We start from the raw sequence: 60,995 nt of genomic DNA on the forward strand, positions 1-60,995 counted from the left end.
CTTTTTAATCATCAAATTCATCACATTTTTTCATAATTTTTTGTTCAACCACTGGTTTACTCATTTTATGAAACGTTCTTCTACTTCTTTGTTTTATTATTTTTTAAATTTTGGGTTTCTACTTTTTGCATTCAAATCACTGGAATCATATTTTTTTTACATAATCACAGCGATTAAAAGTAAAAAGTTTTTCAAGAAATTTTATTTTAATTAGTTGAAAGCAAAAAGTTGCTGAAAAGTTTAAAAACCAGCGGTTAAAAGCAAAAAGGTTATTTAAAATCTTAAACATAGGAGTTGAAAGCAAAACGTTTGTTCAAGAAATTTTTTTGTCAGCAGTTGAAAGCAAAAAAGTTGCTAAAAAATTTGAAACCAAGTCATTTAAGCTAAAAAGATGTTCAAAAATTCTAAAACCAGTGATCGAAAGCAAAAACTTGTTAAAAAATTTTGAACCTAGCAGTTGAAAGCAAAAAAAAAACCATGAAGGTGGTGGAAAGAAAAAAAACGTTTTTCAAGAAAAATTGTTTTCCAGTGATTGAAAGCAAAGAGTGGTTCAGAATCTTCAACCCAGCGGTTGAAAACAAAAAAAGATGCTGAAAAATCTTGAAACCAATGGTTGAAGGCAAAAAAGATGTTCAGAATTTTAAACCCAGTGGTTGAAAGCAAAAAACCTTGCTAAAAAATCAGCTGTTGAAACCAAAAAAGATATTTAAAATTTAAAACCCAATTGAAAGCAAGTTGTTCAAATCAAACCCAGCAGTTTAAAGCAAAAAAGTTGCTGAAAAATCTTAAAACCAAGGGTTGAAAACAAAAATAAATATTTGAAATCTTAAACCTAACGGTTTAAAGCAAAAAAGTGGCTGACAAATCTTAAACCATCGGTTGAAAGCAAAAAAAGTTTAAAATCCTTAAAAGTTAAACAAAAAATACGATTTTTGCTGTTTAACTTAGAGAAAAAAGGAACATTTCTTATTCTAGGCTGCGTAGAGTTTATGCTATATCTCAACCGCTCGCGGACTTTTTTATGCAATTCGTTTTTATGGGGAATGAAAGGTCAATGCGGCTCATCATAGATTTATTTTAATTTACTTAACACACATTTTAAATCCGTCTAAGTATCATTATTTGATTAAATAATTCAAATTGGGTGCATGAATTTTATTTTGAATTTCAAGTAATATTTTAAAATATACGGGCGATTAAATAAACACTGGGATTAGCGTTCTTTTAAACAATAATAAAATATTGTTTTCCAGGATCATGATATAGGTTAGAAAGTATTAAAATTTAGCGGATAAATACTATTTATTTTGGTAAATTTAAGTAAAACTCGATCAAAGTTCTTTCTGAAAATCTTACGCTTCGATGGAGAAATATAATTTTTTTAAACTTTATAAAAATCCATCGATTTTCAAAGGAGATTTGACAACAATACGGGAAAAAATAGTTCATCTTCACAAAACTTTTTAGAATAAAACATCAAAATGTACAAATTCTTAATTTTATACATTACATTTTTAAAATAAGATTAGTCAGAGATTTAATTATTATTAAATTTTGTTCAGTTTATTCAGATACTTTTCAACCTAAAATATAAATCCTTCAAAATAATGTAGTGTTAAAACTCGACATTTTGTTCTATACTTCAAAATAACTTTCTGAAAGACGTTGCGTTGCTTCTTCCATTTATAGAAACATATTGAACTATTAAAATTGTAACAAATGTATCAAGAACTAAAAAATTTTTTGTCTTCGTCTTTTATCGCTTTTTGAACAAACTATTGTAGTTTCAAACTAAACTATTTTGAAAAGTAGTATTGAAGTTCCATGAAGTCCGAACTTTTGTGTTGTGCATCTCAGGAACAAAGAAATATCTCCTTATTAAATTGAGTAATTTAATTCCTCCTCTGGTGGTCATACCCTTGCAGGGATTACTTAAATTGAGGGATCAAGTATTTATCCTCAAATCTATAAGTGACCACATTAGATATCGAGATCAAGCATTTAAGAGTTAACGAGCATCCAGACAAAATTTCTACCTCTGAATAGTTTTAGAAAATCCTTAGCGACCTGTCATAAGTAAAAGGAAAATAAAGCGACATGTCATGAGTAAAAGGAAAAATAAAGCGACCTGTCATAAGTAAAAGGAAAATAAAGCGAATGTCATGAGTAAAAGGAAAAATAAAGCAACAAGTCATGAGTAAAAGGAAAAATAAAGCGACGTCTTAAGTAAAAGGAAAAACAAAGCAACATGTCATGAGTAAAAGGAAAAATAAAGCGACATGTCATGAGTAAAAGGAAAAATAAAGCGACATTTCATAAGTAAAAGGAAAATAAAGCGACACGTCGCAAGTAAAAGAAAAAATAAAGACAACATTCAATCCACAACTTTCTCGTTCTTACTGTATCAAAAACAAAGAGCTTTCAAATTGGAAATAAATAAAAAGATAAAAAAAAATAATATTTATTTTAAATTAAATCTACATTTTACAAAGTTTTAAGATTTTAAACAGTAGATCTAGCTAATTTTGACCTTTTCAATTCGCGGCAATAAACTTGTACATTTTACTATATATCTACATGCTAGTGTAAACTGTACATTCAAAGTTTGACCAGTAAAGTGTTGTACAATGTACATCACTTATCAAATTTTGCAAAAAATATCAATATGTGTAGAATGTGCAGTGTGCACATAATGTGCAGACCGCACAAAGCGTTCAGTACAGAATGTGCAGAATTTACTGAATACACGAAATAAACCAAATGTGAAGAATGCTAAGAATGTACAGGTTGTACAGCATGTACAGAATGATATATATATAATTGTTTAGCCACCACTTATCCAAAAGATTCTTGACTAGCGTATGTAATGTACAGAAATCCGTCCTCATCCTTGTACTTTCTAAACAGAGAAACTTGCTAATATATTAAGTTTTCTTTCTAGTCTTATTCAATAAGTACAAGAGGTAGGGAGGGTCATGGCGCCATGAGCCACCGCTATGCAGACACGAGCCTCCAAAATTGACTATGTAGTACGAGCCTCCGCTCTGCAGCACAGCTTCTTTATAACTCTTAGTTTTTACATGTAATAAAAAATTTCTTTCATTACTTTTAACATAGTGGCACAAGAATTTTACTGAAGATTAGAGTTATCTATTGATTTTTCAATATTTGTAATTTATATTGGATCATAAAGGAGTTTGATAAGATTTATATTTTATAATAACATTTCTTACGCAGTAAGGGGTTTTTTAGAAATTCGTTTATAAATTGTTTTTGTTTTAACATATGATTTAAGGAATACCTTTTTGGGATTATTTTTTCATGTCAAATTTTTTATTATCTTAATCAGATAAAAAATTCCAAAAAATGTATTGCTTAAATCTTAAGATAATAAAATATCGAATAAAATAAAATTAACAATTTTTCTCAAAATATTTTCCTTTTCGAGTAAAAATGTTATTAACCACGTTATTAATCACAATTAGGCACAATTTATAATGATTGATTAACACTTTTCATCTTGATAAATGTATTTCTATCCAACATTTGTACAAACCTGTGTAGCTGAACTAGAACTGCGGATAGAACAGGGATATGTCCGTTGTCGATAAACAGGAAGAACGCCTGAACAAGAAAAGTGTTGTTAAAGGGACTGTTAACGTAATTTCAGGTGACCCGCCATTTAAAGAGTTAAATGTCTGATTTTTAACATCATTTGTCTTTGCAGAAATAATGGAGCCGCTTTTCTATTAACAAAAATCATAACTTGCTATAACAGTTCCCCGCAAGAGTGACTGAATCGGAACAGACTGACCGAATCGAACAGAAAAACAATTTTTTCTTTCTGGTGACCGAATGATGGTTTGAAGGGAACCCTTGTGAATTAGAACTTTTTTTAACGGAGGTTCACTTTAAATTACGAAGACACTTTCTTAATTAGAGCTGGACTCAACTTTGTGTAAGAACTTATTCTAATAAAATATTTGTGAATTAAGAGAATAATATAACTTTGGAGAAAAAAAACTCAGCGGGAGTGGTTGAGATATAGCGTAGTCTCTGCGCAGTCTAAAAAAATAAAAAAGTATTTTTTATTCTTAAATTTGAAATTGGTTCAACCGCTAAACTCGTATTTTTTAGTTAACATTTTCGACAATTTTTTTGACAACTTTTATTACATCAACCGCTAAGACATCACATATTTTTCTTATATCACATATCTTTTCTCAATACATTTGTTTTCATAACATCAAAAGGTACTTTTTTAATGATAAAAAAACATTTTTAAAGGGACTGCAAAGGAAAAATGAAAGGGGGTATAGGCTAAAAGCTAATCACTTTAGCTCTCGATCGCGACCCATGAAAGCTTTATCTGATGTTCCTATCTCGAGAAATTGATTTACAACTTTGTCAATTTTATACGAAAATTAATATATATATATATACAATTTTGTATAAAAGTAGTAGGTTTAAAAAGATCAAATTCAGCAAATAAGCAACCAATCCGAAAACGATGATATCCCAGAGAAAGCTAATTGTAAATTAGGTTTACTTTTATGTTTGTTATTTCTATTTTTAATAGATTTCATTCATACTATTATTTATACGTCCGTATTACTTGACCAGAAATTCCACCAATGGCAGTGCAGTAAAGTGGCCACGTGATACAGGCGGATGACACATGATCAGTATACTGCTCTGCCATTGGTGATAGTTCTAATTACGTGATTTAAGTTTAAGATTTTATCAATTTTACATATATAAACTTTCGTATAATTTTAACACAGTTTTATATAATTTTCTCAAGACAGGAACATCAGATAAAACTTTCATGGGTCGCAATCAAGAGCTAAAGTGATTAGCTTTCAGCCTATACACCCTTTCATTTTTCCTTTACAGTCCCTTTAAATCTTTGAATTAATACATTTTGAAAATCTTATCAATCTTGATGTGAAGTAAAACCAGTTTGTTTGTGTGGCTATAGCTCTGTTTTTAGCCTTGTTTCATTTTATCAATTCAGCAGATTGATGAAAAAACAAATTCTCAAAGATTGTGGATTTTAATTATTTTGATGGCGGAATTCGGACAATAATATGCACTCTAAAAAGTTGATTCGGAAACTTTTGGACTTTTTGTAAAATTATTAATTAATTTAACAACTATTTAGTAAGAAAACTTTCAAACTTTCGGAGATAAAATCTAACGTAATCTTGACATTTCATTGAAAATTACATATTTATAAAGATACAATTTTTCCTCAAAAATCAATTAAAAAAACAGAAACCGAAATTTTTGTTTTGGACTTTAATGTTATGAATGAGAGGCCCTTTTGCAGTGATAAATACATGTTAAATTGAAATAAAACCAAATGTAACAAAAATAATTTAGAACTAAAGGAAAGCAAAGAAGGGTGGATGAGAAGAAAACCAAGTAGATAAAGGAAAAGGTATTTAAGAATAAGAGGAAAAGATAAATAAGAATAAGAGGAAAAGATATTTAAGAATTAAGAGGAAAAGATATTTAAGAATAAGAGGAAAAAATATTTAAGAATAAGAGGAAAATATATTTAAGAATAAGAGGAAAAAAAATTTAAGAATAAGAGGAAAATATATTCTAGAATAAGAGGAAAAGATATTTAAAAAGAAGAGGAAAAGATATTAAAGAATAAGAGGAAAAGGTATTTAAGAGGAAAAGATATTTAAGAATAAGAGGAAAAGGTATTTAAGAATAAGAGGAAAAGATATTTAAGAATAAGAGGAAAAAATATTTTAGAATAAGAGGAAAAGATATTTAAGAAAAAGAGGAAAAGGTACTTAAGAATAAGAGGAAAAGATATTTAAGAATAAGAGGAAAAAATATTTAAGAATAAGTGGAAAAGGTATTTAAGAATAAGAGGAAAAGATATTTAAGAATAAGAGGAAAAAATATTTAAGAATAAGAGGAAAAAATATTTAAGAATAAGAGGAAAAGATATTTAAGAATAAGAGGAAAAGGTATTTAAGAATAAGAGGAAAAAGGTATTTAAGAATAAGAGGAAAAGATAAGAGGAAAAGGTATTTAAGAGGAAAAGATATTTAAGAATAAGAGGAAAAGATATTTAAGAATAAGAGGAAAAGATATTTAAGAATAAGAGGAAAAGATATTCAAGAATAAGAGGAAAAGATATTTAAGAATAAGAGGAAAAGAAGAAGAAAGGACGAAGGGTTAAACTAAAGTCGCATCATTAATTTCATAGGTTTAAGACTCAGCCGAATATACAACACAAAAATTCTCAGCTCAGATTATGTCAACAAGATCTAAATCCTAAAAGTATTGAGAAAAATAAAAGATAGCTTGGGAACCATAACTCTGCCTGGAATCTAATTTTTCTCTTAAAAGTCAACTCACTCAAGTTTTCAACTCAGACTTTTTAAAATCAAGTTTAGAACATTTTCCGTTGTTATATTGAGTATCCCACACAGAATTTGATGCAAATCAGCCCAAGGGTTATTGAGTTCTGATTGGATATACAAACAACAAACAGAGATTACTATTGTGATCATAAAGGTAAATGTATTTTGTAAATACCTGAGTAGGGGTCAGCTTAAGTCGCATTCTGGAGACAAACAAATATTGTTTTACAATAATAATATTGAACATAAAGTGTCGTGTTATCAAATTCAATTTATATTTGAAATTCGGAAAGTGGGAGGTAGTTAAGAACTGGTTGTATGATCCTTTGTCTTGGTATGATCAATGTTCTTAAGGGACTGTGAACGAAATTTCAAGTGACTATAGATTGGCATGTCCCATACCTAACGATACTCTTTATCAGTCAATAGTTATCCTTATTTTTGTGTATGACAAAGGATTGTTGGGAAACTAAGAGTGGCATGGAGTGTCAATTAAAGTTCTATAGTTTCTTTGTGTACTGTAACTCCTGTAATACAAGTACATGAATTTGTACTATACTCACTCAGGTTTTCTCAATTAAAGTTACATCTATAGTTTCTTTGTGTACTGTAACTCCTGTAATACATGAATATGTAATTTACCCACTCAGGTTTTCTCAACGTCATGGTTAAGATTGAATTAACAAATATTTACGTAACAAATTTTTATGTAACAAATATCTACGTAACAAATATCTATTAACAAATATCTATATAACAAATATCTATATAACAAATATCTAACTAACTCATATAAATGTAATAAATATTCACGTAACAAATATCTACTTATTGGGAGTGTTCACGAAAAACGAAAGGGGGTATAGGCTTACAGCGAAAAATAAGCGCTTTTGATTGCTACTAATCTTACTTCTATCTGTTGTGTCTATAAGGAGAAAATTGTTAAAAAACGACTTGTGCTGAAGAACGTAGCGTCCATACAAATTGAGAAAGTTGCAACATTCAATTCGGATCGTGAAATAATCAAATTAATTCCAAACAAATCTTTCAGATATTACAAACAGTCGTCATCGATTGTTTTTCGACTCATTTGATTGCGAACACTCCCTATAGCAATCATCTACGTAACAAATATCTACGTAACAAATATCTACATAACAACCATCTACATAACAAATATCTACCTAACAAATATCTTTGTAACAAATATCTACGTAACAAATATCTACCTGACACACATATGAAATAAATATCCACGTAACAAATATCTACATAATAAATATCTACGTTATACATATCTACGTCACGTAACAAATATATAAGTAATAAATGTCTACGTAACAATCCGTTGTATTCAATTTCGAATTGAAATATAATAATAAACAGATAATTAAAAATTGTAATTTACTTAAAAAGCGAGGTAAATCGCAAAACTCACGAGTAAACTGTTTTTGTCTCAGGACAAATAAGAATCCATGGGATTGTGATATTTTAGTGAAAATACCAAAAAAAAGTCTCTCAAAATGAAGAATATATTTTTTAAACAAAATTTTCCCGCGAGATTTTGGGCATTTTTGCAAAAAAATTTTTTTTGTTTTTCCTGAGTATATTTGCTAGCTGGGAAAGGGTCAACTCCTCCGGAACAAGAAACTTCACTTTATCTATTTCCGGCAGAACTTTCTCTTTTCTAAACAACAATATATAAATATTTATTTATTTTTATATAATCATAATGTTTGTTTTTGTTACATAAAAAAACTTTATATAATTGGTTAACCCAAAAATGGGAAATAAGGGTTTCCAATTGGAATTCCGTTGCCCGGAGTTGTGCGGAAATGTGGAGGAATTGCGCGGAACCGCTTCGCAAGTGCTTTCCCATTCTTAATTGCGAGTAACAAATTTATGCAGCAGACACAGTGAATCCCAGATATATGAATAAATAGTAAGAGTTTTTAAAATGTCATTTTACATATTTAAGATCAAATGCCGCGGAAAAATGAGTTTAATATTAATATTTAAAAATAAAAAATAAATTTTTTTTTAAATTATCAAAAAACTTATGACGGTCTATGTATTTATATATCTGGGATTCACTGTACAATAATGGAAATGGACAGAACTGTTCGATGCAGATTTTTGAAAATTATTTTAAATTCCTCAACATTTTCCAAATCATAAAGTTTCTTGTGGTTAAGGTACAATAACAATTTAACATGACATTTTCATTTGTTCACATTAGATGAAAATTAAAATGATCTTTTTGGTTAAAATTAAAAGGTTCGTTTAAGAGAAATTACGATTTTTTAAACTTTTAAAATTTTGAAACACAAACGAATGGAAGTTGAACGGAATTGCAATGAAATTGCGCGCACTCAAGAGCTCGCAAATTTGTGCAAGTAAAATCCCCTTTGAAAAACCACGTTGGAAACCCCAGAATAAATGAACCCGTATTTCAAAGAATTCTCGTAAACATTTGTATTATTAAAAAAAAGTTCCAAGAAGTTTTAGAAGATCTTAAGAATATTAAAAAACGCCCTGAGCCCTAACTTTACTTTTATTTGATATAATTATGTGATTGTAATCATTTTACTTATTACTTTACTACATATTATAACTAATATGAGAGTGAAAATGTAGACTAAAGAATAATACAAAAATAATGATAAATTAAAATAATAATTTAGCTTAAAAATATATTTTACTTTATCAAAAATTATATTTCTAAGTGTCCTTATGAAATTAATGATTAATAATTAATTAATTAATGATATCGTACTGCTAACGATATAAAATATTTTAGAATGTTAATACAAAATGTTGATAGGATCTTATCCGGATCCAGGATCCATTCAGAAAAAGACTGGATCAAAATCTAGCTCGTGAATTATTTTATAATTCTTTTTTATATTTTTTGTTGTTGCTAATTCTCCTGAATTATTTTCATCTGATTTCAGTGATTTTTACGTAGAAATTTGATTTACAAATAATTGATGTTAATGTTCTGGTTAATACAAGGAACTACATGTTTGCGGATTCGGATCCAAGAAACTAAAATATTGCCTATCCTTAGCAATGAAATATAAAAAAACAATGCATTTGATAAGAATAGGTCAGTACTTCCAGATGTCGAATCGTTTCTATGAAAAAGAAAAAAAAGTTAAAGTTTATCTTTAGCTAAAATCTCTAGTATTGAATACCATTAATCCCGATTGTTAAATCTTTGTATCCATTGTTGACACTTTTGATTTTTTGCTTAATCCTCTCTTTTTGGATATCCCTATTGGGGTCCTACAAACGAAACTATTCTCATTGGTTGCGCGCCAAAATAAAAAAAATCCACTTCTGACCAGCTGTAAGGTTTCTACAATCGACACTCTGATTGGTTGCATTTAGATAGTTACATGAGATCTTAATGAAAGATTAAATTAATCTTAAGATTAATATAAGAAGAGATTAGTCTCGATGTCCACAATTCTATATTTTCAAGTTTTTTTTTAAATCTTAAAAGATGATTAATTTGAAGGATTTGTGAAAACTTGCAATTCATTATTTCTAGTTATTAGATTGAATTTCAAAACTATTTGGAATTTTCTGCGCTCATTCATTGGATAAACATAATATTGGAAATTAGGTTAATGAGAATTCTCTCAATATATTTAATTAGATTCTTAAAGGAACTCCACTAATTAGACGTATGCTAAAAAGTTACACAAGCTACACACAACAAGTCATTAGATACACAACACTTGAAAAGCAATCAAGAGACATTCATACAAGACGTATTTGAAGTTACAGTGCTATGTACTTAAAAAAAGACAAAATTACATTTTTGGCTTTTGTAAAAATGTACACTTTGCAAAAAAATGACTATTTCATTTTGCAGGAAATAAAGAGTTCCCGAAATATTGTCCATAAATTTAAATCTTTTGTATTAACGTACTAAGCAACAATTATCACTTAATTTTGTATTCATGGGCATAGGGCAATTTCGTACAAAAACTTTGACCTTTTGCATTCATGCGCAAAAAATGTATGCAAATGACTTTGCAATTTAGTGCAAAATTGGCTTTTTGTTTGTTTGAAAATGATGCACAAAATAGTGTAAAATATAATTTCATGTGAAACCCACACGAAAATCTACTGTTTTGTGAAAACCCTATTTAAACACACTCTCTGATCATGTCCAGTCAAAGGCTTAAAGGGTACTGCTTTAAATCAGACATTGCCCTCTTTGAATCCCTTTTATTCTCACGATCTAGAACATATACAATTGCTTTTCTGACTTTGATTAATGTTTTATAAGTTATTTATTTGATAGTTTCTTAAGCAAAGCTTTTATCTATTTGACGTCAATAGTTAATTACTAATGAAAAATACATTGGAAAGAGTGAGGTCCCCCCCTTCCCCCTTCCCCCTCATCCCTGTAAAAAGGTAGGTGCAAGAAGAGACCGAGGGCACCTTCCTGTCTCTTTAATTGGATTAAAAAAGTGGGGGATCATTTTCCCCACCCCTGGTCGTGTGTGTGTGGTTTAGCATCAAAATTAAAAAAAAACAAATTGTGTCCCCCCCCCCCCTCCTGGAAAAGTGAGAACATAAAATTTATTTAAAATCCAAAAACCTTTTTTTTCTTCTCAATAGCTTTTCAATTTCAATTCAAGATAGAAACCATGTAAGATTCATTTTTGTTTTTCCTAATCTTTGCAAAAATAAACGAAACCATGTTATAAAATTCAATTTTAAAATTGGCAATTTTTGCTGTAGAAATCAAGTTTTGATATTACAAACTATAAACCGAATTTCAAATAAAAAAGCATTTCCTTTCATTGAAATTTTTCATACTTCAATTTCTGGGAATGATTATTAAAGAGTATTTCATTTTATTAATGTAATGTACCTGTATCTAGGGATGGATCGTTAACATTTTTTTAAAACCCAAAAAATCGTTTCGTTAACGTCGTAGAAAAAACTAAAAGTTGTTGTTTAGTTTTGGTTCGTCGTTTTAGATTTTTGACGATCGTTATCGACCATTAACACCAACCCTTCGTTAACGATAGTTAACGACCATTAGCGACATATTCGCTAATTGCTAAATAGGCCGTTTAAAACGATTAGTTCGTTCTTTTTGACTCGGCGTTTTTCTAAAAACTCCGATATCGTTCGTTTAAAAATAAATCAAAAACGAAAAGAAAAACGATAGTTTTTTAAACGATTAACAACCCTACCTGTATCTTTCAACAATCACGGGAATTTTGCGAGGAAACTTGGTTCTACAAGGGGGAAAATATTTTACAGGGGGAGAATATTATACAGGGGGAAAATATTATAAAAGGGGGAAAATATTATAAAAGGGGGAAAATATTATACAGGGGGAAAATAATCTACAAGGGGAAAAATATTATACAGGGAGAAAATAATCTACAAGGGGAAAAATATTATACAAGGGGAAAATAATCTACAAGGGGAAAAATATTATACAAGGGGAAAATAATCTACAAGGGGAAAAATATTATACAGGGGGAAAATAATCTACAAGGGGAAAAATATTTTACAGGGGGATATTATTATAAAAGGGGGAAAATATTATATAGGGGGAAAATATTTAAAAAGGGGGAAAATATTATACAGGGGGAAAATATTATAGAGGGGAAAATATTATAAAAGGGGGAAAATATTATAAAAGGGTAAAAATATTATTTTATGAAAGAGGGAAAATATTATAAAAGGGGGAAAATATTATTAAGACTCAAACTTTGTATAAACTGATAAATTTCTCAAAAAATCATTTAACATCATTAAAAATTATTAAATACTATTAAAAGCCATTCAAAAAAATAATTTTCTTGTTAAAAGAAGGTTCACGGTGTAAAAATAAGATCGGTAAAGCAAAGAACAATAAGGGGAGAGGGGGTTCTGAAGAAATAAAATGATTTGATTTGATTTTTTCTGAGATATTCAGTTGTTTTTAAAAACCTTTAAAAGAAAGTAAAATAAGAATAAAAATTAATATTTTCTGAGATATTCAATTGTTATAAAAAACCTATAAAAAAATATCCGGAAGCCGAATTTAAAGAATTTAAACCGAGTCGTTGATCCGCCAAACGTTGGTTGAAATTGAGGGCCGGCTCAAATCTCGTAACACTGGATAAAATTTTAAGCGGAACAATCCATGTTTGGACCGCGTCTCATATTTAAGCCCCGGATCAAACACTAAATATTTGAATTGAATTGAAAATATTATATTTGTATCACCTTGGAGTGTCTTCAGAATAAAGCAGACTTTTCTCGTCGCTCATATTCATATCTACAATATTCATATCTACAATATTCATATCTACAATATTCATATCTACAATATGCATATCTACAATATTCATATCTATTATATTTGTATCACCTTGGAGTGTCTTCAGAATAAAGCAGACTTTTCTCGTCGCTCATATTCATATCTACAATATTCATATCTACAATATTCATATCTACAATATTCATATCTACAATATGCATATCTACAATATTCATATCTACAATATTCATATCTACAATATGCATATCTGCAATATTCATGTCTGCAATATTCAAATCTACAATATTCCTATCTACAATATTCCTATCTACAATATTCCTATCTACAATATTCATTTCTACAATATTCATTTCTACAATATTCATATCTACAATATTCATATCTACAATATTCATATCTACAATATTCATATTTTTCCATTTTATTGCTATACAAATTTTTTGGTGACTTAATCACTCTTCTGCAGCATGAGCAAAGAGCTTTATTATATATAGATAAATAAATCGAAACTTTCAAAATCTCTAAATACATATATTTTTTGCTTGTCTGTTATTTTTTTGTATCCAATCAACGTCTTAAAAACTAAATCTATCGCGCAACGGGCTAAAAATTTTGGAAGGTTTATGAACTTATTTCATTTTAAAAATCCACAAATTTTAGAGAAAAGGGGCGCTTGAAGCCTAGACTATATTTGTATTTATGAAAATATATAGAAGAAAATATTTAATATTAATTAACTACAAATATGATATTAATGTATTGTGTAGCTTTGTTAAGTAAGTAGAAAATATAAAAAAATAATAGATTGCACTGATTTTGCAGTTGTTGGAAATATTACTTCATTAAAATGTTTTGCTGACAGATGTTCTATTCTTTACAGTTTCTCGGTAATATTTTTTTGATTTAAAATCAACTTAACAAGCTATCAAGAAATCAAAACAAAAAGAATAAAAATTATGTTTTTTGTTGAGTGATGGTACAAAATGTTTAGTATTCAGTAAACAACTCGTACTGTTGAGTTACAAAGGTACCCTTCAACCTTTATCTGAGTGAAAATGAGATTTAAGTTGGGTATTATATCAATACAATAAAGACGACTTTTGAATTAAATTTGATTTAAACTACGCTTTTAAACAGCATGAAATGAATACATAAAAGCATAAAAGCCAAAAGAATTGATCAATTTAAAAAAAGCTTCTCTTTGATTACCTGTAAACTTGAAATTTGAAAAAAGCTTGTTAACAATCAAACCTTAAATAAAAAGTCGTCTTCATTGTACTGATATAATCGCACACCATCGTGAAAAAGAAGTTCAAAGTAATATGCTCACAAAATCCTCTAAATGGATGATGTCACAGTTTTGAATCGTCTTCAATTGTTTATGAATAATTATTCATATTTTCCGCTGAAAGTTAAAGGCTAGTGTTTCCCATGGAATTTGTCCCAAAATCACCAAGAGAGGTTTATGGATGGAAACGCTTGCTATGCTTCTAAAAAAGGAATTTTTGTTAACTAAGCTTCTAAAATCAACTTCTATCGATGTTTATCATAATTCTTGAGAAAATTCAAAATTCAATCTAATCTGCATATCGCGATTGATATGTGTTAAAAAATTCAACAGCGTAAAATTAAAATTGAGTGAGTAAGAACGTTTTTTCTTAAGTCTCAATTTATAGTCACTAATTACATTAACTACACATTTATTCTGTAAAAAAACTGGATCAATTTCAATCATTGTGTACACATATTAGATATATATGTATGTATATATAGATAATTTTACTATATTAAAAGAAAAAATTTCTTACTTTATGCCTAGTTTGACATATAGTGCAAGTACGCTACTGCATTAAATAATTGATTTTTTTGGTAAAGTTTATTTTTGTTACTTTGTTTTAGGTGATGAGTTAAATGATCAAGGCGGAGCGCCGCAAAAAATTGTTTAGATTTTTACTATTTTGGTAATCATGGAGATGGAGAATGGAGATACAGTTTCTATACGAGGATATTTATGTCCCCAAGATTCTAGAGGGGGGGGGGTAATTACCCAACAATAACCGCCCTATTTACGCCTCTGATTATACCCCCTCACCCCGCTCTCTATAATCAGCCGAAAAATGCACCTTTTTGTAGGATTTGAAGAAACAAAAATATCACTGACAAAACAAAATTGATTTCTTTAAAGCTTTGGTAAACAAATTTGAACTGAACATTTTATACATGTTCAGAACACTAGTACAGAGCCTGTACAAAGTATGTATTCAAGTATTTTGTATTCTTTGAACTTTTTGAAGACAGGGGCATAACCTTCCGCTGCATGTCCAGAGTTACCCATTTGGGAATTTCATCCCCAAAAAGGATTATTTTTGGGGTTTTAAACGGCTTGGGGATTTGGAGATAGTTCCAAAAGTATTTTGGGGCTCTGGAAATACTTCTGTTTTGAATTGGGAAAATTGAAAAGATACTGAAAGTAAATATATCATTTTAGAAAATAGAAAGCAAATTCTGAAGTGGAAACTATTCTTCTTCTTTTTTTTTTGGGTATTTTTAGGTATTTTTTAGATGTTTTTTAGGTAAGGTATTTTTTAGGTATTTTTTGGGTATTTTTTTGGAAATGCAATCCCTTCGTTTAGGGGATGTTCCTCCTTTCCTTGAAATAGTTTTTTTAATGCCTAAAATTAGAAATTAATGCTCCCGGAGATTCTTAAAGCTGGAGAATTATTAAAAATTAAATTAATCATTAACCTGAGGTTTTACGGCCCGTTTACAAGCGGCGGCCGCTGACCTACTTCCGGGTTTATGAATAATAAATTAGCTGCAATTTACTTCCGGGCCTCTTTATTTATACAGGGATTACAGTTTGTTGACAATTGCAATTACATGCAATGACCAGGCCAGTAAAATAACTATTTTGTTGTGTTAAAACTTTGAATTTGAAAAGAAAAAGAATCATGTTTGAAAAAATATTAATATTTTTTACCCTGCACTCCAATAGTTCTTTGATATATATCGAGTATCAACCACTAATTTACATTTAATTGGGGTTTGTCACGAATCCAGATTCCGGATTCCTGAGTTCTGGATTAATAGCTTCAACTTAGAACGTAGAAAATAGAACTTTTTCGTAGAAGAAATAACTTTTTCGTAGAAAATAGAACTTTTTCGTGGAAAATAGAACTTTTTCGTAGAAAATAGAACTTTTTCGTAGAAAATAGAACTTTTTCGTAGAAAATAGAACTTTTTCGTAGATAATAGAACTTTTTCGTAGAAAATAGAAATTTTTGTAATACCGTTTTTATATTAGTTGTCATGCTTCAAACATAAACATCTTAAAGAAGATCCATAATTGAAGATAAGCAAGAATGCATGTGTTTTGTATGCTTGTTTCCTATAGTCAGCAAAAGCGTAAAACTTTGAGAGTTGATACAAAAATAATTGTTTTAGTGTTTACCCACTTTAATTAAGCGTTTTGATGATGTCGCCTTTTCCCCCAATTTTACATTAACCAGAATTACCCACAAGGGACGATTTCATTTTTATCCTGTGTGGGTAACCTTACCTGGTATATAATTCAAATCGTTTCAACAATAGGAGGTTAATTTTTGCCAAATGTTTAACGATTTTTGACAAGTGTTTAACGATTTCTGCCAAGTGTTTAACGATTTTTGCCAAGTGTTTAACGATTTTTGCCAAGTGTTTAACGATTTTTGAAATTAATAAAAAATTACGGATGTTAAAGACAAAGGAACATTGAAAACCACTGCACCATTAACAGCCCTCAAAACAAAGTAAAATGTGCATTGGTAACGCCAGGTACTGATGCTAATGAGTTATGATGTAAATATTATCAGATCATTAGAAATAATTACGTATTTTCAAACCGTTCGTTAACCGCGAGGTAAAACCGTTAAAAAGAAAAACGTTTCAGATATTCTGTTCGTTCTAAGTTAAGAACTAGGTTATCGATATTTACCGTTCGTTACCGTTCCTTGACTTGTTCGTCTCATTAACGTACTTAATAGAGAATACGATCATACGTCACATCATTTCAAACTATTTATAATTCGGTTTTGATGAAGATTCAAATCTCATAGAGTAAATAAATAAAGTAGGTGTTTAAAGTTTCACATTTTTGAAAATATATTTTGGTCGGGCCAGAGGCGTTTTCAGGGGGGGGGACTGAGCCCATAGACCAGTGACATCTATGGATTTCGGGAGTTTTCGCGTCCCCATGGTTGCTGAGCCCCGCCCCCCCCCCTTGACACCTTCAGAATATACCCCTGGACACTCAGGGTTGACACTCTTCAGTTCTTTAGATTTGTTTATCATGTCTACTTAAGTTGGAAATACCACGTATCATATGTATGCTTTATATACTTCTTTAATTACATTATATCTCTATTTATCTAGATCATTCTATGTTTGCTTACTTTATTGAATTCTTTATACATTGTGTACTTTTTAATATAGTTGTTTATTTATACTGGATATTTATGTTCATTTATCTTTTGTAATAAGCTTTTTGTAATCCTATCTGAACATACCAAGGTGAACATACAATCTAAATAAATCAATTTCCCCGGGATCAGCAATCAACCCTTTCTTTTGTGCGCCAGTTCAAGCCCACAAGAAGTCTAAAGTGGTTCAACCATGTCTCGCTATTAATAAAATATGGTCTCTGTTCTTTTATATTTCTCTTGATGTTTATATCTTCTTTCTAACTTTAAAGTGCTTCCTCGTCCACAACTAACTAACTAACTAACTAACTAACTAACTAACTAACATTTACTATTTAGTATCGTTATAGATTATTTTGCCTTTTTTGTTCAATTGTTCTTTATATCTAAGATTAAAAGCTTTGCTGGGTTGACCCTTTTATTACTTCACATGCTCCTTATCTTTTTTACTTCTATTTTGTTATTTTTTCTTTTTTGATTTGAATTTCATTATTTTAATGCTAAGATATTCTGGCATTAAAGCTTTTGAAATACTGTGAATTTCTAGCTTTTTTCGTTCACACGTACCTGCTCTTATAGGAGAAAATCCCCCCCCCCCCTCACTTTAATTTCTTTTTCCATTTCCATTTGGAAATCATCAATATTGGAAAGAAAATTTTTAGATTCAAAACGGTTTGTGTTGGGCCCTGCCGGCCATGTCCCACACCATTTTGGGCCTCACCTTAGTTTTTGTGCATGTGCGTACTTTTGCCTCCTCAATCATTGGTTTGAGGAAAGTATATTGTGTTTATATCACTATGGAATTGACCTAGTTTTTTAGACTTCCGTTTCAACACCTTCCTCTCCACATTTCGTATCACTCATATGCACAATTTCAGGATCAAAATGAAAAGGGACTAATTGAAAGCATAAATAATTTTTCAAAATATTTAATTGAAACTTTATTTATATTATTTTTTGATGGTTTTACTTAAGTTTGATAGAGTTGGTATCCCCTGGTTATACAGTCGACCAACTAAAGTTGGAAAGCATTCAGGGCAAAATATTCTTACAATTAAAAACTTAAAAATTATGTTCCTAAGCATCGGAAACTTTTAAAGTAGAATTCACAAATTTTTTTGATAAAAATGTATTTATTTTGTGGTAAATTTTAATGAGGTTTCCTTTTTTAACGGAACCAATTCAGTTCCGGGGTTGCTGCCTGGACGTAGGGTTGCTTGATATCATCTATACCTATAGCTAGAGAGGTATTACAACTTAGAGGTGCTCATGCATAGAAATCGATCCGGTGACACCCCCTGCCTGCCCCCCCCCCTTCCTGCCCCTCAGCTTTAAATTTGAACTAATAATAATAGCCCCAATACTTTCGTAAGTGCATAATGTAATCGTAATTTCAGGTGACCTCCCACTTGAAGAAGTGGCATGTTCATTTCACAACTGTACTCATAAAAGCTTTGTCCATACTCCATATACCATTATTGAATGAGATATCCATGAAATGATCCATGTTTAATTGAAAATCTAAATTTTGAGGTTTTTGATAAAAATCTACTCTCTCTGAATTGTTGGAATTAAAGGCATGGGATAAAATCTATTTATTAAAGCTTGAGGTTTAAACTTTTGTCTGAAATAGCGCTAAACTTGATCTCGATTTTCACTTCGAGTCAACTATTAATCTTTTAGTTATCCATGCCATGGATTCGGATCACGTGATATACGAGAGGAGTTAAGTTAATCCGACAAACACAAGTATTTTTCTTAATCCCGAGATTTACAATAAAAGTTTTGACCTCTTGTTGTGCTTATAGAAATTAAATCTTGTTTTTTTTGTAAAGATCCAAATACAAAGATATGTGCTTTAATATTCAAAACTTTTATGTCAAACATTAAAGCTTGAAACTGATAAACGAAAAGTCTGTAATGGTTAAAATAGACTTGACAGTTAGGGCTCACAGAAACCAGATCGTTTAATCATAAACCAAATGAATTATTGAAAACCACAGTTTTTTTTATTACGATTACAGGAAGAACATTTGCTTGATAACTTAATAAAAATTACATCGAGGGGTGGAGGGGGGGATCTTGCTGTGAACTTTAATAGTAGTTGTTGTTTCTGTTGAATTTTGGACGAAAAGTTAATTTATGCAGTTATAATTACTGCAGACGACATTTATTCTCGTAAGTTTGGTTTTCCTTTTTTTCAATTTTAAAACAAATAATTAAAATCATTGTAGTTTGTCTGTTGTTTAAATCGGAAGTCAGTTTCCGGTCGGCGCGTCATACATCTTTCTCTAATGCAAGTCAGGGTCCCCTAAACAAAAGCCCTCGTACGCCCCTGATGCAAGTATTTCACAAAAATATTCCTTTTTTCAGAAAAATTTAAGTAACTAAATGTAATTTCCATTGATAGAGTGGTATATTGGATTCTATAAAAAAAATCTTAAAAACTTTGTCTGATCAAATATGAATTAGATATACTAGTTTTTTTCAACTGATTATTTTTACTTGCGATTTTTCTAAACGTGCATATCTTGCATTAGAGACGATGGAGAAATTATCAGAATTACTTTTTAATTGGAAAAACGACTTTATCTTTCACATAATTCATCAATTAAAGGTTTCAAGGGTGTCGAATTGTGAATTGTGAACCCCTCTTTAAATAGAGGGTCATATGAAAATACGACATCAGTCCCTTTAATGATAGTTCATGTCTAGACATTTCAAGACATTGATTTCCTGAAGGTTCAATGAACCTTTAGAAACTTAGAACAGTTTATACTGTCTTAAGGGAACTGTAAAGGAAAAATGAAAGGGGGTATAGGTTGAGAGCTAATCACTTTAGATCTTGATCGCGACCCATGAAAGTTATATCTGATGTTCCTGTTTCCAGAAATTTATATAAAACTGTGTCAAATTTATACGCAAATTCATATATATACAATTTTGATAGAAATAGTAGGTTTAAACAGATCATATTCAGCAAATCCGCAACTAATCTGAAAACAAAGATATCCCAGAGAAACCTAATTGTAACTTAGGTTTTTTCCAATTATCATTTAATAATTTTTATCTTTATTTTTAATAGATATAATTGATAATATTATTTATAAGTCCGTATTACGTCACAATAACTCCCGCCAATGAGAGTGCAGTATACTTACTGGTCATGTGTTACATACAGAGACACGTGACCAATATACTGCAATATCATTTTTGAGGGAAAACCACCTAGCTGGGCTAAGTGGTTTTCCCTCGGTTAAGTAGTAATTTATCGTTGCAAATTACTTGCTCTAAAATCTGAAATATTTTATTCTCTTCAAAGTTGATATCATAAAATTGTGAAAAATATCAAAACAAATAGTATGACGTTAAACTAAGTAACTTGGATGTAAAGTTAAAATCTTATATATTTTCAATTATAACGCCTGTTTATGAAGAGCTATTGAGAAGAATGAGAAAATTATTTGAATTTATTTCATGTATGATGTGACTGGATATATGATTTGAATTTATTTCATGTATGATGTGGCCAGATAAATGATTTGAATTTATTTCATGTATGACGTGACCGGATAAATGATTTGAATTTATTTCATGTATGATGTGACCGGATAAATGATTTGAATTTATTTCATGTATGATGTGACCGGATGAATAATTTGAATTTATTACATGTATGATGTGGCCGGATAAATGATTTGAATATATTACATGTATGATGTGACCGGATAAATTTGCATTTCTCATCCTTGGCCGTAAAATTGAAACTACAGGAGCTATGAAGTTATAAAGTCGTAACAGTAATGTCACATAAATGTAATTTCTCCTTCTGGTTAGTTTGCAGTGGTATATCTTCTGCCAGAGTCAAGATCATAACTCATGAACCCCTGGACCGATTTCCCTCAAATTTACATTGGTTAAAAAGTTTTAAGTTGACTCCAGGCAAAGCTAGGTTCCCAAGCTAGAAGTGTAAAAAATAATTTAATTTAGAAAGATGTGTAGAGTCTCCTGAAAGTCTAAAAAAACCCGGAAAGTTTTAAAAACAAAAAATCCGATGACCAAGATCCATCTTTACATTTGAATACAAACCTATACATAAGTTTTGTTTTCAGATTTGTTTTCAAAAATGCTGGGGTTCATTCTAACTCTGATATGCAGCAGTGCTGTATTTGGTTTGCCTCAGCTGGTAACATTTTAACATTTTTTACAGGGTGTCCCAATAAACATGGGACAAAAGTAACGACTTCTATATCGTCTTTGTTTATCGTAAATACAATTTTAGTAGTATCTTAGTTAGAATATTTAACATCGAAGACTACTGGTCTTGGGATCTCCAAAATGTGGTCAGACGTTTTTGAACCTTTGCGGAGATATTGAGAAAGAAAATGAATAGCTTTGTCACAAACTCTGGTTTTCTAATCTCTATAATTTTGCAACCCAATGATGTAGGACTTAGATATTTCAAACTGTGATTTCTGTTAGATCAAAAATAATCGAAGTTTGAATTACCAAAGGTTTAAACAAATCAGTGTACGAATTTAATGAATTTGAGCCGTGTCTCAAATCTGCCAAAAACCGGTTTCAATTGAGCGCCGGCTTAAATCTTGAAAAATTGAATACAATTTGAAGCGGAACCAACCATGTGTGAGTAGCGTCTCAAATTTAAGACGCGGCACAAATTCTTTAAATTCGTCCTCTGCTTCCAAAAATATAGAAATTCGAAAATTTGAATTCATGCAAAGACTCAATTCCTTTGTCTAGATTCTTATTTTTTTAAAGAATACAAGAGGAAATGAGTTTTTGCCTCAAACTCTAAGTTTTCCCGTCTATCTTAGCAATCCGTTTTAGTAGACCTTTAATATTTCAAACAATGAATTCTGTTAGATTAAATAATCTTTAAAATATCACCGATTTACACCATCAGGTTGCAAAGATATAGGGCTTAAAAAAATCCTTTTCAAATGTTTAATATCTCCTTCAACTTTTGAAAAGCTCATAAGACGTACATTCATTTTTTATACTCTCTTTGACATTTTATGATTATTCGAAATCAAAGACGATTTAATTCCCATGTTTATTGGGACACACTGTACATTATTATATGATTATTTATGCTATAAATTAATATAAAACTTTAGCGTATATTTAATTCAAAACACCTAAATAAATTATCTTTTACCAAATATTCTTTCATAAAAATCTCAAAAAGTTTATTTCCTTCAAAAATGTCTCAATAAAATTTATTATAAAATTAATAATCTTAATCTTCTGTCAATAGCATTTTATCATAAATATAAATATAAAGACTAGATATACAAAATAAAAATATATATGTGTTAACGTGGGATGATATATATTACAAAAACAATTATTAGAAAATAAAATAATTCTTTATTTCCAGGAGAAGGAAAGTGAACCAACTACTGTTCGTGTGGGTAGTAGTGTTGGAAGACAATTTCCAGCTTTATCCAGGAATCCAGAAGATCTTAATACCGCGGCTAACTGTGACTTTAAGGTGATTGAGTTTAAAGCTTTTGATCATGATACCATTTAGTTTAGTTATTAGATAACTTACTAGTGAGACCTTGTAACAACATTGCTTTAATTAAATTGGTCTCACTATTCCACAGTTTTCTGGTTCTTACTGTATTAGATAACTTACCAGTGAGACCTTGTAACAACATTGCTTTAATTAAATTGGTCTCACTATTCCACAGTTTTCTGGTTCTTACTGTATTAGATAACTTACTAATGAGACCTTGTAACAACATTGCTTTAATTAAATTGGTCTCACTATTCCACAGTTTTCTGGTTCTTACTGTATTAGATAACTTACTAGTGAGACCTTGTAACAACATTGCTTTAATTAAATTGGTCTCACTATTCCACAGTTTTCTGGTTCTTACTGTATTAGATAACTTACTAGTGAGACCTTGTAACAACATTGCTTTAATTAAATTGGTCTCACTATTCCACAGTTTCTGGTTCTTACTGTATTGAAATCAACAAAAATCCTGCACATCAAAGTGTCTGCTTAAATCTGGTTCACATTTAAAGTACTTTCTACTTAACCAGGAAAGAACTGCTTTTTAAAATATTTTTTTTCGGATGAAGTTTATAAAGATCATCCTATTCAATCTCAAGCAAGCCTCCGAATAACAATCCTTGTAACTTTTAGTTGAAACTCTACTAACTCTAAGAATACAGTGATAACCAAAATAAACCGGATTAAAAGTCGTCTTCGGTTTGATTGGAAACATCTCTTCATATGTTTAGAGGTTGGAACTGTTGTGTTGAGTATCGGTTATCCTTATCCTCACATCCCTCAAATACAGTTATTCTTGAGAGTATAACGGCCACCACGGGATATCTCATAGGAATTAAAATTGGTGTGCCTGTTTTCGATATTACAACACACAAGTTCAGACCTGAGGGCTATTTTTCAGAGCAACAAATTACTTAAATACGAAGCCGACTTACATTCCGCTTTATTCTGCTAACCACTGTATTTTGAATGAATTTAGTCCGATGCTGAGGTGTCTATGTGTGGATGGGATAATCTTGGGAATGCAACAGTTCTAAAGTGGATTGCAAGCAAGGGAGCTGATGCATACTGGATAGGGGGTCCAAGGTATTATTAAAGGGATAGTTCACCTTTTTTTAAATGCACAGAACATCCCAACACTCGAAGTTAGGATCACAATTTAGTCTTCCGGTCTAATGTGTTCCTGAGATCATAAAAACATAATTCGTTATCCTATAGTTTTTAAATTTAGCTTTTCAATGGCCATGATCCGGCCTTCCTATTTAGGGGACTACAGACGTTATTGTATGTTACTCTTTTAGTCCAATTCACAACGGTATCCTTGTAAGCTTTGTCTGATTAAAAAACTTAATTTTCTCTCCAAAAATTGATTATTTTTGATTATTATTTCTATCAAACTTTTCATCACTTTTAAAACTAGAAAAACGACGATTTATTCCAGATTTTCTACAAGATTACAGGTTAATGGTACCGTTGAAAATGGGACATACCCTCTAAGGCAAAAATAATTAGATCTAAGTACATCCTGTTTGTTTATAAAATAACTAGATCTAAGAACATCCTGTTTGTTTATAAAATAACTAGATCTAAGTACATCCTGTTTGTTTAGAAAATAACTAGATACATCCTGTTTGTTTAGAAAATAACTAGATCTAAGTACATCCTGTTTGTTTAGAAAAATGCTCATATTTTGATCGTTTACTAAAATGCCGCCAAAAATAGTTTCAGAGAGCATAATAGACCAAAGAAAAAGGTATAAAATTATAAATATGAAAAATGTACATGTATGGGTAAAGTGAGGGTCTAAAGTTAAGATGGATGGACTTTCAAACCAGAACCTCCAGTTTACCGTGTTCGCGTTAAATTCCACCGACAGTCCCTTTAAATTAAAATATTCCAGGACTGACACCTCGGTTGAGAATGAAAATGGTGGATATGTGTTCTTTGAAACATCTACTCTTCCTCAGGCTGAGAGTACTAATACTGTATCAGCAATGATTGAATCCCCATTACTAGGCACTACAGGTAATTCAATTAATTAATCAACATTTCCATAAAATGGTTGTTATTGCTTTGTTTGAAGGTGTCAATGATTCGATAAAAGTTCCTTCTGAAACATATTGCAACATTTATAAATTTGTTATCAAATAATCATTTTTCTATATTTTCCAAGAATTTTTACTAGAACAAATATCTTATAAGGACTGTAAGTGTAATTTAAAATGACTTTCCATGCGGCAATGTCCGATTCACAACAGTACACAGACCTTTAGCACATTTTAGATGAGCTAAACTAAATAATTAATAAGTACAATGGGAGGAAGAGGATTTTGTTAAATTATGCAATAATCATTTGCTAAAATGTGACACGGAATAAAACCTTCTTTTTATGTAAGATCGGACACTAAATGAAACAGTTTATGAAGAGAAAAGAAAAAACACAAAAATTGGACTAAATTAAGCGTAACTTGAACTTTTTAAAGTAAATACAGCTAGCTGTACTGAAAGTTTACATATAAAGCATCCCATATGATCATACGGTGGTAAGCGATTATATCAAAACAATGAAGACGACTTTCGATTTCAATTTTGATTTTTATCAAGCTGTTAAATAGCATGGATACACATAAACATAGAAGTCTTAAGAGAATTTATCAGTTAAAAAGCGTCACTTTTAACTTGTTAACTTGTAATTTGAAAAAGCTTGTTAACAATCAAAACTTAAATCATTAAGGTAAGATACTCTTGATGACTCATATAACGTAACGTACGGAGGCTGAGAGGGGGGAAGAAATGTCTCCTCTTGAGAATTTTAAGTGTCCATCGCTATGAAGACGACATTTCTAGTACATTGGAGCACATCCAGAGTGTCTAACCTTATTATACAACCTTGATTATCTCCAAGCTTTAAAGCCAAAATACGCACACATTTATTTTATATCAGGCTTTTAGGGCGCTTCGCGCCCATCTTCTATTTAAATTGTCGCTATGAAGACGACATTTCTAGTACATTGGAGCACATCCAGAGTGTCTAACCTTATTATACAACCTTGATTATCTCCAAGCTTTAAAGCCAAAAGTCCATTTGAATTATTTTATATCAGGCTTTTAAGGCTCTTCGCGCCCATCTTCTATTTAAATTGTGAACATGTTCTTTTTGTTTGCATTTTAAAACAAAGAAGAAAATTTTTTTGCGGATTATCAAAAAAAAATCGCGGATTTTCAAGAACTTAAATTTTTTTTTTACAAAATTAAAAGTCTTTAAAACGCATTTTTCTAGATTTTTATCATTCATAAACCTTCCCTGTGGTCACGGGATGTCCCTAAAAAAATTTGGGCCCGATCAGTTTTGACGTTTATTGGGTACAAACAAACAAACAGACAGACAGACAAGCCAAATTTATATATAGAAGCCTTCAATAATTTTTTAAAAATGATTCATACTTTTTAAATTTTCTGATTAGTCCCGAAAATTGAAGCTTAGATATATACACGATCCAACATGTTATGGGACACCCTGTAGTCTTCAGTGCCACCCATTGTACTTGATTGTTAGATTACAATATATGTATGTAATGATTTCGTTTATTTATAAAAAAGGACTGATTGGTATCTGTTTATTGATTCTAGGATAATAAAACATACAATCTATAATATAATCTAATAATATGACATATAATAATCATAACTGACCTATAAAACAATACTTATTATCTACATATATAAGTCTTATAAATTATGTGTGTTAGTTTGTTTGGATGTATGATCATAAACCAGGAACCCCTTGACCGATTTGCCACAAATTTTGAGAGGGAAACTTGGGAGATCCACGGGAATGTTCTTTGCTTGGTTTGAAAGACTTTTTTGTAGGGAGTACTTAGATTCCAGGCGAAGCTTGGTTCACAAGCTAGTACAATATATTTTTACAATTGCGTAATTTAGGTTCTCGTGGACATTGCGTAACTTTTAGTTACGCAATTTCTGGTCTTTCTGCTGATAGATTGCGTATTCTTCTTCACCCAGTTGATTACAGGTAAAATAAAATAGAATATAATAGTTTAGAATAGATAAAATAAAATAGAAATAGAAATAGAAATAGAAATAGAAATAGAATAGAAATAGACTAGAATTGAAATATAATAGAAAAGAATAAAAATAGAATAGAATAGAAATAGAATAATATAGAATAGAATAAAATGCAATAAAAGAAATCCCTATTTAACATAGGAAAAGAATAAAAAAGCTAATGGAATTATAACAGTCGTGAAGATAAAAAAGACAAATTAGAAATATGAAATAGAATATAAACAGAACAGAATTATACTTGTTAAAGAATCACTATCAAAAGCAAAAACATGAAAAGAAATTGCTCTTAAAAATCAGCCATTTTGATTTCAGGGAGGATCCAGATTCAGCTGATTTCTCTAACGATGTTGTATTGGCCAGTCTTCTAGATGATACAAGGTACTTCAATTTTGGCAGAAATATAAAAGATTTAAAGTTAAGCATCATTTTTGTCTGTTTAAGTCAAAATGTTTGGCTTTCAAAAGGCTTAAAATATCTATGAAGTTATTCAAAACTTTGTTTTCTATCAATTTGCGAATATTATTTTGCATATAGATTAGCACAAAGTGATTTGCATAATAGATTTGCATGCAGTAATAAAAGAAAACGTGTAGAGAATTTAATTGTAAAATATGTTAAACTACACAGATTTGTGGTTTCCATTCATAAAAGCTATGATTTGGTTTTCTTAATTTTCAAGCTTAAAATTACCACGAGAAATTTTTAATTGGATGGTTAACACTTTAACCTCGTTGATTGATCTGTTCAACTATGGATTTGATTTGGTCACTTTTTTATCACCATATTTAATTGAATGAATCAAATTGCTAAAAAATCCGTTTATGTAAGCTATAATTTTTTATTTTATTTTAGAGGTGCATGGAAATCCGCGAAAGTGATGTACACATTTCCAGAGGAGCATACTGTAAGTATTAAAATTAAAGCGGTACAATGTGTACACAATTTGGCCAATTTCTTAGACGTTCAACCGCCATAAGTAGATCCAAAGTCACACTATGGTTACGCTTCATCAGAGCTGGGAAGTTTTGAATGATTGATATCGGGATAAATGCTTGATCCACTCTTTTTCTTAATCTCTAAATTAAATATTGCTTGTTCTCCTCTTATTATTAATCTCCAGATTAGTTAACTGATCAGAATTTAAGATATCCCATTCTAAAGTTTTCAGCTCCGAGCAGTGTAGATAGATAGATACGACCTATAGTTGTACCTATGGTAATACTGGTCTATATATCTCAATCAATTTTAAAAAGTATTGAGTTTGACACATTTATTAGTATCAGAAAAAAATCATTTAGTTTCTATAATGAAGTTATTGAATCAAGAGGGGGGGGGGCAAATCCCTCATACACACCAAAACAATCAATTTTACCTTACATAAGAAAAAAAAACAAGATTTTCATTTCGTTTTCTTTATTGTGAAGTACTCTGCTGGTTTCTTTATTGTGAAGTACTCTGCTGTTTTCTTTATTGTGAAGTACTCTGCTGTTTTCTTTAATTGTGAAGTACTCTGCTGTTTTCTTTATTGTAAAGTACTCTGCTGTTTTCTTTATTGTGAAGTTCTCTGCTGTTTTCTTTATTGTGAAGTACTCTGCTGGTTTCTTTCTCAATGATTTCTTCATGTGTGAACTTCGTGCAGTTACTCTCTTTTCCGTAAATTGTTTTCTTATATAGTCCATCATCTCCAATTGTATGGGCATCATGAAACCTGAACAATGATCAAGGTTAAAGTTATGGTTAAAAAAATTTATAGCAAATTAAAAAAATTTCTGAGAACTTATTAGAATTAATTTGAAAAGAATGCTTTTCAAAAATATTCCTTTAAAGTAAATAAAAATGTCATAAGTTCAGAATATCGGACATTCTACAGTACAAAATTTGCGTTGGTTGATCTATTGTCCCATCCTCAATTCTTATGTCGTACAATTCTGCACAAGAATTACATGGAGTCCAGCGCTGATGCAAGAATACTTATTCAATTCGAAAAGTCTTAAATGTAAATAATTTAGAAAAATAATTTTATGTTATGGTCTTACCTCGGGTTTAAGCTCTCCTGTTTTGATTAAATATAGTGTAGTTGTGCCCATAGGATTTTTTTAGGTTTACGACATTGATCCACACTTCAGAACTGTAAACCTTCTCATATATATTATGATTTGTAGTGTTTATCAGCACTGTTTCATGCTAATGGTCGAGAAAAAACTTTAAACAGATTGTTTAATGTGTACAGTACTGTCACCATTCGATCTGTACCTAACCCCCAGAGCCCGAAATTTAAAAGAGTATCGTTGAACAAAACTCCCGAGTTTTTTTTTGGGGGTCTTAGTATTTTTGTAGATTTTGATTTTAGAGATTCGAAAAAAATGGAAAATATGAAGAAACTAAATAAAACAATATTTCATGTAACAAAAATATTGATATCCACAAAACTGCCTAAACCCCATTCGTGAAACCCGGGTTTCAAAACTGGTTTTCATAACGATACCCAGTCTTAAGTTTTGGGCTCAGAGCCCGAAATTTAAAAGAGTATCGTTGAATGAAACTCCCGAGTTTCCATTTCGGGGTCTTATAACATTTAAGTAGATTTTAATTTAAGAGATTCGAAAAAAGGAGAATAAGAAGAAACTAAATAATATAATATTTCATAAAATATTGATATCTACAAAACTGCCTAACCCCATTCGTGAAACCCGGGTTTCAAAACTGATTTTTAAAACGATACCCTGCCTTAAGTTTTGGGCTCAGATTCCCTTTAAACCCGGTTCTCTGTCCTTATTGCAAAGACGACATATTACATTCCTTGATTTAAACAAACTCCAATTATGCAAACAATAATATTTTTGTTTACATTTAAACAGGTTCATTAGATGTTTTTGCTACAGTCTACAATATATACTCTATCTTCTTGTATTTTTTGAATTAATGGCCCTTGGGCTTAATTTTTTTACTTTTGCGCTCGAAAATACTTTATTTTGTAAAAGTACAACATTAAAATCTAAAAACAAAATTCGGGGTAACTTCTAAAATGTGTATTCAGCTGAGAAACAATTTCAAGTAATTTTTCTGATAATTTTGGATTTGTTTTCCTGTATTTTTGAATTAATGTCATGTTTTTTATATTTCTTTTTAAAAAGTAATAAAGTATAAAGTGTAGGGTATATAAGTGGTTTATATCTGATTTTCCTGGAGTAAAGAGGGATTAAAGTATTCTAAACATTTACATAGACAAATAAATATAAAAACATAAACAGGAGTTCATTTTTTAACAAATCAGGTTGCAATGAAGGCTAAAAAATTAGATAGTATGTGGAGTAATCAGTTTTTTTACGCTGAAAACTTTAAACTTTTTTATTTAAAGGATAAAAAGGTTATAAATGTAAAACCTCATTTTAAGGGGAAAAGGAGAAGAAAAGCTAATATAATTTTTTTAAGTTGATAATTGAGGCAATTCCAGTATCTGAGTCTAATCAAGCAAGACGGTATAGAGGATATATGGCAGTAGATGATATCGTTTTCAAGGTAAACAGCTTTAACAAAAATACTTTTAAGATAATATTTATATTTATATCTGTACTTTTTGGTTTATTAAGTTCAAAAATTCTTCAAATTAGTCGAATGTAATAATTAGGGTCATGTCAAAATGCCTTGAATTTTGAAAATTGAGATAAATAAATCGCGTAGAATTCCCAAATATGAGATGAAAAAATCGCGTAGAATTCCCCAATAAGAGATAAATAAATCGCGTAGAATTCCCAAATAAGAGATAAATAAATCGCATAGAATTACCCAATATGAGATGAATAAATCGCGTAGAATTCCCTAATATGAGATAAATAAATCGCGTAGAATTCCCCAATGAGATAAATAAATCGCATGGAATTCCCCAATATGAGATAAATAAATCTCGTAGAATTCCCCAATATGAGATAAATAAATCACGTAGATTTTCATTCATATAATTTTTATTGCACAAAAGAGGCAGGATTTTAATCAAGATTAACAGAATAAAAAAGCGACCAACCTTATTGTTGGTTGTTAATATTTTGCTCGTTTGAAGTAATTCTAATGCAGTTCCAGTTTTATGTGTTTTAGAGAACATTTTTAACAATTTTTATTTTTGGATTTTTACGTTTACGTTGATTTTGCATAATTGATGTTTAAATATTGAGCTTTTGGATAAATGTATCTAGTGAGGGGAGGAAGGCAAGCCACGACAATTTCTCGTCCAAGCCACAGCCAATATTATTTTTGAAGTGTCCAAACCTTGAAGATAAAACTATTTTTAAGAAATGGGCCACGTTTGGGCATAGCTATAAAACATTGATTTTTTTAAATCGAAAAGATAGCTTCAATTGATTTTTCAAAATTCTATGTCCTTCCAAATGTTTCACTTTTTTACGCGCATTTTTAATATTCTTAGTATAAAATGCCGCCATTTATTCCGAGTTCTTCATAGAAATCCATCTTTTTTCAATATTATATCAAAATCCATAGAATTTTCCCCGGTGCTTCCATGGGATAAATAATTGGCAGCGGTAAAACAAATATTTTGCTATTGTTTCATATCGTGTAGGTTAGCCATTATGTAGGGAGAAGAGATTTAATTTTCACCTTAATAAGTTTGATATCATTCTTATGGATTCAAAGATACTAACATGTTGTAATCAATGCAATACTTTAGACTAACCATTTTGTATGCCCTAACGTGGTCAGATTTTTAAAAAATAAGTTTATCTTCACAGATTGGACACTTTAAGAACATAATAATGAAAGGACGAGGATTTCAGGATGGCTCGGAGGAAAAAATTAGGAGAATGTGGCTCGGACGAGAAATTTTTTGGCTGGCCTTCCTCCCCTCATCTAGTACAACTATAACAAATTCTTATAATTCGTTAAATTTTCATTTTAGATATTGTAGAAAATTCTATTAAAACATTCTATTCTATCAAATATTTCACCCACACATTGGAATAGGATCCTATGGTTTAGTTTGTACAGTTGTTAAAGGGACTGTAAGCTTAATTTCAAGTGACCCTCCATGCAAAGATTGCAAAGCCCGATTCACATTGGTAACCTTTGTCTGATCAAGTATATGAATAAGATATTAATGTTTAATATTTTGAAACTGATTATTTTTAACTAATGTTTCTCAAAATATTGACTTGCGCATTCTACTGCAGGGAAACATGAAATAATTATCAGAATTAAATACTTTCAAACATAGAAACAACTATTAAATATGTCTTTTACATTATTTATCCGGCAATTGTATCCAGAATACCGCTGTGAATTCGACAATGGTATCCTGGATACCGCTGTGAATTCGACAATGGTATCCTGGATACCGCTGTGAATCCGGCAATGGTATCCAGGATACCGCTGAGTATCCGGCAATGGTGTCCTGGATACCGCTGTGAATTCGACAATGGTATCCTGGATACCGCTGTGAATCCGGCAATGGTATCCTGGATACCTCTGTGAATCCGGCAATGGTACGCTTACAGTCCTTCTAAAAGAATTCTGAACAAGTTTATCTCAGTTTAAAAAATATTAAAGCATTTATCTAATTGTACGTAATTGAAGCTAATTTATTCTCCTATTTTAATCAAAATGTAATTAGTTAGTTTTCCAAAAAGTATATATTTATAAAAAAAATACGCAGAAAAAAATTTTTTTAACAAAGAGGGTTACAAACTTTCTTTCAAATCTTTAAAAAAAAATAACAGAAAGAACCAAGCTTTAATTAATTTCAAAACAAATCTTTGATTTTTTTTATTTATAGTTTTTATTTTTAATCACAAAATTCATCATAATAATGTTTAATGGTTTAGCTAAAAACAATACGTAGAATCTTTAAAACACCTCAATTGGAATTACAACATGAGTTGTGGGAAGGCTCTGAGTTTTCAACAAAATATTATTATTGTGTATGTTTCGCAATTGGAATCATATTCATGCTTTAAATATAATTGTAAGATTTAAGCCGGCGCTTAATTTAAACCGGGTTTTGGCAGATTTAAACGGTGGCTCAAATTCTTTAAATTCCATCTCAGGTCCGGTTGAATAGATATTGGGATCCGAAGATTTGAGTTTGTGGCAAAAACTCAATTCCATTACAAATTTTAAGAATATTTTGGAAATATTATAATTTAATGGTTTAAATAATATTGGCACGTGCACACTATGCAGACATTATGTTTAAATCCACTTTTTTTTAAAATAGTTTTTAAAATCACTTATTTCATAATTATTTTATTTAACTTTACTTTACATAACATTAACACATTACTTAATTATTGAAAATACATCACAAAAACATAACATTTTTTTAAATTGTTTTAAAGGCAGGAGATGAATGTTCTGGTCATTGTACGTTTGACTCTGGACTCTGTGGGTTTAAGAACGAGGCTGAGGGGAACTTCAACTGGGAAGTGGTAAGTGGATAATGGATTTATTTCATCTATAGTTGATGTTAATTATAATAATTAGTGACAATTGATTTACCGAGAAAATGATATTGCCAGTAGTTTACCTGACTTTTTATACCTTTAAACCTTTAAAACGGCTGGTTAATTAACTTGCATCCATTTGTAGCAAGGTTGTATATTAGGATTAGATACTCTGAATGCGCTCCAATATAGGTAAAGAAGACTTTTATAACAATAGACACTCAAATACCTCATGACGTCACTGCTTATTTTAAAGAATAATAAATTTTGCGACTCACTAAACATAAACGAACTCAAAATATAAAAAAAACTGAATTTGAATTGCTTTTTTAGCTTCAAACTTGTAAACACAATCAATATTTGTTAAATGTGAGGATAGCTAGTTAAGTTTCAGTGACGTCATGCAAAATGACGACATTTACCCACTTTGGAGCGCACCCAGAGTATCTAACCTTTTATATAACCTTGATTTGAAGAAACCTAGCTTTTAATATTCTAATCTATTTATAAATGTGGCTTTGTTTGTCTTTATCCAATAAATATCAAAGATGAATGACGTATCATTGTTTTTTATAGTTTATAAATTATTATTTTTAATTGTGGTTTCTCTATATAAGTGGAGTTTGACAGCCAAAGAAAAACTTGATGTGACTTGTGCATTTCTACTGCAGGAAAATGCATACAAATTATCAGGATTAATCACTTTCAAACCAAGAAAAACGACAATATCTTCCACATTATTTATCAGACAAAGATTTTAAATTGTAAATTGGACATTGTCTCTACGCATGGAAGGTCACTCAACATTACGCTTAAAGTCTCTTTTAAGAAAAATGATTAAATAAAGAGAAACATTTTTTGTACGAAAAAGTAAAATTCAATTTTTCCACTTTTTAGTTCAATAAATAGAAAAATTTAAAAAACACAATTTTGATTGTCTAGGGCCGAGGTAGTAACAACCCTAATACTGGTCCACAGAGAGATCATTCTAGCTTCTCAACCAACAGAATCACAGGGGCATTCGCCTTCATTGATGCAAGCTATCCTAGACGACCGGACGACAGGCAGGTTTTTTATTTTTTAAAAATTGTTAATTTGCTGGGAACTCTTGTATTGTGAAAATCAAGATAATTGCAATTGATTTCGATGTTTTGTTAATCTGCAGATTAACTTAATACTCTTTTATTATCCAACAGTTTAATTTTACTAGCTGAAGAGATAACTGAAATGAAGAGATTAAGTATTGATCCTCAAATTAAAAGTGTCCATAGTGAATATCGAGATCAAGCTATGCGGAATTATGAACTATTTAGAAGCCAAGAAGTAAACTTCAAACCGAAATTTCACCTAAAGAATGGAGGACCATTGTATAGTTCAACTGTTAACTGTGTTATTTGTATAGTTCAACTGAACAATAAATCGGATCTATTTCATTAAAATGTTGTGGATTCTTATGAATATGTCTCTCAACTGGTCAGACCGATCTTAAGGAAATTTAAGAATTTTATAGCAATTATCTATTATCACACTTTTGCTTTTCTTCACTTTTAATTTTGACGGTAAAAAAGTTTCGCGGATTTTCTTGTGGTACCATGTGAGTTTCAAACAAATGAAGACAATATTGCAAAAATACCTAAAATAAAAATTAGCGAAGGAGAAGACAAAAGAGAAGAGAAGAAAAAAATTTATTTGATTATTTATCTTTAGAGCGCTTCTAACCAGTGAAGAGTTCCCTCCAACAGATGAGGATGACCAAGGTCCACTTTGTTTAAGGTAAATAGATAAATACTCAAAATCTAAGGGACTGGAAGCCTAATGTTATGTGACCCTCCATGCAAAGATGGCATTGCTGAATTTTTACTTTTTGAACTTTTTTAAAAACCACCCCACTAATCTAACCATTTTAGTTAAGGGGCTGGATTTGAAAAGTTGGACGAAGGACATGTTTCACATTCCCCTGTCTCAACTCTAAGGGAAAAATTACATTTAAATAGCCCACTCGGGATAGGGTATGCATGTTTTTTGCTGTTATTTTATTCTAAAAGAAATTACGCATGACAGCAATATAATTACATTATGATTAAAATATTTGAGCAGTGTTCCTTATGATATTTTTTAATGAACTTTTAATTAAGATATTTTTATCTTGCTGTCTTACCTTACAAAAGGTTTGGTAGTGCGGCACCAAACCTTTACTGCGGTACACAAAGGGTTTCCAGCATCGAGATATTAGTAATAGAGGGGGCATCTGGAATTTTAGACTTCTTGTTGTACAGCCACTGTACACAATGACCCGATCAGAAATTCTACCTGGGGGGATCATAATTCGTAGATGTGAAGCCTTCAATATTCAAGCAAAGAAAACAAGCCCATATGATTTTTGTTTCTATAACAATTGTTGTCAAAATGTTCACCGCATTTAAAAATTAGGTGTATTGTCTTCCAGATAACTTGTTCTATCCACTCTTTTCGTATGTTATGAAAAATTTCTGAACCCGAAACATCGTTGTTTACACAATTTTTGACACTACAATATCTCATTGTTGAAAAATATTAAAATACCGTACAAATAGATGTACTTAGGATTAAACCCACTGTACTCTATGATACCAACTCAGTCATATGGAAACATTTATCGACAAAATTCACTGTACAGTATAAACCTAGCCAGGCAAAATTAGGAGAGTTATGCCCGCCCCCTGGTTTCCAGCGAAAAGGAAAAATCGCATTTTTCGCGACCATTTCACTTCATTTTCGCAAAAAAAGCGAAAATTTTCGCGAAATTTCGTTTTAATCTGTTTCGCGAAAAAATGCAAAAATTTCAATAAAAAATAATGCGAAAGTTTCACGATAAAAATAGTGTGATAATTTCGCGAAAAAATAATGCGAAAATTTTGGTATACAAATAATGCGAAAGTTTCGCGAAAAAAATAATGTGAAAATTTCGCGAAAAAATAATGCGAAAATAGCTAGTGAAATCAAATTCTCTTCATCAAACATGTATTATAAAGTAAAGGAAGAGAAATTATTTATATGATCGACAAATTAAAACTTCAAATATTGAGCAAGTTCTTTTGAGCAATTAATTGTTGCAGTTATAAAACTCATGGTTTTCACAACATTTTCGCATTTCGCGAAAGAATTTTCACATTTTCGCGAAATTTCGCTTCATTTATTTTCGCGAAAAATTCCGAAATTCGCGAAATGCGACTAAAAATTTTCGCCTTTTTTTGCAAACTGGAAACCCTAGCGCACACACTAAAAGCTAGTTGTGGGTGGGTGGACTGTTTTAAGCTCTCTAAAAAACTCCCAAAAAAATATTGTGATAATGAGTGTTAATAATTTTTAGGTTCTATATATTATTTGTGTTCTGAATATCTCATTTTTAGGTTCTTTATATATTATTTGTAGGTTCTGCATAAATTATTTGTAGGTGTTATATACATTATTTGCAGTTTCTGTATACATTATTTGTAGGTTCTATATATATATTATTTGTAGGTTCTGCATATTTTATTTTAGGTTCTGTATATATAATTTGTAGGTTCTGCATATATTATTTGTAGGTTCTGCATATATTATTTGTAGGTTCTGTATACATTATTTGTAGGTTCTGCATATATTATTTGTAGGTTCTGTATACATTATTTGTAGTTTCTGTATATATCATTTGTAGGTTCTGCAAATATTACAATTGTAGGTTCTGCATATATTATTTGTAGGTTCTGCATATATTACAATTGTAGGTTCTGCATATATTACTTGTAGGTTCTGCATATATTACTTGTAGGTTCTGCATATATTATTTGTAGGTTCTGCATATATAACTCGAAGGTTCTGCATAAATTATTTGTTTGTTCTATATATATTATTTGTAGGTTCTTTATATATTATTTATAGGTTCGGCATAAATTATTTGTAGGTTCTGTATATATTATTTGTAGGTTCTGCATATATTACAATTGTAGGTTCTGCATATATTACTTGTAGGTTCTGCATATATTACTTTGTAGGTTCTGCATAAATTATTTGTAGGTTCTGTATATATTATTTGTAGGTTCTGCATATATTACAATTGTAGGTTCTGCATATATTACTTGTAGGTTCTGCATATATTATTTGTAGGTTCTGCATAAATTATTTGTAGGTTCTGTATATATTATTTATAGGTTCTGCATATATTACTTGTAGGTTCTGCATATATTATTTGTAGGTTCTGTATAAATTATTTGTAGGTTCTGGACTCACATGTTTGGAAACGGAATAGGTTCACTGAATGTTTATGTTCGGGATGGAGAGACTGACCGCAAGATCTGGGGGCTGACAGGGGACGCAGGTTAGTAATTGATTTGATGTATTCTTTGAATACAAAATGTATTCACAACTTTGTAAAGTCTGAGTTTGGCCATTAGGATTCTCAGAAAAAAAGTGATGCATGAGGAGTTTTAAATCTTTTTTATGTATTTTAAAGTCTCATTGAGCTGTGAGGACATACCTTTTTAATCAGGAGGGGTCTTATTACCAACAGTTTTTATCTGAAGCCGATTGTTTCTGACCTAAAGTGGGTAGGATTTTCTTTTTTTCCGGAGCAATTTGGATCCGGAAAGGCCATGTACGGAAACTTTCCTGAAGCTGTTAAAATTATAAACCTTTAACAACTTAAAAAAATTTACACCTTAGATGATTAACTGAGCTTGGTGTGACATTTTGAAAAAAGTTTACGGGACGAATATTCCTGGAATATTCTGGAATATTCCTGGAATAAAGATCGGAACAATCATCCCGTGAACGTTTTTATCAGATCAAACCTAGCTTTGTGAATTGTTTAGGAGGTAGATTTATTTTTAATTCGGTTGAGAAATGTTCCTTTTCGAACGTTTTTAATGGTTTATAATTTTTAACATGTTCAGGAAAGGTTCCGAAAGGCTTCTACGGGTCTAAATTGATCTGGAAAAATGGAAACTCTAAAATTGGTTCAAAATATATACAGGCGCGCAACTAGACATTCTCTTATATTTCGCCCCCCCCCTTAAAATTGTTAGGGAGGGGGGGGGCAAGAAAAATGTGTATTATACTCAAACAATATAAAAAGCTAACCTTACCAACCGGATATTCAGTATGACCCCATCTGATATGGAATTTAAAAAGAAATCTATCAAACATTTTTTTTAGTTACAAGAAAATGCCTTAAAAAAGGGGGCGGGGGCGAGGGTGTATTGTATGCTGTCCCATATAAATGCTTCATAATTTACAGTTGCAATAACCTATATTTACGTTTACATAACGAGTGCAGAATGAAAGACATTGGTTGTAAAAGCTGTTGCTTCATCTGTGCTAAGAAGGATTAGAACTTTGCAGATTTAACTTCATTCAGAATAGATTTTAGGACAAAGTCATAACCTTTATTCAAGCAATAATTTACTTTATCATTAAGTAGTTCATGTTTTCAGGCCCCTCCCCTCCCCCTCACAAAAGAAAAAAATTAGCTTAAACTTTAATTTGTTACATTGCTATTCCTATAGTTTTGATCAAGCTAAATATTCTTTTCAGCTTGTTTTGAACCATTCCTCTGATTGAACTATAAGCACAATAAACTAACGTTCAATTATCATATTTTTTATTTTACGATCAGAGGTCTTAAATTTGCTCAGGGTCAGGATTCATAAATCGCTATAATGCAAAACAGGGTGGACTTCTTGCCCCCTACAGCCTACAGGGGGGCAAGCCTTCTTAAGGGAGGGGCATGCCCCCCCTTAATCAGGCTAGGTGGGCCTTTCCCCCTCCCCCCCTCTATATCAGAATCATAAGAACAAATGTTTTCTCTTCCGTTAAGAGTAAAATAGCATCTATTACTGATTAGTCAATAGTCGCTTTGACATATTTACTGCTTTTATCAACTATATATTTATTACATATGTAATCAAATTTAAAAAAAGATTGTGCCCCACCGGATGAAATGAAGAAAAAAACACTCGTTAACGTGCTAAAAAACTTTCATTAACGAACTGAATCCCCGTTAACCTAAATTTCCGATTTTAGCTCGAAACAAGCAGATTCATATAAATTTGAACGTCCCCTCGAATTAAAATTTTGAACAAAATATAAAAAAATAGAATTTTGTAAAATTACCATTTGTTGAAATTTCAAACAAACACATCTGTTAAATCATATTTTCTATAGCGGGGGAAATAGATAAAGTATTATATAGAGAGTAATAACATTCGAAATAAAACAACAATATTTATTTTATGTACAGGGAGTCCCAATAGACATGGGAATTGAGAGATGACTTGAATATCGTCCTTAATTTCCAATTAATGATAAATGACATAAAGTCTATAGTAGCTTTCCAAAATTTGGCCCACTATCTTTTTATCTTTAAAATTGACCGAATTGTTAAACATTTGAACAGTTTTGTTGATTTTCTATAAACTGGAATCTGGACAAATTTTCTTTCTTAATATCTCCGTCAATTTTGAAGGTAAAAAAAATGGTAGACCACATTTTGGTGTTAAATGTTTTAACTGTGATACTTAAAAATTATACGAAAAAATCTTGCATGGAACAAAGCCGATATAGAAGTCGTCAATGTTTATTGGGACACCCTGTATTAAAATATATCTATTTAGGAAATAACTGGTATATGGGACAAGCGCCAATATCTTCAATACAAAAGTTTAAGGTAAATTCATTTAGGGGGGAAGGGGGAGGAAAGGAGAGGAAGGGGGAATGGGGGGGGGAGAGTAGAATAATTTTTTTGTCTATTATTTGTTTTGCAATAAAACCATACTTCCAAAGCTGTCCCTGCAGAATTAAAGCCGTTTTATCGTATTCTTGGTTATGAAAATAGCGGGAGAAGTTAGAAGACGACATTAAAAACTTGTTGTTAGTTTATGGAACGTTGTCCAGCCCTAAGTGGCAGAAAGATTCAAACACTCTTTTTCTATGGTTAAAAAAATCATAATTAAATTCTTAGAAATAACGATTATTAAAATAAAAACGAACGAGTGCGGTTCAGGAGTTAATATAGGGGGGGGGGGTTAAAAAGAAATTCGCGCGACACGCGAAAAAAAATCTACCCCCACCCCCTGTGATCTTATAAAAAGAAATTCCCCCCTCACCCCTCTATTCCTAAAAAGTTCTATTTACCGCCCAACCCTACAAAAATTACAGTTTCTTTATAAGTACAGGGTAGGCAAATGTATTAATAATCCATTCATGTATCTAAAAAAATATTATTGATTGAACTTTATTCATTAACATTATACATGTCATATTATTCTACTGAAGAGAGAATTATTTTTTATTTCCTGATATTATTCATAAATTTCTTGCAGGAGACTGCAAGTAGTTTTGATGTTTATTTTAGAGTTTAAAATAAGCAAAAGAAGCCGGAAACTAAATATAAAAATTTTTGTTCAAAATAAAAAAAAAATAAAAATATCCTCCTTTATTCCAATCTACAATATTTTAGTTTTCTTGGCCCGCTTGAATTAAAGGCATTTAAAACACTGATGTCCGAAATTGAAACAATCCTCTTTGGGTGCACCGTCATATATTCTTTCCAGGTCGACCAACCTGCGTTATTGAGCAATATTTACAATATTTACAATATCACAAAGTTTCAATAAAAACTTGATACGTTATATGCCGAGTACAGAAAGCGGAAAACTTTGGTTAGTATGTATGTTTTTTATGTTTTTTAATGCGTTTTTTAAGTTTTATGCAGCATTTACTAAAAGCATTTTTTAATCAAAACTGACTATCGCAAATGACTATTTGTGACCGAAAAACTGGTTGTACTGATTTTTTAATTTTTAAAAATATTTAAAAACATGCGATCTAGGAGCATTAAAATAGAAAATATTAGAAAAATAATAAAATCAGCTGTTTTCCCTAATTTTTCAGCTTCAACTTGGCTATTTTCATTATTTTGTAAAACGGGGTTTTCCGTTAATTATGGCTACTTATGAAACTCAAGTTTTAACAGGCTTTCATAATTCTAGAACATTTATTTCATCACAAATTTAATTCGTAAAGGAACTGTACGCGTAATTTCAAACAGTACCTTTGACAGCTTTGTCTGAGTAAGTATGAATTTGATATCAATGTTTATAATTTTAAAAACTATAAATTGTTTTCATTTGGGATTTCTCTGAAAAAGTGGCTTGCGTATGTTTTTAAAATATTTTCCACAATTCTTCTTGGATAAAGTTTTTAAGTTTACCGTTCTGGGCATTGTCAGCATTGCAGGGCATTGTCATTACGCTGAATACAATCCAGCTTTATATAATTGATTACTGTTTAGATTGTATTTGAGGGAGTAGTTGGTAGGAATAGTCTGGGTAACATTGCTATAGATGATATATCAATTGCTCCAGGAGTTTGTCCTACTGCACCCCAGGTATACTATCACTATTATTAGGAGCTTACTGAGGGTCAAGCTTTTTTTTGGTTCACCCCTCTAGCGGTTGCTGTTCACCAATCCTCTAGCGGTTGCTGTTCACCAATCCTCTAGCGGTTGCTGTTCACCACCCCTCTAGCGGTTGCTGTTTATAACCCCTAAAAACCCCGTTTTAAGAAAAATTGTAAATAAGATTATGGTATAATTGAAAAAATGTGAAAAATGAAAATGGACAATTTGTCAATTGATAAGAAACCAATGTATATAAAAGTTTCAAATATTTGACCTCTGGGCCAGGGGATGGGGGGCACAGAGGGATCTAGCCCCCCCCCCCCACCTCCCCCGTACGCCCCTGACTTTTATTTCCTTTCACGGAAAACTGGACAAACTTTATGACTTGCTCTTTGTATAAACAATCTTGTGAGATGTTTTCAAGCAAAACGTTGAGTTTAATACATTGAAGAAAATTTCAGAAAACTCATTTTCTTTTTAATATGAATTCTAGTTTACAAATAAATTGTTTTTATGTACAGGGGTCCCAAAAAAACGCTCTTTTAGACATAGTGGTAGCACTCACCGTGGTTAATTTGTTTAATTCAGAACATTTTTGAAATTTAAGAAACATTTCCTTTCGCTTGATATAAATTAAATGTATGTAGCACAAATATTTAGAAAGTAAAAACAATTTGAATTTTGACATTTTGGATAGCATAGTTGAGTTTATGTATGCATTTTATGTATGAATTTTACCGTATCATGGAATATAAAATAACTGGGCTTAAGGGTGCTTTGCACCCATCTTATATTTCAACTTTTAACTGTGGTTCTATCTTAAAAACATCTTCTCGTCGTACAATATAAAAAAGTTTTCGGAATTCGGAATGCTTTTTCGCGCATTCTCAACATTTCACAAAAATCAAAAACTTTTGAACACAATTGGCTCGATCAGTTCAGCCGTTTTGACGTTTATTGGATACAAAGAAAGAAAGAAAGAATTACACCTGAGCCCGCGATTTAAAAGCTTCGGCTTGAGCCGTAATTCCTCAAACCCGACTTTAAGACCCAATCTTCGACCCAACTCTGACGACAGCTTGTGCGCGTGATTGACCGCTGCACGGAGAAAGGGTCCGCTGAAAGATCTTCGGCTCGACTTAAGGAGTTAGGCACAATGAAAATAAATCCGACCTTGGTTTGTTGTAGTGGAGAATAATGCTCAATGTTGAGTATTGTTCTCATAAAAACCCGGAATGCGTCAATTCCTACCATGAAAATCCGCCAAATAGAATATTAAACCGGTTTTTTGAACTCAAATATGTGGAAAATTAGATGCAGCTTTAATCCGAAAGCTCAAGTTGTAAATAAAACCCAACGACAGCTTAGACTGGAGCCGTATTTTCCAGAATTTTTTAAATCGCGGGCTCCAGACAGACAAATAAAGTATATAAATAGATATTTATTTACCTATAATATCTTTTTGATTGCTTATTAATTATAGAAGTATGGAACAATAATATAACATTACATATTTGTTCTCAGGATTGTTCTGTTCGCAGAAAGGCAAAAATAAGATACCAATTATATATTCATACAAAAACTCTTGATACTGTTCATGCAACATAGCTCTTTACTTAAGTACAAGTTCAAGTTCTGGTACTAAATAACAAGTTAAAGTTCTGATTCTGATACTAAAACTAAAAGGTCTGGCACTAAATCTCAAGTTAAAATTCTGGTACTAAATAAAAATTTCAAGTTCTGCTACTAAATAACAAGAGTTCAAGTTCTGATACTAAAGCTCAAGTTAAAGTTCTGGTAAATAAATAACAAGTTTAAGTTCTGATACTAAATCACAAGTTCAAGTTCTGCTACTAAAGCTCAAGTTTAAGTTCTGATACTAAATCACAAGTTCAAGTTCTGATACTAAATCACAAGTTCAAGTTCTGATACTAAAGCTCAAGTTTAAGTTCTGGTACTAAATAACAAGTTTAAGTTCTGATACTAAATCAAAAGTTCAAGTTCTGCTACTAAAGCTCAAGTTTAAGTTCTGGTTCTAAATAACAAGTTCAAGTTCTGATACTAAATCACAAGTTTAAGATTTTTAAGATTTCTAGAGTTTTGTTAAAAACTATAGGTTGCGGCCCCCGCGCTTGGAGATTGTGCATTTGAAGACGATGAGTGTGGTTGGAGCAATCCTGAGAAGCGCGAAAACGTGGATGAATTAGATTGGGAAAGATCCGCGGCAGCCGAGGGAGCCAGGTAGGAAAATAGACTTGGACGATTATATAGCAAAGATGGGCGGACCATATGATTATACAACAAGAGATTTATATATAATATATTGTAGTTTGCATTACACAGGATCATACAACAAGATATTTATTGTAGGTTTCCTTTGGCGGATCATACGACAGGAACAGATCTTGGCTTCTTTATCCAACTCTCAAAGGATAATTTACAAAAAGCCGGAGACAGGTATTTATTCATTTAGATTAATTCAATTTATAAACCACGTCAAACTCATCTAAATTTCATGTAAAATTGAGATCTTATATGTTTTCAATTATATCTCCTCTTATTCAAGAGCTTTTGAAAAGAAGAAAAATATTTTGAATTTCTAATATGTATCAAATATTTTGAATTTCTAATATGTATCAGATGTTTTGAATTTCTAATATGTATCAGATGTTTTGAATTTCTAATATGATTCAAATATTTTTGAATTTCTAATATGTATCAGATGTTTTGAATTTCTAATATGTATTAGATGTTTTGAATTTCTAATATGTATTAGATATTTTTGAATTTCTAATATGTATCAGATATTTTTGATTTTCCAATATGTATCAAATATTTTTGAATTTCTAATTTGTATCAGATGTTTTGAATTTCTAAATGTAAAAGAAAAATTTCTTTTTCGTAGACTTGCGCGTAAAATCAAGACAAAGGAGCTCAAGTCACAAATCACAAATACCTACCAATAATATTGAGTAAATGAATCAAATCTTTACCACAAACTTGAATTTTCTAATCTACGACATTAGGTTGCAAAAATATAGGGATAAGAAAATTAGAGTTTGTGGCGTAAACTCAATTTCTTTGACATTCCCTTGTGTCTAGTATAGTGTAGGTACACCATATATATTATATACTATAGCTGTTCGGATTAAATGAAATAAAAGGATGCGTTTGTTTATCCAGAAATAAATTTATAAAATTTTGAAATAATTTTACCAGCTGTTGGCCTAAAATATCAATCAATCAAAAGAAGAGATGAAAATGTTCAAAATTGAGGTTTTAAAAAATCAATTATATTTCTAATTATTTTTATCTTAACTTTACAGGCATATTAGTTTTACTAGCTGGAGTACCCGACGTTGCCTAGGTTTTAAGAACACTTTTAAAAAAATCAAATTTTTCTAGCCTCGCCTTATATCACTCAATTTGGTTAAAGCGTTAAGCCTGTTAAAACGAACAAATATATATGAGAGAAAGGCTTTATTCCACATAAGTATGCAGAATTTTGTGAATGTTGTTTTAGATTTGGACAAATATCCTCTTTGCTCTAATAACGTCCTATATTCAGACACCTGTCTCATTAAACAGTTAGACAAAATTCGTACAAAATGTTCGCGTTCTATATTGTTTTGTTTTTTTAAACTTTCTGTTATTTTTCCTTTTTTAGAGCTTTTTTCGTGAGCCGTGAGCTTGAGGGTAGCAGTATTCCTAGATGTTTATCCTTCTGGTTCTATATGTATGAACCTATTGTGGATAATACTGGACCTAACCTGGGCAAACTAGCTGTCTGGACAAGGACTATTGATAGGTACAGATTAACCTAAACATGACGATTCATGTCATTTCAATTGACCATCTTTTTAAAAAGTGGGAGATGTATAATTCACAACGATATCATTTAAATCCTAAAAAGAACAATTTTAGGATTTATTTCTTAAACAAGTTTCAACAAAACTTTTTTTGCGGCCCCCCTTTAAATAAACCTCAGTCACGCCACAGTAAATTTCATTTAAAACCCCGAAAGTATAGAAATAGATATAAATATGAAATGCTTTCAAGCATAATTAAAAGTAATGAATGAAGAAATATGTTAATAAGAACTCTGTATTTTGCCAAAGGCGACCTGAGCAAGAAATTATTATGTTAATTGTCCTTTTGTTTTACAATGCATACAAAAAGAAATATTTTATTAAAGTAGAAGATGGGCGCGAAGCACTCTGAAAGCCTAGTTTATTTAAATAACAATAGAACAGTAAAACATGATTATTAAAGTCATGGTTTTAAAAGCATTATATTCAAAGAAAATATTAACGGCCACCACCCAATTTTTTCCCTCAAAAAAAAAATTTCAAAAAATTAAGAAATACTTTTTTTATTTATTTTAATAGATTTTACTTTACTCAGAAACAACGTTAATGATTGTTTATTCTAAAATTTGAAAATTTTTAATTCGTTTTTTACTCTATTCATCCCCTTAATGCATTCTAAATAGATGAAAAAATTAACAAGAATTGGTTATCAAAAAGATAAATAATTCTATATTCTCTTCAGAAGAACTAATTTACACCATTGAATGTTTATTAAAAATGTTCTAGGTATTTCACTGACAGAACTAGATTGAATAAAAAATCAATTTGAATTTAATCAATTAATTCCTCTACAACAAAGTAATCAATTTAATGTTTAGACTATTTAAATATTCTCAATGTTGCGCTATTTTGAAGAGAGAATGAAATATGAATGACTTTGTTGGATAAAATTGTTGTTTTGGTAGCCAAAATAAAGGGATATCTGTTGTGAACAATTAAAGGGATATCTGTTATGAACAATTAAAGGGATATCTGTTGTGAACAATTAAAGGGATATCTGTTATGAACAATTAAAGGGATATCTGTTGTGAACAATTAAAGGGATATCTGTTATGAACAATTAAAGGGATATCTGTTGTGTACAATTAAAGGGATATCTGTTTTGAACAATTAAAGGGATATCTGTTGTGAACAATTAAAGGGATAACTGTTTTGTACAATTAAAGGGATATCTGTTGTGAACAATTAAAGGGATAACTGTTTTGTACAATTAAAGGGATATCTGCCGTGAACAATTAAAGAGACCGATTTAAGAGTTACTTGCCTGGTTCACAACGGTAAAACATTTTTCGAACAAAAATGACAAAGATATTTTTCTTTTTCTTTAAGTAAATCAATAAATTTTAAATACTGATTAATAGAATACTTGCAAAGAAAAGGACTTTTTTTGATGATGACTCCCTCATTTTTATTCATATAAAGGGTTGAAAAGTACCTTTATGAATCGGGCATGCAACTTTCGAAAAGGTGTGCGAACAAAAAAGTGAGCAGTCCCTATTGAATTGATTTATAATAGTGAGGATAACCTTGTTATGACCCCTGTCTGGAGATTACACAATGGATTTGGACCCTCCTGGGCCTTCGCTCAAACACAGATCTCAACAGATACAACATTCCAGGTATTCACTGACATTCCAGGTAGCAAACCTTTTAATTGTGCTATTCACTGACATTCCAGGTAGCAAACCTTTTAATTGTGCTATTCACTAACATTCCAGGTAGCAAACCTTTAAGGGGACTATTCACTGACATTCCAGGTAGCAAACCTTTAAGGGGACTATTCACCGACATTCCAGGTAGCAAACCTGTAAGGGGACTATTCACTAGAAAACCTTTAAAGGGACTATTCACCGACATTCCAGGTAGCAAACCTTTAAGGGGACTATTCACTGACATTCCAGGTAGCAAACCTTTAAGGGGACTATTCACCGACATTCCAGGTAGCAAACCTGTAAGGGGACTATTCACTGACATTCCAGGTAGCAAACCTTTAAATGTGCTTTTCACTGACATTCCAGGTAGTAAACCTTTAAATGTGCTATTCACTGACATTCCAGGTAGCAAACCTTTAAGGGGACTATTCACTGACATTCCAGGTAGCAAACCTTTAAAGGGACTAATCAACGACATTCAAGGTACCAAACCTTTAAAGGAAATATTCACCGATATTCCAGGTAGCAAATCTTTAAAGGAGTAATTCACTGACATTCCAGGTAGAAAACCTTTAAAGGGACTATTCACCGACATTCCAGGTAGCAAACCTTTAAAGGAGTTATTCACCGACATTCCAGGTAGAAAACCTGTAAGGGGACTATTCACCGACATTCCAGGTAGAAAACCTTTAAAGGGACAATTCACCGACATTCCAGGTAGCAAATCTTTAAAGGGACTATTCACCGACATTCCAGGCAGCAAACCTTTAAAGGGACTATTCACCGACATTCCAGGTAGTAAACCTTTTAATTGTCTTATTCACTGACATTCCAGGTAGCAAACCTTTAAAGGGACTATTAACTGACATTCCAGGTAGCAAACCTTTTAATTGTGCTATTCACTGACATTCCAGGTAGCAAACCTTTAAGGGACTATTCACCGACATTCCAGGTAGCAAATCTTTAAAGGGACTATTAACTGACATTCCAGGCAGCAAACCTTTAAAGGGACTATTCATTTTTCATTTTCCTTATTATTTAGATAAAAATAAAATTCATGTCGCTCTGATCCTCTTGAAGCCAAATTCATTTTTTTAACCTGAACCAAATTAAATGAAACAAGTAAGGGCTCAGTAATATCTCGCCATATAACATTTTTCCATAGCTCGATATATAACAAGTCGCCTAAGTAAGAACTCGCCTAAGAAACATTTCACCATATAACAACAACTTGCCTATATATAAATTTTTAAATCAAATTGTAGTGTAAATGAAATTATACCAGAAAATCCATGAATCAAAAGCCAAAAATCTTCAAATACAGTAATTCCGACACTTCTTTGATTGACATAAACAACTTCTCCTACACTAAATTTAAATCTACTTTTATATGTATCTATGTATTCATCAATATAGCTAAAAAATGTTTCATAATTTTATATAAATAATTACATATAGTTTCTACTAAATTACTAATAAACTACCACTTTCTACTAAAAATTTGTTTTTGTTTTTTTTTATATGGCGAGCTGTTATATAGGCCAGTTGTTGTTATATGGCGAATTGTTACTTAGGCGAGTTGTTATATGGCAAAATGTTATATGGCAAAATGTTACATGGCAAAATGTTATATGGCAAAATGTTACATGGCAAAATGTTATATGGCAAAATGTTATATGGCAAGATGTTATATGGCAAGATGTTACATGGCAAAATGTAATATGGCAAAATGTTATATGGCAAAATGTTATATGGCAAAATGTTACATGGCAAAATGTAATATGGCAAAATGTTATATGGCAAGATGTTATATGGCAAGATGTTACTTGGGCAAGTTGTTATATGGCCGGCGAATTGTTACTTAGGCGAGTTGTTATATGGCAAAATGTTATATGCAAAATGTTACATGGCAAAATGTAATATGGCAAGATGTTATATTGCGAGATGTTACTTGGGCAAGTTGTTATTTGGCCGGCGAATTGTTACTTAGGCGAGTTGTTATATGGCAAAATGTTATATGGCGAGATGTTACTAAGCCAAAAACAGTAAAGGTTTTTAAGGATTTTTTGTTGTTTTGACAAATATTAACTTAACAATAAATTAACATGTTTTAGGTTGTTATTGAAGGAGTTTGGGGGAACAACAGGGCCAGCGGTTTTATAGCTGTTGATGATGTTACGTTTTATCAAGGTAGTTTAATCTTGAGAGCTTATCATAGCTTGGTGGGGAAATAATCCCATTTATAGCTGTTGATGATGTTACGTTTTATCAAGGTAGTTTAATCTTGAGAGCTTATCATAGCTTGGTGGGGAAATAATCCCATTTATAGCTGTTGATGATGTTACGTTTTATCAAGGTAGTTTAATCTTGAGAGCTTATAGCTTGGTGAGGAAATAAGCCCATTTTTAAAGGGATTTCTTAAAGTGAGGTCATACTTTTGAATATTGGCATAACGATACCCTTTAAACCGGCCGTTATCTAATTATAAACTGTACAACTGTACTTACAACTCCTAGCGGGAAATTTCTTTCTGTCTGCTTTAAATTTCTGCGATATGATACAAATTTACTAAAAGTGACAACAATTTTCAAGTAATACTTTTCCTATTCTTGTTGATAAATGTTAGAAAATATAAGCCTATGGAATATAAAGGACCAAGCATAAGCTGTAAATTATCAATTAATTCAGTCTACCTGTTTTTGATATCTTAGTCTTTTCTTAATTATTTTCTATTGTTTTAAATATTTATAATTATGTTTTAACAAGTTATATATTAGTTTTAAATTAGTAATTAGTGTAATTTCAATATTAATAAAGATATTAATAATATTTCCCAGGTAACTGTGTTACAGTACCCGAGCCTGCTTCAATAGTAACAGGAGAATGTACGTTTGATCGGGATTCCTGTGGATGGAAAAACTCCTCAAATGTAAGACACTGTTACCTTCTAAATCCACCCTAGCAATCCCACTTTCCATATTTAAGGGACTGTAAGCGTAATTTCAAGTTCCCCATTTCCATATTAAAGGGACTTTAAGCGTAATTTCAAGTTCCCCATTTCCATATTAAAGGGACTTTAAGCGTAATGTCAAGTTCCCCATTTTCCATATTAAAGGGACTGTAAGCGTAAGTTCAAGTTGAAAGATGTCAATACCAGATTTAATACGGTAACCTTGAAACCTAACAAATAATATGGAAAAGTTTTCAAGGTTTAAAAATAATATTTTTTTAAAAATCACTTAATGTTTTCCTGCAGTAGAAATGTAAAAATTTAATAATTTAATTAACTTATTTCTATCATTTTTATAAAATTAAGAATGATTTTAGGGTGAAAGTTTTGATTGGCGAATGGCTACCCTGACAAAGCGGCCTGCGAACCTGCCTGATAAAACCTATGGAGCTCCTGTGGGTTATGCTTACTTTGATATATTTAATACAGGGAGCAGGCAAGAAAGCATGAAAAAGATAAATCATTTCAACGTTTTCACACTTTTTTGTGTAAACATGTTAAATAAGGGTTCTTGAGTGTGAATATATATAATCCCTATATCTTTGCACCTGAATATCGTAGACCTTAAATATTTCAAGCTATGAATTCTGCTGGATCAAATAATCTAAGTAAAAAAAAATATAAAAAGGTTTACACCATCAGTCAGCAAAAATATAGGGTTTAGAAAATTTGAATTTGAGTCTAAGTCTCAATTTCATTGTGAAATTTTTGTTTCATATGGATCCCTCTAATATTTGTCTTTATCAAAAATATCAATTAAATTACATTTTAGTTGTGTATTTGTGTAATTTAAATCTATAAACACTAATTATTTTTATTTTCTTGCATACTTCAAAATTTTCTTTTTTTCATAATTGAGTCTTGGACAATCTTAAACTTAAATTTAAGATTAACTAGAAGTACTGAGTTTATTTGAATTCCTTCTAGAATATACAGACCTAGCTTCTAGAATATACAGACCTAGCTTCTAGAATATATAGACCTAGCTTCTAGAATATACAGACCTAACTTCTAGAATATACAGACCTAGCTTTGCTTGAAAACAAAGTTTTCTTTATAAAAGTTAACCTATTTAACCTATTTAACTTAGACATTTCAAACCAAGCTCAGAACATTCCCGTGGTTCTACAGAGTTCCTGAGTTATGATCGGTTTACAGAGAATATTACTATATATGTATATATAGAAATACTTTCTTTGTGGATTCCTATTTTAAATTCATTGACGTTTCTTTATCTTTAGAACGGATACGGTTCGAATGATATCTCCTGTTCTACAATCTAAGGATAGCATTGATCAGCTCTGTTTCTCCTTCTGGTTTGCAGCTTTCGGAGCAGGAGAATCTACCCTTCTAAAGATATACAGGTAAAAATTAGGGTTTCCATTTTTCCGGAACAAAATATCCATTTTGGAAATGAAAGGATCCGGAAATTTATTACGTAAACCGGAATTCCGGGATAATTCTGGAACAAATGGAAACCGGAATGTTTACGGCTTACGTGACGTTATCCGGAAATTTTTCTGGTTTACGGAATGGAAACCGTAAAATTTTCAGTTTCCATTCCGTAAATCGTAAATTTTTCCGGTGTACGTAACATAAGCCGTAAATTTTAAAGTTTAAAGAGAAAAAAATTATTTACATTTTACAGGGATAGGACATGTGACGGTTGAAAAAATTATAAAGTTAATGCATCCACCCCATCTCTTGTCTTATCTGTTTAATCTGTAAAGAACTAATACAAATACTACATCTCTTGTCTGTATATTCGTAAGTTGTATGACTTTAAAACCAGTATATGTTTCGTCCTATCTGTGCAATCTATAAGTTCTAGAACTTATGTAACAACAACTACTTTTTTCCTCTCTGTGCAATCTATATAGTATCTAGAAAAAAATACAATAATTAGAGAACATTTACATATCTATGTCTGTAGGTAAAAAAAAGCGTGATTAGCGTCGTATTCGTCAAAATAAGTGTTTTCTTTTCATTTAAATTCTTATGCATGATATTTTAGCAACATTTTGGAAGATTGTTTTAGTTTTTCTGAAACTCGCAGGAATTCTTACATTCTTTTATTTATCTGCTCAAAAGACTTGCTTTCACAGTTAATTACACTAGAACTAAATTGTAAATTTTCTTCATTTTCAGGAGTCCAATTTTTATAAAATTCTATCATTTGATAGAAATTATAAATTGACACATTTTACTTTTCCTAAACAGTTGATTTTGAGAAGAAAAAGTTGTGTTTTTTTTTGTGGTACCATGTCAGTTTAAAAAAGGGAAAAAAATATTCCAAAATGTTGCAAAAATAACATTCATAAAAATTTCATGAAAAAAAATGTTTTAGAGAAGACGTCGCTAATCACACCTTTTTTACTCATCCTTTATTCCGTATATCTAGTATATCTAGTATATCTAGTATATCTAGTATATCTAGTATATCTAGTATATCTAGTATATCTAGTATATCTAGTATATCTAGTATATCTAGTATATCTAGTATATCTAGTATATCTAGTATATCTAGTATATCTAGTATATCTAGTATATCTAGTATATCTAGTATATCTAGTATATCTAGTATATCTAGTATATCTAGTATATCTAGTATATCTAGTATATCTAGTATGTTTAGTAAGGACGATGGAGAAGATTCTGAGACCGAAGGAGAAAGTGATGTTCCTGTAAGTATTTCTAAATGTTAAAAGATAACAAAATAATAATGCTCTTGTAAAACTAATTTCATCCTGTCTGCGTTGGAATATTTAAGGGCATATTTTGGTCTCTTATTCAATATCTGTCAAAAAAACATACAGTCATACAGTTAGTTATGACTTTAAATAGTTCAAAGACCATGAGATTCATTAATTTGCAATTGTGCAGTGTAAACAGTCCCATTTAACTTAATAAATAAAATAAATTGCTGGTAAAACAATTTGTTTTGTAATAGCATTAAATAAACTCCAGTAGTGCAATAATGTCGTCTTCAGATCAAAACAAATTAAATATGAGTGTAGGAAGAAAGCCGCATCATCGAAGTGCTACCAAAAACCCCCACTGCTACCATACCGGAGACCCTGACATTGTCAGCGGAAACCCCGAAGTTTTCATCGGAGACCCCAAATAAATATTAACATTTTTGAAAACGTAAATTTCTTTTTATGGCATGTTTTTATGAATTTATTTTACCATAAACTTTTACATTAGGATATTATTTTATGCATTTACAATGAAATCTACAAATACAACATTTTTAAAAATTTAAAAATTATCGTGCGTGTTTATTATTCATATCCTTATTAAACTTTCCACCCTCCACCCTCCTTCTCTTCATGTCATCTCAATATTCAACCCACCACCTCACCCATTCTCCTGTTCCGTTATATCTTTCTATTTACATAAAGTTGTAATCTTTGCTCTGTTTGTCTATTTGTTTATCCGGTCATAACTCATGAACCCCTTTCTTGATTTGAAACAAATTTTAATTGTGGAACTCGGGAGAACCACGGGAATAGGCTTAACATTTTATACAATCAAAAACATTTTAAGTTTTCAAAATTTTAACATTTTTATTTGGGGTCTTCGATGAAAACGTTGGGGTCTTCGTTGAAAATGTTGGGGTCTCCGGTAAGGTGGCGGAAGAGGTCTCCGGTAGCACTCCGGTGATGATGCTTTCTTCCTGGACTCATTAAATATCATATATTCCTAAAACCCTATTTTCATCTCATTAATATAAAATGTTGGGATAAAGATTAATTTTTTTTATTTAAAAAAAGAGTAAAAACTAGCAACCATGCAGTCAGAAAAATATTTTAAAGTGTTTAAGTGAATTGAGGCCTCTAAATGAAAAATGTTTTCTATTCAAATTTTCTTGTTGATCATGCTATCACTGAATGAAATTATTTTGTGAAATGTATTTTATTACATGATGACCAAACTCATCGCTTGATTTTATTTTGAAATTGATCAAAGAAATAAAAAGTTAAAAAGAGAACTAATTAATTGATTAATTAGAACTAATTAATTGATTAATTAGAATTAATTAATTGATTAATTAGAACTAATTAATTGATTAATTAGAACTAATTAATTGATTAATTAGAACTAATCAATTGATTAATTAGAACTAATTAATTGATTAATTAGAACTAATTAATTGATTAATTATAACTAATTAATTGATTAATTAAAATGAATCAATTGATTAATTAAATGATGAATTTTTATTTTCATTAACATGACATTGATGACTGGCGAATGAGTGCTAACTCTCAAAAGTTTTTGATTAAAAAACCTGCTGTAACTAGTCAATTATTTAATGTCAAATATTCGAAACATAAAATTGGCTGTTTTTCTTGTATACTTTTTAAACATAAATTTACTCCGTAAATGGTAATTCATAGACCAAAACTTGACTTGTGAAATTATGCAACATTGAGGGAAGGTTGACATAATTATTTTCTTAGCAAATATATGAACATTTTTCCCATTAACCCTATCTCTGCTGGGGTACTTGAAAACCAGGATATGCTGGGGGGGGGGGGGGTCAATTTGACCCCCCCTCTAAATCCCATGTTTGGTGTCCAAATATGACAAATGATACATCATTGAAAAGCTCTTGTGCTCTACTTTTAGAATCTGCAAAAAAATTTGCAAATTTGCAAAAATTGAAATTTTTATCGCAAAATCCAGTTATATAGTAAAAATGTTTGCAAAAAAAAATTTGTCCAAAAAATGAAAAATTATACATTTTTGAAAAGCCCTTGACCATGCCATTTCAAATATGCAAAATTTTTTGCAAAATTTTAAATAACCTAATTTTTAATCAAGAAAAACTAAAAATGTGCAAATTTCTTTTGACAGGTTGTTTGCAAAAAATTTGCAATTTATTTTCGCAAAACTTGTGCAATTTGTTTCCTTATGTCAAAGGCTTTCCAAAAAGCTAAATCTTATCAAAATCTGACAAGTGGAAGTGGGTCAAAACAAAGATTTAGTTTGTTACAGGAAAAAGCAGTCATTCAGGCAGTGTGCCTGAGGACTCAGGCAGTTAGTATTAAAGCCCGGTTTTAGGCCTAAATGGAGGGCTTTGGGTATGTAGGAAAAGTCAGAAAATTTCAACAGCCTCAGACCAATACTTTTTAAGTTATGTAAAAAAAACTACAGGGGGGGTGTACAAAAGCAGGAATAGGGTTAATACTCAGTGAAAGGTTCTAAGTGTGATCCTAATATTAAATTAAATAGTTAACAAGTTTACAATTGCAGAGAATCCTAAATGTAAAGATAAATTATAAATTATGCTAAGTTCTCTGAAGTCATGTACTTTGTGGGTAACCCTGTATGTCTTTATATATTTACTGTTTTTGACTTTCACAAATTGGATATTTTATATTCTAGATTTGGGAACTAAATGCTGCAAAACTTGACACAGCTCGTCCTGATTGGGAGCCAGCACAGGTCTTCTTCTATTTCTTCTTCTTCTTTGTGAAATCTCTAATTTAAAAACATTCAAATTTTCTTCGCTCATATATTGACTGAACGTGTTTAAGGAAACCATAAACAGACAAAATAATCAATATTTTTTCATGATGGCAAATTTTAATTCCACGGGCAACGCCGGGCACTTCAGCTAGTTAATATCGATATTATTTTATTTAAAGGTTTCTGTAAATTTGAACCGAAAGATTCGTCTGCTTATTGTTGGAGAGGCCAGCAATGGAGGGTTTGCCATTGACCAGCTAACCTTCAGTCCTGGAGCTTGTAAAGGTTAGCTTTAGACATTACAGATAAGAGATTTTAAGGAGAGCTGTTAGGAGTTTATTTATTTTATAGTCGTCGACGTATTAACAATACAATGAAGACGAATTTGTATTTAAATTTTTATTTATACAAAGCTTTCAAACAACGTGGATACACATAAAATTGAAGCAAAGACAAACTGTCAATTAACAGATTCTTGTAATGTTTCTTGTAATCTTATATTTTGATAATGCTTGTTAGAAATCAAAACCGTAAGAGAAAAGTTGTCTTTATTGTATTGATATAAACGTCGAACACTGTACAGGGTGATTTTTAAACATTTGTGCTTCATTGGAAGAAAAATCCACTGTATTGAACAAGAAAGTCTCCCAATGTCTTACTTACTGTCTTACATTTAATTATTTCCAAAGCAACAAAGATCACTGGTCTCCCTGAAACAGGTCAAAGAGTGTCAAATATTACATAGATTCAGCCTGCTTTTAACAAGTCTCATCAATTTTGAAGACAGGGTCGACTTTGAAGTGTCGCTTAGATTTTACATTTCTAACTCACTTTTGCTTTTCTGTAGCCCTTTACATGTACATTTTAGCACTAAAGAGCACTTGTATTAGCTTTGGTTTAAAAGAAGTAATTCTCATAGATTATTGTTTTCTTCAAATAATTTTCATTATGGTTTCTTACCAGTTGTAATAACTTTAAAGGACTCTAGCGCAGGGGTCCATATAATTTCTTTCTCAATCCCATTTGGGCTCGACAAATTTGAAAGAAATTTTTAAGATGGGGGCCAATTGTTTTGAAAATGATAATTGTTTTTTTATTTGGGAACATTTTTTTTTAAATTAGGAAAAGATTTTTAATTGGGGGCAAATGTGTAAGTGGAATTTAAAAATGTTTTCTTAATTGGGGGCATTTTTATCCAATTGGGGGCAAATTTGTAAGTGGAATTTAAAAATGTTTTTTCATTGGGGGCCTTTTATTTTCCAATTGGGGCTATCCCCAATGGGGGCAAATGTGTATTTTTTTACACTCGGGGGCAAATGTGGTAGGGAAATTAGAAAATGTTTTTTTTTTATTTGGGTCATTTTTTCCGATTGGGGACAATTCCCCAGCAAATGTTAGTGGAATTTAAAAATGTTTTTTAAATTAATTTTTTTTGCAATTGGGGTCATTTTTTATAGTTTGGGGCAAAAACAATTTTGGGAATTATATGGACCCCTGCTCTAGAGTCTAGATATATGAGAAGATCTCGTAGAATACGATTCCAGCTTTTCAAATACTAAATTAGTCCTCTAAGTGGTGTAAAAAAACAAATATTACAAATATCGGGTTCGAAGTTTGGAAAATGTTCGAGAGCTTCCTGAAGCAGAGAAAGATGAACAATTCTGGAAATAATTAATTTCTTAATCAAATTTCATGGAATAACGACTTAATAAATATTAAAATTATCTCTTTCAAATTTCATGGAATAACGACTTAATAAATATTAAAATTATCTTTATCAAATTTCATGGAATAACGACTTAATAAATATTAAAATTATATTTATCAAATTTCATGGAATAACGACTTAATAAATATTAAAATTATCTTTATCAAATTTCATGGAATAACGACTTGATAAATATTAAAATTATCTTTATCAAATGCCATGGAATAATGACTTAATAAATATTAAAATTATCTTTATCAAATGCCATGGAATAACGACGTAATAAATATTAAAATTATCTTTATCAAATGCCATGGAATAACGACTTAATAAGTATTAAAATTATCTTTATTAAATTTCATGGAATAACGACTTAATAAATATTAAAATTATCTTTATTAAATGAGTCTTACATCTAAGATCCATGTACAAAATTGATAGGAGGGGGGAGAGGGGGTCGGTACGGGGTCCAACAATCGTATACTAGGAAATTACCCAATTTTCCTTAGTTTTTGACTCATTTTTTTATCAGGAGAGATATGTAAATGTTTAAACATGTGTGATAATAAAAATATATTGTAATTTGTAATTTTTTTTTTTGAAGCTGGAGCATGTTTTTTTTATTGAGATGAAAGACTACCAATGCAAGATATATAAAAAATTCAGGCTTCTAAAGAGATGTGTCAGATTAGGGGGTGGAAAGCCGTCTGTTTTTAGAGAGACCCCACCCCACCCCCACCCTTGAAGCTGAATCTGTATGGGAACTACCCTTACTACCCCAACTTCCTTCAGTTTTTAAAGAGACCCCATCCCCACTCTATGCTTATTCTATGCGCATAGTATACAATATGGGTATCGATTCTCATTAAATCAATTATTTTAAGCTTGTTTCTGGCATTCATAACACTCTCCGACCTTCACTATCCTCGCCACCCACCTACTGAAGGGTGCACATTTGTTTCAGAAAGACAAGAGAGAAAAAAACCATAGCCCCCTCCCCACAGCAGTTTTCTTCATATTTTGACACGAGTCCCCTACCCCTCTCTCCAATCAGAGACCACCAGTTTTTCATGTGAGACCATAAGACTTTAATTGGAAACCTCAAGATTTACAGCAGTGGACTTTCACCAGTTTTATTATCAACGGGACCCCAAGATTTCATTGAAGACCCCGCCCAAACTATTCTTTGGAAACCTCCAGACTTCATTGGAGACCCCCAGATTTACAGTGGACATCCCAGATTTTTTATCTTTAATTGGAGACCTGTTGTTGTCTTCCCGAAACCACCCTTTTCTTTAAAAAGACTACAGATTTCCATCGAAGGTCCCAAATTTTCGAAAATGCGGGGTTCTCTGAAAAAACCTTGTTATACCTCCGATTGGCTGCACTGTGAATCAACATATGCAAGACGCGAATACCTTTTAAAATTTTACCAAAAATGTTTTTGAACTAAAGTTATGAACAACTAAATGGCTTAATCCTGGTTCTGAAAAATGCCATGGAATAACGACTTAATAAATATTAAAATTATCTTTATCAAATTTCATGGAATAACGACTTAATAAATATTAAAATTATCTTTATCAAATGTCATGGAATTAGCGAGTTAATAAATATTAAAATTATCTTTTTGTTGTACTTTGTTTTGCTTTGGTGAACATTTTAAAAAATCAACTTTTGAAACTTAATAAATATTAAAATTATCTTTATCAAATGTCATGGAATAACGACTTAATAAATATTAAAATTATCTTTATGGTTTAGCTTGTTTTGCTTTGGTGAACATTTTAAAAAATCAACTTTTGAAAATCACCCTGTTTTGCTGAAAAGTATTATTCATTGTAGTACTCTTGTGTCTTTTACCTTACATTTGCTGGGTAAACCCGAAATTTAAGACAGAATGTCGTCATGAAACCCGGGTTCCAATATCGGGTTTTATAAATGGAATAAGATAATTTTGTAAATTTTTTTCTGGTTTAAAATATTATTTTTAAAGAAGTCCAAATATGACAAGTGTTACGTTCTGGAAACTGCAAGCATTAAAAAATATTTAACAGATAGTTGTTGAATATTTATATAAACCGAATTTGTCCAGTTATCAAGAAAAACTAAAAATGTTAAAATAAACTTGAAAGAAATGCGTGAAAAAAGTTTTTTGCAAATGTATGTACACAACGTATTCAAATGTCACAAACAGGAGGGGTGGGTCTATTTTCTCTACCCCCCCCCCTCTCCCTCTGGCAGATTTTTTTGTTCTGTTTTTCTGAAAAAAGATTTCTGTGTATTTTCGTATTATTTATTTATTTTACTTTAATTAAGATTTTTTTTCTTACAAGGGTTAACAGGTATAATCGATAATGAATATTTTATATAAACTTTAGGCCAAGTTTAAGTAACAACAATCATGTGAATTCTAATTTGAAAAGAACTTTAGTATTGCCAAGAAGTTTTAGGTGTTTTCTTTCTTCAAATTTTAGTAATGCATACCAAAAAACTAGCTTTTTATAAAGGAATGTATATTGTACACGTAATTGATGAATTTATTTATGTACATCATATATTTATATTTAAAATATACACATACAAAATCATACAAAATATTTTAGAACATTTTGTAATATTTAATTTGAAGGGAAATTAATAATGGAATTGAGTTTTTGCCACAAATCTCTTTATCTTTGCAACCCAATGTCGTAGACCTTGTATATGAACTCTGTTAGATCAAATAATCTAAGTTTGAAATATCAAAGGTTTACACCACAAGGTTGCAAAGATATAGGAATTAGAAAATTTGAGTTTGTGGCAAAGACTAATTCCTTTATGTATAGATCTATGTAGCTTTATAGAATTTGAAATATTCTTAAAAAATGGATTTTAATATTTTTTGTTTTTTCAGTTCGTCCTGAGTCAGCTGTTCCAGCTGCATAGACTGCATCAATGCACCCTCTATACAGATTCTTTAGAAGATGCATCAATATATTCTCCATAATGCAAAACTGCATCAATTGCATCCAATTTAAGCAAAAATGCCATTCGAACTCAGATTTATCAAAACTAAAAAAATACATTTTCTACCTACTAAGACTGGAAAATGTATACATTGGTTAGGCTGAAAAATAAATTTTCTAAAATGAACTCTATAAATACATATTAAAACTTGCATTTACACATTATTATAAATTCCAAAGGTTATAAATGTATTCTTCAATTTCCATATTTTGATATATTTCCTAATATCTTTCTCTAAAATTTTAAATTGAATATTCCTTTGATTAGAACATTTTGACACTTTAAAAAAGACGACATTTTTATTTAAAATATTGCAAACAAAGGTATTATAATTAACCTTAGTAAAATATAATATACATAAATGAAAAACCGGTGAAGAAAACTTAAATATTTTTTCTTTAAATTAGGATAGTTATTTGCTTAACTCTAGCTTTTCTACTGCCTTACTGTCATTAGAGGCAAACAATTTTCATCACGAAAAGATACGAGAACACAATAAGTTTCATGAAAAATGTGATCTCGCAAAAAATTAACATTATAAAAACGAATTTTAAAATGAAAGCCTTAAAAAAATATATTGTAACCAATTTTCGGGTCCCTTGCTTTCACAGTTAATTACACTA

The 60,995-nt window shown here is 30.7% G+C and overlaps 2 protein-coding genes across 2 annotated transcripts; one reads left to right on the forward strand and one right to left on the reverse strand.

Annotated features, from left to right (window-relative positions):
- Positions 1-2,445: 2,445 nt before the first annotated feature.
- On the reverse strand, positions 2,446-12,733 carry LOC111701254 (microtubule-associated proteins 1A/1B light chain 3A). The gene is made up of 6 exons (XM_023472449.1): positions 12,639-12,733; positions 11,612-11,689; positions 7,990-8,076; positions 6,565-6,592; positions 3,557-3,624; positions 2,446-2,899 (listed from the first exon to the last, which is right to left on the reverse strand). Exons 1-6 carry the CDS (start codon positions 12,731-12,733, stop codon positions 2,836-2,838), a joined length of 420 nt encoding a protein of 139 aa, XP_023328217.1. The 3' UTR covers positions 2,446-2,835.
- An 8,508-nt stretch (positions 12,734-21,241) lies between these two features.
- Positions 21,242-60,551, forward strand: LOC111701264 (MAM and LDL-receptor class A domain-containing protein 1). The gene is made up of 26 exons (XM_023472461.1): positions 21,242-21,336; positions 22,552-22,665; positions 23,675-23,781; positions 24,596-24,720; positions 26,638-26,728; positions 27,094-27,159; positions 27,634-27,685; positions 30,214-30,300; positions 33,126-33,215; positions 34,173-34,294; positions 34,938-35,003; positions 37,466-37,566; positions 39,860-39,912; positions 41,539-41,634; positions 43,763-43,887; positions 44,017-44,103; positions 45,314-45,454; positions 47,032-47,134; positions 49,282-49,357; positions 50,005-50,096; positions 50,495-50,613; positions 51,419-51,541; positions 52,813-52,861; positions 55,572-55,631; positions 55,835-55,940; positions 60,260-60,551. The coding sequence occupies exons 1-26, from the start codon at positions 21,277-21,279 to the stop codon at positions 60,289-60,291; spliced, it is 2,343 nt and encodes a 780-aa protein (XP_023328229.1). The 5' UTR covers positions 21,242-21,276; the 3' UTR covers positions 60,292-60,551.
- Positions 60,552-60,995: the final 444 nt, after the last annotated feature.

Source organism: Eurytemora carolleeae, unplaced genomic scaffold, assembly GCF_000591075.1.
Source record: "Eurytemora carolleeae unplaced genomic scaffold, Eaff_2.0 scaffold44, whole genome shotgun sequence".
NCBI classification, from domain to species: Eukaryota; Metazoa; Arthropoda; class Copepoda; order Calanoida; family Temoridae; genus Eurytemora; species Eurytemora carolleeae.

What these genes read in the sequence shown, in the direction of transcription:
- LOC111701264 (XM_023472461.1), top strand. Translation starts at nt 21,277, where the DNA reads ATGCTGGGGTTCATTCTAACTCTGATATGCAGCAGTGCTGTATTTGGT. An exon ending in CGGCTAACTGTGACTTTAAG is followed by an intron (nt 22,666 to 23,674) that starts GTGATTGAGTTT and finishes GAATGAATTTAG; the next exon opens with TCCGATGCTGAGGTGTCTAT. An exon ending in TTTGTCCTACTGCACCCCAG is followed by an intron (nt 41,635 to 43,762) that starts GTATACTATCAC and finishes TAAAAACTATAG; the next exon opens with GTTGCGGCCCCCGCGCTTGG.
- LOC111701254 (XM_023472449.1), bottom strand. Translation starts at nt 12,733, where the DNA reads ATGAATATTGTAGATATGAATATTGTAGATATGAATATTGTAGATATG. An exon ending in CAGCTAGCAAATATACTCAG is followed by an intron (nt 6,593 to 7,989) that starts GAAAAACAAAAA and finishes GTTTGTCTCCAG; the next exon opens with AATGCGACTTAAGCTGACCC. An exon ending in GTTCTAGTTCAGCTACACAG is followed by an intron (nt 2,900 to 3,556) that starts GTTTGTACAAAT and finishes TTCTCTGTTTAG; the next exon opens with AAAGTACAAGGATGAGGACG.